Here is a 72089-nt window from a genome sequence, read left to right on the forward strand (position 1 = left end):
GTGTTGCCATGGCGAGGAGCCCTGCTGCGAGGAGGACAGGAGCACTCTGAGTAGCGTGCAGGGTCAGGTTTAAGCACTAGGTTCACCAGGCCCATGCCTCTGTCTTGGCTGTGGGAATCACCTAATGATGGCACAATCCCAGCCCACCACTATGTTCACTATGTTCACAATCCCAGTTCACCACTATGTTCATTAGTGTGCGGGCCAGAGGAACATCCCTTCGTAACAATGGCAGCAACTCCTACGGATTTCCTTGGGTGCTCTGCACCTTGTCGGATTGAGCCCATGTAGCCTCAGCCAGGAAGGATCACAGAGCACTCTACCAATATGAAGGCCATGGTCCCCTTCTTCACAATGGAGGGCACTTTACTCCAGGAGTCAGCCCAATGATTTCAATGTCACTATCTGGAAAGTAAGGTACTACTCAAGGTGTGAGCAAAGGGAGAGTGGATCAGAATCTGGCCTTAACTGATTAAGCTTCACACTCCCCCTGCCAGACACAGAAATAGTATTACTCCTATTCTGCAGATGGGGAAACTGAGGCACAAAGGGATGAAGGCCAACATTTGCAAAAAGCCCATTCATGTTAGGTGCCTTAAAGATTGGCTCGCCCATGTGAGACATCTTGAGATCCCTTGGAGGTCAGAGTTTAACTGCTCAGCACCTTAGATAAATCAGACCCTGAGCATCTCAAGCCGGGCATCTGAAAATGGTGGAGACACCCAAATTTATTGCATACTTTTGGCCTTTGTAATTTGAGGAAGGCCACGCAGTGAGTCAGTCCCAGTGCTTGGCATAGAACCCAAGTGTCCTGCAGCTTAATGCTGCGCTTCGACAACCAGGGCTGGGCCTTTCAAGGAAGCCTATGGGAGTTCGGTGCCCATTGAATTTCAGTGGGATTTGGGCACCTAAGCTCCTTAAACTCCTTTGAAAATCCCAGCCTAGATCAGCCTGTCCTCTGAGAACATTGGTGACAGCTTGTTGGGGAAAGAGTCTCAAAAAGTCTGAGTTTAAAAGTAGGGTTTGGGTTATTGATTTTTTCAAATAGATGGGAAAGACGACACAGCATCAGTGAGCAGAGTGGACAATTGTATGGACTGCTGGACCCGTAGCAGTAGTTAGAAATGCTCTCCAAGGATGCAATTCACAGCTGTGCAGAATGCCAGCTAAAGGTCTATGGACTGCTTAAGCCCTTGGGTGGATTTGATCCAGCGTGAGTTGCTACAGAGGACATAGAGGCATGTGAGGCTTATGATTAATTAGTAGCTAAATGTGAGCAATAACATTGTGCCATTTTTCACCTAAAGGGGTTAATCATGTGGCACATTTCACAATAACAAAGCAACATTTTTTCATTGCACTTGTGTAAAATGGATTTTGTTGTAGAAATCAAGGACACAATGTTCAACTCTGGAGACTGAAACCTAGGCACTCAAATCCGTATTTCAGCCTTTGTGTAAAGAGACCTGATTTTCAGAGCTGTAGAGACATCCGCAACTCCCATTAACTTCAGTAGATTCACTCCTGATTTATATTGGTGTGAGCAGGGTCAGAACCAGGCCCTCTATATGTAGCACAGAGTATGTTGTCAGATCTGGTGGCACATGGACCTTGGTTGTGTGACCCATAGACAGCAAGGTGCTGTAATGCTGCTGAGTGCATAATATCATGTACTCCTTGTGTCCTGATGGATCCCAGATTAGTTCACCAGTCCTGCAGGCCTTACTCATGTGATTAGTTCCACTGAAGTCAATGGATAAAAGTTGCGGGAAGGACACACTAATTACCTATAGTACTTCTGGGGTGGTAAAGCAGTAGCACTCTGCACACTGCATGCTGGAAGGGGAGGGGATATATTGACCATGGATACCCTGATTCTTATTGGGTATATTCTTATGGGATATTAGTGTCCTCTCAGGGAAGATAGGACCTTCTTTTAAGGACTCATCCTCCCTCCCACTGCCCACAGTAAATTGCATAGTACTCCATTTATTTACTCCATCTGAGTTCACTTTATTTCAATTGTCACATTAAAAACACGTGAGAGAACAGATGCTGTTTCATTGATTTCATTTATTTATTCATTTTTGAAGTTGAAACTTGATAAAAGCAGGAAGCCTCATTAGGCAGTAGGGTAAAATCAGGCAAGGCCTGGTTATCCAGGACTGTTAGCAAGGGGTAAGGCAGGAGGTGAGACCTGGAAGATCTCTGTCATAATAGTTTGGGAGGGGGAAAAAATGAATAAGACTAATAGTTACATAAACAAAGCATAAGAAAGGCTGCAAAGAGGAGGCAGGGAGCTTTCCCTGGGAGCCTCCTATTGTGAACACTCCAATCTCTTGAAACTCTTGACAATAGAGCCCTGCACCGTTTCATGCGTCACCTCGCAGCTATAGAGGTTGTGCTTGTTGTACTCCTCTTTCGTGAGCGTCAGGGTGCTGCTCAGGCTGTACGTGCTGTCAGAAGTGTCTTGCTGCTTCTGGCTGGTGACAACACCAGTTGTGGTGGTGACATCATCCCTTTTCCAGACCACGTTCAAGGCACTCGGGTAGAAGCCACTCACCAGGCACACCACAGTGGCAGATCCCCCAGACAGCTGGTCGGCTGATGGATGAAAGATGAACACCGAAGGCTTGGCATTTTCTCTACCTGCAAAAAAGGAGAGCACAGAATATGGTGTTAATGACAACTGACCTAGGAGTGGATAGTTACACTGAGCACGGACGAAGCCATTCACAATTATCAGGCCAAATCACTCTTGCCTTATTTATGTGAGTAGTTCATCCATGAGCGACTGAGGCAAGCTGGATTTGGCCCATTAACTAATTCATCCTCCAGATACTCTTGGTAGGTAGGGAAGTATCATCATTATCCCCATTTTACGGATGGGGAAACCGAGGCACAGAGCGGTTAAGTGACACAGCAGGTCAGAATAAAGAGGGAGTCAGTGCACATAGACCATATAGGATATCAATTCAGGTTTAAGAAAACACATGGCCAGGTCCTCTGCGGGTGTAAATCAGCACAGCTCCATGGACTCGAATGGGCTATTCAGATTGACACCTGCTGAGAATCTGCCCCATCATACCCAGTTTCATTTTGCTTACGACCTTGGCACTGCTTGTGTGCGGAAGTGCTTCCCCTGGGAGGACGGGCTGCACAACCTGGCCCTGAGTGACGCGAGAGCCTCTGATGTGAGTGTGAGAGACTAATTAGTGCAATGCCCTGGAAAATGGCCTCACCCAAGAGATACCAGGGCAAGGTGCCAGCATGACAGCTCTGGAGGTTAAAGTCCTGTTTATCGACAGACAAGATACCGCTCATGTAGCAGTAGCAGTGCGAGCTTCCCACCACCATGCCTATATCCCTCAATCCTGAGTTAGAGGAAGGCTCTCGGAGGGTGAGAAGGTACTTCCCCCTCAACCCTGAGTCTCTCTGCTGAGATTGCCAACAAGGATGCAAACTTACCGATGCCATGTACATGACAACATGAACCCCCCCCCTCCACTGGAAGCTGCAATAAGCCCCTGTGACCTAGAGGGGAAAAGCTCCCAGGGTGAAATCTGGGCTCCATTGAAGTCAATATTAGTTTTGCCATTGACTTTACTGGAGCCAGGATTTCCCTCCAGATCTCTCTCATTGCCAGTCCCCTGAGCCATCTAATTCCTTAGGGCCTGTTCATTCTTCCACTTAAAGTCAATAGGAGTTACAGGTGCTCAGTACTTTTAAAATCAGAAACCTGATTCTCCTCTCACACCAGTCACCTGCAAGATTCCATTGCCTTCAGTAGAGTTGACCCATTATATGCAGGTGGAAATAAGAAGAGAATCAAGCTCCAGATCCACAGAGGATTATTAATATTTTTCCTACTGCAACTGTCATATACGACTAGAACTAAAAACTCAAGGATCTGTTATAAAAAATAGTCAGTGTGCAGCTAGAGAAAGACATGAAGTTAAGACTGTGGCAACCTTTAGCATAGCCACTCGGAGTGAGTGTTCGTGTACCTCACTTTGTGTCACATAATCACGAAATGGGCCAGATTCTGATCTTGGTGTCAGATGTAAATCTTAGGTAACTGAGTAAAATCTCTCCCCGTATGTCAATATTCAGACTCTTGAAAACTAAGACCCAATCTTGCAATCCTTCCCCAGATAATACTCTCCCTGATTTCAATGACAGTTTTGTCTGAGCAAAGACTGCGGGATCAAGCCCTAATCTTTGTAAAGATCTGAAGAAAACATAACACAGATCACATCTTGGAAAACCAAGTCAAAGTCATTCAGTTCAGTCAGTCTCCTGCTTTGCTGCTGTATAAGCTAAAATAATAATATCTAAGTACTGAACCTAACAAAATCGGAGCCCAGACTTTTAAAATGTCTTGGGATTCCAGAAAAACACTCACATATATTTTTACGCTTATCTTAGCAAATGTACAGTATAAGATAATAGACCTGATTCTCCTTTCATTTAAACCAGTGTTAAACTGGTATAACCTCATAGCTCCGCTAACTTCAGAGATGGAGTGAGAGCACTTCTGATTTCAGTGGAGTCACACCTATTTTACAGGAGTCTGAGAGGAGAATCATGCCATCTATATCTATATCTATCTATATCTATGGACAGATAGATACCATACATTTGATAGCCTCTGTAACACATTTGAAATAACACATTTTATATATTATACTACAAACAATATATAGCCCCAAACAATTTTTTAAAGTATTTTTGACTTGTTTGTGAAAAACAGTAATTGGAAAAGAAAAAAAAAGAAAAGAAAAAAAAATCATTTCATTGGCTTGTCCTCCACAATGGCCGTATCACTATATTTTTAAAAATTCAAAATATAAATGAGTAGAGCATTGTGTCAAAGCTACTGAAAAACATCTTTTGTAACATAATCAGTAAAACAAAAACTTAAAATATAGGAATCAATTATATCCATTTTTTCCTAGTGCAAAATAAAAATATAGCGTACACCACTGCTACACCTGCTTTCATAGATACGTTGTTATAATTAATATGACAAATGTCAAAATTTTTTTTGTAGATCTTAAAATAAAATTATTTAAAACAATTGGGAGATGCATTGGATAGATATACAGCTAACAATGACTAGAGGCAGATAACTTAAACCTTATCGAATACAGCTAGCAATTAATAATGGAGGATAATTTTGTCAGACTCTACCATACTCTAACGACAACATATTTTACATTTTCCTCCGCGTTTGTGCTGGTGGCTTCCAATTAACTTATTTTGTGCAGGTTAATTATTATTTTAACAGGAATGTTTGTCTGCTCTTTAGGTAGTTTTTTAGTATTTTCTCTACATTTCTTAAACTATTTTTTTCTAAAACTGGACTTTTCTTGTTAACGTCAGTCTAATCTATTTTATCAGTCTAGTCCCATCTAATCTGTTCAATCATTTGTCAGTGTGTTGATCACTGTGGCATCTGGGCACACCGCTTACATTATTTGAGAGACAATTTTCAGTTTCTCTTAATGGGATGTACTGCCAAAATGCTGAATTAAAACAAAAACACTTGTATATGGCTTGATCCAAGTCCTACTGAAGTCAATGGGAGTATTTCTAGTGACTTCAGTGGCTGCTGGATCATGACCTTCGTTATGAAACTTTGGGATTTTTCCACTTAAAATCTATAGACAAGAGGATGGCTGAATTTTTACTAATAGTGTCGATAGCCTCAGATGAAGACTGAAGACCAACACTGTCACTAGCCTAGAATTCAGCCATCATATTCTTATTTGTAAATAAAATTAGACTTTTCTTTAAACATTCCCCTTTGATTTTTAATTCTTACAATTAAATGTACGGATTTGACAACTAACGACTGGGAATGGGGTGAGACAGCAAGGAAAGGGACAGAGAGAAAAAACAGCATTTTTCCACATTTGTGCATTAAATCAAGCAAAAACAATGGGGAGTAATCACAAATAAAATGTACTTACGTTTTATCTCCAACTTGGTCCCTTTGCCAAAAGTGAGCCACAGTGATTGTCTATAACCTTCCTCTTTTACAGAAACCTTTTTATTGCACAACTAAATGGGCTCTCAATTGTAAGTAGGTTAATTTACGTAAAATAGAGCAGTTTAACCCAAATTCCATCCAGGGAGGTGGAAGTATTTTCCACTCATGAGGACAGGGATATTTTATACAAATACTTCACATATCTACAGCCTCAGTAATTTTGTCAGTGATCCCATTTCACGAATTACAGACAAAAATTGTGAATATGGACAAATTGGACATAGAAAATCTGAAGAGAGTTCAAAAATGCACTTACGTTTTATCTCCAACTTGGTCCCCTTCCCGAAAGTGAACCACAGTGAATGCCTGTGAACTTCCCCCTCTACAAAAACCTTTTTACTGTGAAACTAAATAGGCTGTCAACTATATTTATGTAAAATATAACAATTTAGCCCAAATTTCATCTTTGGAGGTGACGGTATTTTCTGTCTCAAAGACAGGGTTATTTCATACACCTTACAAATCTATGATGACAGCAATTCTGTCGGCACTCATATTTCACAAATTGCAGATACCCCCCGCCAAAAAAATTGTGAAAATAGCAAACTGGACAAAGAGAATTGGAAGAGAGTAAAAAATGCACTTACGTTTTATCTCCAACTTGGTCCCTTTGCCAAAAGTGATCCACAGTGATTGCCTATCAACTTCCTCTCCTACAGAAACCTATTTACTGTGTAGCTAAATGGGCCCACTGTAGGCTGGCTAATTCATGCCATATGTAACAATTTAGCTCTAAAATTCCACCTAAGGAGGAAGAGGTGTTTTCTTTCCTCAAGGATATGTTCATTTTATACACTTTACCAGTCTCATCTCCTGGTAATTTTCTTAGCATTCTCATATCACCAATTACCCCAATGAAAAAAAACCCAAAAAACATGAAAATGGACAAATGTGGCAAAGAAAACTGAAGAGCACTAAGAAAAATGTACTTACGTTTGATCTCGACCCGGGTCCCTTTGCCGAAAGTGTACCACAGTGCTTCCTTGCTACCTGTTCCCTCTACAAAAACCTCAGTTCCTCCTAACCTAGGCCATTAGATGCATGAGTGGTACAGTATGTTTTAGAAATATGAGGCTAGAGCCTTTGTTAGTGTAACTCGGCATAACTCTGTTGGAGTCCCAATGTTGAAGAATGGGAAATACTGCACTGATTTACGTCAGCTGAGGGTCTGGCCAGCAACATTTTTGACCACTACCAGACATGTAACATTTACTGAATTTCCCTGGTCTGGAGTGAAAAGCAAAGTTCTACTTTCTTCAAATTAATCTCTTTTCTATTACAGTTGAACTGTATCTGCCCTGAAAACCATCCTTTACCTGCAATTTCCAACACCAACAGATATTCACTTTATAATTCGACAGTGTTAACAAAGACAAATTTAAAGACAGAATAGACAGCGAAAACAGAATCATTTCAAGGTACTTACGTTTTATTTCTACCTTGGTTCCTTTACCGAACGTCCACCACAGTGATCAGTTCCTATCGCCTCGCTGTACAAAAACCTGACAGCAGAAGGGGAAGGAGCATTTGGTTCACTTGTTAAAGCTCATTTCCCCTATAAAAATGTTTTTTTCCATTGTGCAAAACTGAGACTTCAGTGCTAGGTCGAGTGACCTTGGTTTCATCATCTATAAACAGTCAAGAAGTTAGATAGAAGTTATGATCAGATCAATACATCCTATCTTCTCTCCCGTCCCTCTGCTCCCACGTCCGTATTGACACATATTGTAACCCTCGTCACATGCTGTATTCCTTGAAAGCAAAAATGCCGAAACTATCAGACATGGGTCCAAGTGCAAAGTTTGGATTCAGATTCAAACTTTTCCAAAGTTCAGGATGTTCATATGCAGGATTTTGGTTCACGTCCAACTCCAGAAAATGTAGCTGTAGTATTGAGCACACCACCCAGATTTTGCATGAGCTGCAGAGCTTATTTCACATACAGCAAACCAAACATTAACAAAATACTTGCACAAACAAATGGGCAATGGACTTGATTCTGCTCTCCCTTATGTAGGTATAAATTAGGAGTTACTTCATTGAGATCAATGGAGTTATACCAGTGTTAGCATGGAACTTGCTGGATATTTTCTGTACCAGGCCAAGGAAGGATACGGGGCCTAGAAATTCTTGCATAGAAAAGGACATATGCAGTTTGTGTTGGAGCAAAGCACTGCAACTGGGAACTTTCTAAGGTATGACAGAAGGTTGCCATGGTGCACAGAATGCTGATCTAGCATGATTTAGCTGAGTGGTATTGAGACTGAACTCAACTGGGGCTCAAACACTACCAAATTAGGTGGCGTTTACCTACAGCTCAGAGAGATGTTGAGGTGAGATTGTGTTTGGGGGACCTGGCTGCATGCCAGTTATCAGTTCCTTCATCACATTCACAGCACCAGCTGTCACATCATTATCACTGGGGCCCTCTGTGGCAATGATCTCCTGCTATTGAGGTATCCAACAGCCAGGTCTGTTCTGCAGTCTGAATAAGACCTCTGGGATGATGGGGTTATTGGTGAAAATAACTCTTATTTCTTGAATGAGTCTGACGAGTTGTAGGGTTCTTTAGAAGCACTTCTAATCCCCAGGGGGACAAAATAAATAAAGGATAGCAACTTCCTCCAAAGATGCCAATTTCCCCCGTTTATAACCAGGGTACCTGAGACCATCCTATCTAGGCCGAAAACCAAAAGGCACTCCCTGTTCAAAGTTATGCAGTACCTTGAGAAAGGTTAGCCCTGACTGTACTAACCCAGGCCAGATGGTGAAGGACCTGAGCCCAACACGGAAACCATCCTAGGTGTCTCCAAAGTGGCTGAGCGTAACTCCTTTGTGCCTAGGGATAGCTCTGCTACATCTCCCACTCCCACCGTGAGAACCTGCTGCTCCAGGTGGTCTTAGCTTGTGGCTAAAGATGTCAAGACTCAGCTTGCCCTGCCCCAGCCTGCGTTTCTAGATGACAGGATGCAGCAGGATGGAGAATACATTCATCCTGATACTTCACGTCTGCATCAGAAACTACCAGACCTCCTAGGCAAGAATGAGAGCTCGGGAAGAGAAGTGGTTGGCTTTTCAGAGTCTCCTGCAGGGGAAAGATGGGGCATTGACGATGCTGTTCACAGAAGTCATGAACATGGGCTGGCACCAGGTTCATGATGTGGCACAACCACAAGAGAGGGCCACAGTCAGCAGGGGTATCTCTGCCCTGCCGCTGGCAGGTGTGACCAGGTAGATGTCCCCACGCTCACTCTGCTTGAGCTAGCGTGCGAAACGTAACAGTGTGGCTGCAGTGGCCTGGGCTCGCCACCTGAGTACGAAGCTAGGATCTTTGAGCAGTCCTTTGAGATGCTTTGGGCAGGGGGTTGGACTAGATGACCTCCTAAGGTCCCTTCCAACCCGGAGATTCTCTGATATTCTGTGATCTTGGGCAGGGTTGTACTGAGGGGGCTAGCTCAAGCCACTGCCTGTGCTGCTGTGGCCACACTGCTATTTTTAGCACGCTAGCTCCAGCAGAGCTAGCCCATGTAAGTCTGCCTGGGCTGGGCATTAAGCTCCCAGATGGGGTGGTGATGAAAACAGGGACCAGGTGAGCGAAGAAACAGACTCTAAACCTGAAAATGTAGAAGCTGAATCTGAAAATGCAAATGAGGAACTGGAGGAACAAGTGATGAGAGATCTTCTTCACTGGCCCGTTTGAGAGAAGGGCAGGTGCAATTAGGATGGGATTTTCAAAGGAGCCCAAGTGGGTTAGGTGCCCAAATCCTGTTGAATTTTGGCCTCTAACTCCCTTAGGCTCTTTTGAAACCCCTAACCTTAGAAGCTGTGAAAAGAGGGCAGGACCAGGAGAGAGAATTTTGATCAGTTTGAAAAAGACAATTAAAATGGTGAGGCTGAGGCAGGCTGGCCAGGGCTGACCACAGGGGAATTTCTCCCTCAACCCCGAGTATATGAAGGATTTGTGGCCTGAGCCAAAGCCCATTTAAGTCAAGGGGAGTTGTCCCATGCACTCCAACAGGCTTTGGATCAGGCCTTTGGCTATTGGAACACACTTAGGGTCCTGCACTTAGGACGGAAGAACCCAATGCACAGCTACAGACTAGGGACCGAATGGCTAGGCAGCAGTTCTGCAGAAAAGGACCTAGGGGTGACAGTGGACGAGAAGCTGGATATGAGTCAGCAGTGTGCCCTTGTTGCCAAGAAGGCCAATGGCATTTTGGGATGTATAAGTAGGGGCATAGCGAGCAGATCGAGGGACGTGATCGTTCCCCTCTATTCGACATTGGTGAGGCCTCATCTGGAGTACTGTGTCCAGTTTTGGGCCCCACACTTCAAGAAGGATGTGGATAAATTGGAGAGAGTCCAGCGAAGGGCAACAAAAATGATTAGGGGAGTGGGGGAGGTTTAGATTGGATATTAGGAAAAACTTTTTCACTAAGAGGGTGGTGAAACACTGGAATGCGTTACCTAGGGAGGTGGTAGAATCTCCTTCCTTAGAGGTTTTTAAGGTCAGGCTTGACAAAGCCCTGGCTGGGATGATTTTAACTGGGAATTGGTCCTGCTTTGAGCAGGGGGTTGGACTAGATGACCTTCTGGGGTCCCTTCCAACCCTGATATTCTATGATTCTATGAACACGTTTTGTGTTGAACTCTCTGGGAGGGGCCTAGATGCTCCGGTGCTAGCTGTCAGTGTATGACCGTAAGATACATTTTCTGAACATTTCCTTCTTGCCTGTGTTTGAGTTTTCAGTTGTCTCTTTTCATTGCATGTTTCTGCTTCTTTCTTTTCACCTCAGTTGTCTTTGCCTCCACCTTCGTCAGAGTCTATATTCCGTCATTATTATTTTTATAGCTGGTGTAACCGTTCCCTCTTCCCTTGCCTCCTTCTCCTCTGCTCTCCCTGTGTTGTGTTCTTTTCCTCCTTCACCCACATTGTCAGCCTCTTGCTTCTTTTACTAATCCTGCCTTCTATTTTCTCACCCTCTGGCCATGTCTACACTAGCAAATGGAGTGCGACGTTGCCTCATTGCTTACACCAGCACAAGGGCAAGTGTAGACGGGTCTCAGACATTGTCAGCACTTTGTCCTAAAGCCCTCCTCTGAAATGCCTGAGCCTGGCCTCCACTAGTCCTTGCACCATTGGGCATCCCGGAGCATCCGCCATGACACTGAAAAGTGGGCACCACATTTAATAGTGTAGGGGCAACCTCTGTGTACTCTTCCCAGCTCCACAGACTCTCCTGCCTCCCACCCACAAATCACACACACATAGGATCCTACATGGCATAGACAATACCACACAGACACACTCTCCTCCCTCCCCTGCAAAAAAAACCTTGCTCATGATCTCCTGACTCCCCACAAAAGTTACGTCCCCTCCCAGTCCCCTATAACTTACATGAGCTTACTTTCTGTACAAATCACTCTCTCTCTCTCTTCCCCACCCCGTTTCTCTCTCACACAGAGCTCTCTTCCAGATTCACACTCACACAAACATACAGTCAACCCCTTCACACACAAGCTGTCCCCCTGTACACACAAGATAGCTCAGTGGGGGGAGGGGTAGCTCAGTGGTTTGAGCATTGGCCTGCTAAACCCAGGGTTGTGAGTTCAATCCTGGAGGGGGCCATTTAGGGATCTGGCGCAAAAATTGGGGATTGGGGATTAGACTAGATGACCTCCTGAGGTCCCTTCCAACCCTGATATTCTATGATACAAGCAGTGCCACCTCCCATGGAGTCAGCCCCTCACGTACAGGCAGTGTTCCCTCACATACAGTCAGCCCCTCTCACACAGGCAATCCTCCCCCAGATACAATCAGCTGCTTACACACAGGCAGTCCCCCCTCAGATACAATCAGCCCCTCACGCACACACACCCAGAGGCAGTACCATCTCTCCCACAGGCAGTCCCCCCCCCCGAAACACAGGCTGTCTTCCTTGCATGCAGTCAGCCCCTCACACCAGGCAGCCCCCTCCTCCCTTAGCAGCCACACCCATATGTCCCCTCCTCTCCTCTCCACACACAGGGCTTTTGATACTAGAAAGGAAGCAACAGTTTAGGGGCCTGAGGGGCCCTGGCAGGAACAAGCCAGCCCTGCCCTGTTGCGGACTCTGGGCTATGGAACTCCTGCCAGCCATGTGTATGGTGCCTGTTCCCCACAGCGTGGGTGGATTGTGTGTACACACAGTCGCAGAACTGCGTTGCAGGTAAGTCATCTCATTTCCCTACATCCCTAGGTTGCCAGAGCATTTTCAGCACATGGATCTTTCCCTCCACCCTGCCCCTGTGATGTGTTCCAACACGGGGGTACCAGTTGTCTCAAGATGATCAGCCATCAGCATGACCCTGCCTGTCGTCTCTTACTGAAGAAAGATCAGGGTGTCTTTACTCTGCCGGGGATAATTAATATCAATGCAGTGAGGGGTGATAACCTTAGGCTCTGGCTTTTCAATGGAGGGGTTCTGTCTGCAAGAGGCCCCCTTTGACTTCCAGAGAAGTTACGCACAAGGGGCATGGTTAATACTGTGGGCACTGGGTGTGTGCCACTGCGGCTGCAGGCAAGGGTGCCAGGACCTTTGTAGAACAGGGGTGGTGGTGGGGGGGCAAGGCCAAAGTGCCCCCTCCCTCGGCCTGGCTGGCGGCTCTGGCAGTGAGCCAGCTGCCCTCTCTTCTGGAGCCACAGCAGCCCCTGGTGGGTGAAAGGTGTAGTTACAGTGCCTCCCTGGCAGAATCGATTGTTCTGTGAGGGGGAAAAAATTCTGCCGGGCACCCTGAATTCTGCACTTATGTTTCTTTTGTTAGAAAGTGGAGGGCCATGGCCTCTGGCCCCCCCTAGTTCCAGCACCGGTGGGGGCAGCTGAGTTCCCAGCGGCATTCACCCTGATGAAGGGCAGGTGGCAGTACTGTGTTCCGCTCCCTCCAAGGTTTGCCAAGGGGAGTAGGGCTGTGGCAGGCATCTACTGGGTGGCCTGACCACTCCCCGTTCGCATGCATCCACCTACACTGGCTGAGTCTGAGCCCGCTGACAGAGAAGGGCTGCCGGCGACTTGTGCCAGTGAGCTCCTACCCCAGGCAGGCTCATCTTCTGCCTGGCTTCCCTTGGGGGAACCTAGGAATGCATCTGGCCCAGGGGACACAGCATGGGGACCTGAATGGTTGTGGTGTCCTCAAGTCTTTGCAAGGGGGTTTGCAGAGCCCTGATCTCAGCTCTTGACAGGTGCAGGAGCTGCTTTCCAAATCTTTTGTCTTTACGTGTATTTTAGGACCTTAAGCATCTTAAAATATTTAAGTGCAAAGGTTTTACCTTTCAGCAGTGGGTCCAACCCCCTCCCAGCAGGCTGCAAACATCAGCACATTAAAATCATGGGATGACAGAATAGCAGGGTAATAATTAACACCCACTACCAACCAAAAGCCCAAACAACCAATGTGTAACTCTAGTGATGGGGTTTTTGTGAACACCGTAGACAAGACCTGATCCGAAGGCAACTGAAAAGATTTCTATTGACTCCAGTGGGCTGCAGATCAGGCTTATTGAACCAAGCTACAGAGAGGCAATGAGAAAGAGATCACAACAGTGGCCTGTGAGAGGAATACAGTTTCTGTTTATTGAGCTGGAAATGATATGATAAAAGATGGAATCTCCTTGAGCAAACATCAATTGAACAGGTTTCAGAGTAGCAGCCGTGTTAGTCTGTATTCGCAAAAAGAAAAGGAGTACTTGTGGCACCTTAGAGACTAACCAATTTATTTGAACATGAGCTTGCGTGAGCTACAGCGTGAATCATGCTCAAATAAATTGGTTAGTCTCTAAGGTGCCACAAGTACTCCTTATCAATTGAACAGATCATCAAAATGATACATCAGGCTGCGTATTACCATTTGTAACAGTCACAATACATACAATACATTGTGTTATGCCTCCCTCTGGGGGCAATTAGGATGCTCTGCAGTAGTTCATTTGATACCATCTCAGAACATACTCAGTTGCAATTAATTTATCATCGTCTACAATATTCAGCATAAGGCTTGTTATGACTCCCTCTAGTGGTAATCCATTTACAGGACTGTCACAGTTGGAAACATATTAACAAGCAATATAGGAATATTTTATTTTGATTTGTAAAAATGTGTTGATCAGAAAATATTCTAAATGAATGTACAGCATTAAACCATGATTTCTTCACAAAAAAGCTTTACAAGACGATTCAATGAAAAGACCTCCCTTAGATGCCACTACTCCACAAAAAGAAACCTCAAGTATTCTCACCAGAAAAAGTCCTGTATTTTTTGTATTTACAAAGGCTTTTGCTTGAGGGGATATTTGAGGTTTCTGTTTTGAGAAATGGTGATAAATGGGGGAGCTTAGTTATTTTAATTGGCTTTGACTCAGTTTGTATATTTCATGGGTAATGAATGTCTGGTTTGAAGCTGTAAATTCATTAGCATGTTTTCTTATCAGAACTTTTTTATTCATTGAAATAAATATATTTTTCTTTAGTAAGTTATTAATGTCCAATGTTTCAAGCCTTCCCCATATTTCAATGCCAGAAGCACTGAAGAGAATTCTGCTTGCCACTAGGGGGAGACCTAAGTCTCATTACCATATACTGTACAGGATTGCGACGATTGTAGATAGTAATAACATTGATGCCAATTCTGCATGTTCTGACAGTCAAATCTACTGAGTATTTTTAAACCATGTGTCCAAAACACACTATCTGCTTTGCATCACTGTACCCAAGTGATGCATACTGGCTGTTCTGAACAGTTATAAATGTTCCAAATATTATCTTAAAAACAGAACAAAACAAAAATATCCACTCCATATATTTTAATCCATTACATGAGCCAACGACTTCAACAATATTACAGGTTCCAGAGTAGCAGCCATGTTAGTTTGTATCCGCAAAAAGAACAGGAGTACCTGTGGCACCTTAGAGACTAACAAATTTATTAGAGCATAAGCTTTCGTGAGCTACAGCTCACTTCATCGGATGCATAGAATGGAACATATATATACACACAGATAAGTTAGACGTTACCATACAAACTGTGAGAGGCTAATTAGTTAAGATGAGCTATTATTAGCAGGAGAAAAAAAAAACTTTTGTAGTGATAATCAAGATGGCCCATTTAGACAGTTGACAAGAAGGTGTGAGGATACTTAACTTAAGGAAATGGATTCAATATGTGTAATGACCCAGCCACTCCCACTTTCTATTCAAACCCAGGTTAATGGTATCTAGTTTGCATATTAATTCAAGTTCAGCAGTTTCTCGTTGGAGTCTGTTTTTGAAGCTTTTCTGTTGCAAAATTGCCACCCTTAGATCTTTTACTGAGTGGCCACAGAGGTTGAAGTGTTCTCCTACCGGTTTTTGAATGTTATAATTCTTGATGTCTGATTTGTGTCCATTTATTCTTTTACGTAGAGACTGTCCAGTTTGACCTATGTACATGGTAGAGGGGCATTGCTGGCACATGATGGCATATATCACATTGGTAGATGTGCAGGTGAACGAGCCCCTGATGGTGTGGCTAATGTGATTAGGTCCTATGATGGGGTCACTTGAATAAATATGTGGACAGAGTTGGCATCGGGCTTTGTTGCAAGGATAGGTTCCTGGGTTAGTGTTTTTGTTGTGTGGTGTGTGGTTGCTGGTGAGTATTTGCTTCAGGTTAGGGGTCTGTCTGTAAGTGAGGACTGGTCTATCTCCCAAGATCTGTGAGAGTGAGGGATCATTTATCAGGATAGGTTGTAAATCTTTGATGATGCTCTGGAACGGTTTTAGTTGGGGGCTGAAGGTGATGGCTAGTGGCGTTCTGTTATTTTCTTTGTTGGGCCTGTCCTGTAGTAGGTGACTTCTGGGTACTCTTGTGGCTCTGTCAATCTGTTTTTTCACTTCAGCAGGTGGGTATTGTAGTTTTTTTTTTTCTCCTGCTAATAATAGCTCATCTTAACTAATTAGCCGCTCACAGTTTGTATGGTAACTTCTAACTTATCTGTATGTATATATATATCTTACTATATGTTCCATTCTATGCATCCGATGAAGTGAGCTGTAGCTCACGAAAGCTTATGCTCTAATAAATTTGTTAGTCTCTAAGGTGTAACAATATTACAATATCTGGTGTGGGCCAGATCCATAGCTGGTATAAATGACATTGACTTCAAGGGAGCTACACTGATTTACACCAACTGAGGATCTGGTCATGTATGTCTCCAGTTTATTTTGGTACAATATTTCCTTGATTTCTTTAATCACATGAAGGCATTAACATAATATATTAAGTTATAGTTGTGGGATGAAGCCACAATTTTGATTTTAATTTTTAAATGTATTGTCTAATTTTTTTTACTTACCTTACAGCATTAGCCAGATAAAATGAGCCAGCAAAATTACTCCAATTAATCTGAGCTGCCCAACGTTAAGCAACAAACTCTATGTAAAAATAAAGAGAGTGAAATGGAGCAATTATAAGTAGTCGGGATGGCAGGGATGCGTCACTTAGGTATATCGCTGCAAGGCGGATGGTGTGTGCTATGGTTCTCATGTTTAAAACTGAAGAACGGATTTGTTTAAACTGTTGCAGAAAATATTGAGGTATTTCCACCTGCAATATTCATATGCAGTATATTCAGCATAAGGCTTCTGACACCCTCTGGTGGCGACAAAGGTGAACTGCAGTACTTCATTATGGCCCCGATTCAGAAGGGTTCTTTAGGCACATGTGCAACCTTAAGCAAGTGGACAGTCCCATTGGCTTGTGTTGACCTTAGTGTTGCCCAGATTTTGGCATTGAATATTATTGTTTGGTTTGAGGAAAATCTGCCCAAGGGGTTACAAACGTAGTTTAAAGTTATCACTTAGCAGCTAGTCAGTGATCCCTGTGGCAGTGAATCGAACTAGCTTAACAAATCGAAAACCCTTCGAAAAAAATGAGTCCACTGTCTCCTTAGCCTGCACTAGGACAGCAGGATCAGGCCCAGGATAAATCAAAGGAATATATTTGAAATGTTGCCTCCAATAAATGTTTTTCCAAGATTGTTACTGACTCTTAAGGAAAAGTTTTCCCAGGCTAGGGAAGACCATTCTGACACCCTCTTTGCTACTGAATGCACTGGACTAGTTGTGGAATCAAAGGAGATCTAGGTTTTGTAGATCCATGGAGTCATTACACATTACCCCGCTGGCACTCCCCCTTGCTGGGGGAGCTACTGAGAGTACAAGAAAGAAGCAGCAGGCAGGCTGCCTGGTTAGTCCATCTGATACTTAAAAATTGCGCTAGCAGCAGCCAGAATAAAAACAATTAGCATTCTTCTAGCACTGCTAGGATATCAGGTTTCTCTATAGAGTCATATCTACCAGGTTGTTCGTGTCCCTACCAGAGTATTATAATAAGGTTTGGCCTCACTGTAACATGCAGTCAGTGTTTGTGTGTGTGAATGAGAGAGAGATACTGCCCTCTAGTGGCTGGTCCACAGATTAGGTAAGGCACCTGCTACTAGTATTTACCATTATGATTTCCAGTAGCACCCACAATGGACTGGATACACTACAATGCAAATGTGACCCACATGCTCGCATTGCAGCATTTTGTGGGCTATGTATGGGAAGAAAGAGTGTGGAGGATATGGTTTTGGTTTTGGGATACTCTGTGTAACTGCAGATTTATCAGAGCCAGGCAGGGAGACTCTGCTGGATGGGCCAGAATCATGCAGAAATTGGTATGGGAGGCACTGGGCATGCCTATTAGCTGTTTGAAGCTGCTTAGGTGATTTTCCTTGTGTGCAAGCCTCTGGCAGGGCATACCTAGTGCCACTCTGAAAATGGAACCAATGGGAACGCAATGGGAAGGGGAGGAGTTTATAAATAGGGGTTGGAGTCAATCAAACTGAAGAACTCAGCAATGGAGTGGCATAATGACTAGAAGGGTCTGTTTTATAGATTGTGTTCCAGGGACGTTGGAGTTTTGTTGGATTTAAACTGCAGGTTCCCTCACCCAACTGGAGGAGAAGCAAGCTGTGCAGACCATTGTTGCAAAGATTTAAAGGGTGTTTGAAGGAGATTGTGGAACTAACACTTGTCCCCCAGCTTTAAGGAGCTGGTGCGCCTTGCAGAGAGGTTGGATGCTATTCCACAGAAACAGAGAAGGACAAATCCTCCCAGGAAAGAGCCCTAGAGGAGTGTGAGTATGTGCATGCACTTAATTATATATTACATTTGAACTTGTGGAAGTAACAAGAATGAACATTTGGAGAACAACCACCCTACAAAAGACTTGTCTTATAAAAGTTATTGATAATAGTCATGATGGTTTCATGGGTTATAAATAACGGATGGAAAGATAGATGTAGCTTTAGTAAATGCTTTTCCTGGAGAGATGTTTGTGTCACTTCTGTTCTTGCCAAGATTTAACTCACTAGAATGTAGAACAAAGTGCTGAAAAGCTTCAACTCTGGTCTGTACCTGGCGGAGAGGTTAGCTGAGGTACAGGAAATGATTGATTATGCCTAATATTGGCAGAGTGCTTTCCCCAAGCACCAAAGATGGCACAGTCCATGCCTGTAAGGAAGCTTTTAGCCCTGTGGTAAAGGGCTGTATTTTGGGGAACAGAAGCATGAGGGTTCTAGGCCCTGGTGTGCTGTATGTGTGAGGGGGGAGTTGGGGAGTGAGGTATTTGCAGAGGTGGTTCTAGCTCCAGCACCCAGCTTTGTGACTGGGGAGGTGCGGATGGGTCCCTGGAGGGCAGACATTAGCAGCAACTTTCCTAGTGCTTGCTGCCTCGTGCTGTGCCTCCAGAGACTTGAGGAGACCCGGAGGGGCCAGTGAGCGTGGCTGGTCATGCACAGGCTTCCGGGAATGGCTCTGCCCAGCCCCACAGTCAAACCCAAGCTGGTGGTCGAGGTTCTACTGTGTTTTAACCTGTTTCCTGGGCATGATGAGTTAGCTGTGTGCAGGGGGCTGTAGACACTCACACAGGTATGTCACACCTGGATTTGTAACACTGCTATAAGGAAAAAGCCTCCTTCTACACACTGATAAGGGAAACTGATGCTTTCAGCTGTGATGTGGGTGGGCCCCAGGGTCTGACCCAAGCCCTGCCCCCAGATCATATGTTGCTGAAGCACTGACACTGACAGATTTTGGGGTCTGAGTCAGCACAATGTCCCTTGGAGTCTGAGAATAACAAAATATAAAATAATATATGTATATATGCAGGCTAGAAATCTCAGTTGTATTGGGCCTTATCCATAGTGACAGGATCTTTCCACATTTTTATTTAATTTCAGTGTCACATGCCTTGTTGTTTTCAATCACATGAAAAGTGTGTGTATAGATAACACCTGAGGAGGGCACATGATCTGATAAAGCAAAGCGTAATGGGTCAGATCCTCAGGTGGTGTAGACTGGCAAAGTGCCACTGAAATTCATTCACGCTGGCTGAGGTTCTGACCCAAAATATCTACACCCTTTGGTTTCATTTGGGATCATTTCCTTGTTAGTCTCTCCGTTATTTCTACTTGCCTGTAATGCAGAGCACTACCAGCCAGATGCCATGAGCCTGTGTGATCAACCTGATACATCTCAGCTGGCTGGCTGACTGATCAAAGCACAGGGAGTAAAATGGAACAGAGAAATACCACCTGGGGACAGCTGATGCAAAGCAGCTGCTCTGTGTAAATTTACATATAATTCAGACTAAGTAGAAAAGGGTCAAGTGAGCAAATTGTCATCACTGAAGTAGTAAGACAGCAGGGCTGCTCCTAGGGCTGCTTTCCCACTTAGCAATGAAATGATGTTGGTCAGAATCAATGGGAACGAATGTCCTCAGCTTTCGGTTTACATTTCTTGAATGTGGCGTTACTATCACACTGTAAATCCCCTCCCAAATACCTGTCTGCAGGAAATTAACTCATGGGCCTTTGCATTGTGTTCAGGCTCTGATGTCCTGTGACCATGTGGCGTAGACAAATAGTATCCTGGGTGATCTCTCTGCATTTACCCCTTCATAGGGGAACTGCACAGGGCTAATGTCTCTGCTATTATTTACGATGGGTGAAATTAGCCCCCACGCAGAGGGCCAAAATAAGACCCACGCACCATTTAATGGCTTCAGTGGTCCATCTGTCTGGTGTTGGCTTTTTGCACAGGGGTAAGTTTTACTGTATCATCGAAGAGCGACCCAGTTGTGATGCACACGTGCGTAGGGCTAGCTGATGTGAGCGTGGGGGTCAGAACTTTCACTCTGAGTTTCTTAGCAGCCGTGGGAATGAAAGCTCAGATGTGAGGCTGCAATAAAAAGGGCAGAGAGATCACCCCGTATACTATTTGTCTACCCCACATGATCACAGGACATCAGAGCCTGATCTGGTTGACTTATAACAATGTGCTTCTGGGATTGAAGATTCAGGCCTCTGCAGCCCTCCCAGGCTTTGGACTGACCATTTCTCTTAACCTTGCAATACTCTGACAGTCTTCTGGGCAGCCAGGAAGAAATATGTTTTGGGGATCAAGGTGTAAAACCATTTAAGCCAGGAAAAAACGATCCTGCGGCTCAAACGAAGTCCAATCCCTTTGGTAAGGAAGGAAACTTCTCTAGCAGCAAACTTGGCTTGACCATCTCCTTATTTTTATTTGCTTTGCAAGTAAAGGAAGTAGGAGGAGCACAGGGGAATGAAGCACTGGCCCAGGCAGTGAAGCACCTAAAGGCTGTTCAACACTGGATCCCCAGAGCCCGCGTAGCAGTTGCCCTAAGAGGGTGACTGTTTAGAAAGCAGCTGTTATATTGAACTGCACAACACAGAGAGGCTTTTATGTTGGTCTGTATAGCTCAGTGGTTTGAGCATTGGCCTGCTAAACCCAGGGTTGTGAGTTCAATCCTTGAGGGGGCCATTTAGGGATGTGGGCCAAAAATTGGGGATTGGTCCTGCTTTGAGCAGGGGGTTGGACTAGATGACCTCCTGAGGTCCCTTCCAACCCTGATATTCTATGATTCTATGTATCACTGAGAGAGGGGAGCTAGCAGCTTGCTGGCAATAACAATCTCCAGAATTTAATGCTGCTTATTATGAGAGTGAAATCCGTTCCAGACCCACTGCCACTGAACTGGGCTGGGACCCCAGATTGCAGGGTAGAAGCATGGCAGATAAGGAGTTAGGAACTTGTCCCAATTTCTTATGGTACTGGGATAAATGGTTCTGGGATAAATGGTTCGTTCCATCAAAGATGAGGCTGGAACTGGCTTTGCTGCTGATAGTGACTCTGTCTCCTGGAGAAACTGACAGGGATTCTGGAATCTGAATGTGCAAAGAAAGTACAAATAAAGATGCACCTCTGGCAAAAACAAATAAACTCAACTATGTTCCCATTCACTGCTAATAGTCACATTTTAATCAATATGTCATCTTAATGTGAATAGATTTAAAACTGTAGATAAGAAAAGTCACTGGTCTCATTGTAAAGTCAAATTGTATATGGCAACACTTTGCTTTTTTAAGTCATTTCCTGCTTGGTTTGATTCTTATTCTGGATTCAGAGCACGAACAGCCAGATGAACTGAATTGTAAGATCATTCTGATATGTCTGAACCGCACAGTGCTGATCAATTAACGATGGAGAGTGACATACAATGTTTATATCTGCGCAGAGCAGCAGGGAGAGAGACATCCGTTATGACTCTGCCAAGTTTCTCACCTTTACCTCTGGAATATAGGCCCAGCTTTTAGATGTATAAGGACCTATTCTCCCTCATGAGACATTGGCGACTCTCAGTGAGTTAGTCAATCCTGCAAGGGGAGAACTGAACCCATAGAATTGATTTATTTGCCTTGTTTCAGAATATGGATAGTGATCTTACTGCTGTATTAGCTTTCATAGATTCCAAGGCCAAAAGGGACCATTGTGACCATCTCGTCTGACCTCCTGTATAACACAGGCTAGAGAACTGCCCCAAAATAATTCCTAAAGTAGATCTTTTAGAAAAACATCCAATCTTGATTTCAAAATTGTCAGTGATGGAGAATCTACCATGTCCCTTGGTATAAATGGTTCCAATGCTTAATTACGCTCACTGTTAAACATGTAATTACGCTCACTGTTAAACATGCCCTGATTCTCATGGGTGACTTTAATTTTCCTGATATCTGCTGGGAGAGCAATACAGCGGTGCATAGACAATCCAGGAAGTTTTTGGAAAGTGTAGGGGACAATTTCCTGGCGCAAGTGCTAGAGGAGCCAACTAGGGGGGGCGCTTTTCTTGACCTGCTGCTCACAAACCGGGTAGAATTAGTGGGGGAAGCAAAAGTGGATGGGAATCTGGGAGGCAGTGACCATGAGTTGGTTGAGTTCAGGATCCTGACACAGGGAAGAAAGGTAAGCAGCAGGATACGGACCCTGGACTTCAGGAAAGCAGACTTTGACTCCCTCAGGGAACGGATGGCCAGGATCCCCTGGGGCACTAACTTGAAGGGGAAAGGAGTCCAGGAGAGCTGGCTGTATTTCAAGGAATCCCTGTTGAGGTTACAGGGACAAACCATCCCAATGAGTCGAAAGAATAGTAAATATGGCAGGCGACCAGCTTGGCTTAATGGTGAAATCCTAGCGGATCTTAAACATAAAAAAGAAGCTTACAAGAAGTGGAAGGTTGGACATATGACCAGGGAAGAGTATAAAAATATTGCTCGGGCATGTAGGAATGATATCAGGAGGGCCAAATCGCACCTGGAGCTGCAGCTAGCAAGAGATGTCAAGAGTAACAAGAAGGGTTTCTTCAGGTATGTTGGCAACATTAAGAAAGCCAAGGAAGGTGTGGGCCCCTTACTGAATGAGGGAGGCAACCTAGTGACAGAGGATGTGGAAAAAGCTAATGTGCTCAATGCTTTTTTTGCCTCTGTTTTCACTAACAAGGTCAGCTCCCAGACTGCTGCGCTGGGCATCACAAAATGGGGAAGAGATGGCCAGCCCTCTGTGGAGATAGAGGTGGTTAGGGACTATTTAGAAAAGCTGGACATGCACAAGTCCATGGGGCCGGATGAGTTGCATCTGAGAGTGCTGAAGGAATTGGCGGCTGTGATTGCAGAGCCATTGGCCATTATCTTTGAAAACTCGTGGCGAACCGGGGAAGTCCCGGATGACTGGAAAAAGGCTAATGTAGTGCCAATCTTTAAAAAAGGGAAGAAGGAGGATCCTGGGAACTACAGGCCAGTCAGCCTCACCTCAGTCCCTGGAAAAATCATGGAGCAGGTCCTCAAAGAATCAATTCTGAAGCACTTGCATGAGAGGAAAGTGATCAGGAACAGCCAGCATGGATTCACCAAGGGAAGGTCATGCCTGACTAATCTAATCGCCTTTTATGATGAGATTACTGGTTCTGTGGATGAAGGGAAAGCAGTGGATGTATTGTTTCTTGACTTTAGCAAAGCTTTTGACACAGTCTCCCACAGTATTCTTGTCAGCAAGTTAAGGAAGTATGGGCTGGATGAATGCACTATAAGGTGGGTAGAAAGCTGGCTAGATTGTCGGGCTCAACGGGTAGTGATCAATGGCTCCATGTCTAGTTGGCAGCCGGTATCAAGTGGAGTGCCCCAAGGGTCGGTCCTGGGGCCGGTTTTGTTCAATATCTTCATAAATGATCTGGAGGATGGTGTGGATTGCACTCTCAGCAAATTTGCTGATGATACTAAACTGGGAGGAGTGGTAGATACGCTGGAGGGGAGGGATAGGATACAGAAGGACCTAGACAAATTGGAGGATTGGGCCAAAAGAAATCTGATGAGGTTCAATAAGGATAAGTGCAGGGTCCTGCACTTAGGACGGAAGAACCCAATGCACAGCTACAGACTAGGGACCGAATGGCTAGGCAGCAGGTCTGCGGAAAAGGACCTAGGGGTGACAGTGGACGAGAAGCTGGATATGAGTCAGCAGTGTGCCCTTGTTGCCAAGAAGGCCAATGGCATTTTGGGATGTATAAGTAGGGGCATAGCGAGCAGATCGAGGGACGTGATCGTTCCCCTCTATTCAACATTGGTGAGGCCTCATCTGGAGTACAGTGTCCAGTTTTGGGCCCCACACTACAAGAAGGATGTGGATAAATTGGAGAGAGTCCAGCGAAGGGCAACAAAAATGATTAGGGGTCTGGAACACATGAGTTATGAGGAGAGGCTGAGGGAGCTGGGATTGTTTAGCCTGCAGAAGAGAAGAATGAGGAGGGATTTGATAGCTGCTTTCAACTACCTGAAAGGGGGTTCCAAAGAGGATGGCTCTAGACTGTTCTCAATGGTAGCAGATGACAGAACGAGGAGTAATGGTCTCAAGTTGCAGTGGGGGAGGTTTAGGTTGGATATTAGGAAAAACTTTTTCACTAAGAGGGTGGTGAAACACTGGAATGCGTTACCTAGGGAGGTGGTAGAATCTCCTTCCTTAGAAGTTTTTAAGGTCAGGCTTGACAAAGCCCTGGCTGGGATGATTTAACTGGGAATTGGTCCTGCTTCGAGCAGGGGGTTGGACTAGATGACCTTCTGGGGTCCCTTCCAACCCTGATATTCTATGATTCTATGTACACCTTATTTCTAGTCTGAATTTCTAACCATTGGATTGTGTTCTACCTTTCTCTGCCAAACTGAACAGCTATGAAATATTTGTTCCTCTGTAGGTACTTAAAGACTGTAATTGAGTCACCCCATAACCTTCTCTTTATGAAGCTAAATAGATCAAGCTCCTTGAGTCTGTCATTATAAGGCAGGTTTTTTATCCTTTAATCATTCTTGTGTCTCTTCTCTGAACCCCCTCCAGTTTTTCAATATCTTGCTTGAATTGTGGGCACCAGAACTGGACACAGTCTTTCAGCACTAATCTCACCAGTGCCAAATATAGAGGTAAAATGACCTCTCTACCCTTCCTCAAGATTCCCTTGTTTATGTATCCCAGGATCGCATTCGCTCTTTTAGCCACAGTGTCACACTGGGAGCTCACATTCAGCTGATTATCCACCATGACCCCCAAATCTTTTTAAGAGTCACTGCTTCCCAGGATAGAGTCTCCCATCCTGTACACACAGCCTGCATTCTTTGTTCCTAAGTGTATTCATTTACATTTAGCTGTATTCAAATGCATATTATATCACCTCCTTACCCCAGTTTTACTGTACATCACTAAATTTAAGTGTTGCCATTTGGTGGCCATTATTTGGAAGTTCGGCCTCATTCATGGATTGTTTTGTTCTTATACATTGAATATGAATGTACACAGATTTATTTAAAAGAGCTTTAAGTACAGAATCAGGTGCCCTTAGACACTTGCTAGCCAGGTCACTTTTTGTTATCCAAATAGTAGATTGCTCTCTCATTCTATCCGGTTGATCTATGCACAGAAATATGTATTTTTAAAGGTTAACTATATCTGGATTTTAGTATTTGCAGCTGCCTGGCACTTTATTTACTAATAAGTTGATTCCCCTAATGGGTATTTATTAGACATAGCCCATTTAATCATGACAAATGGTTAGAAATATTTTAGAACTTTAAAGACCTACTTTCATTGCATCAGTTCCTCTTGTCAGTGGGTTCTTCTGTGTTAAACATTCCTCATAGACGCCTAAAATATCACTAGAAAATTCGTCCCCACACTGGTCTCCTTTGTGCTCTGCCTTTTCCTCTGGTTATGTTTGCAGTGCGTGTTTTGAAAGTCACCTTCTGCTGCTGATAAAATTGCAATGTTGGACCCTGTTTGTCACCTCCCTCTTTGAATCCTTCCATTGGCTCCCCCTTGCCTCCAAACCAAGTTGAAGCTTCTCATCTATGCATGTAAGCTCCACTCAGGTGACCTCTCATGGCATTTCCCTGCACCTACTCCTGTCCACCAACGATGCCTTCCCCATTCATTTCCTTCCCCCACTCCCATTTCCAGGCCCCACATCTCTGAGTTGCCTTCATAGGCCTCTCCCCAGAGATTCTGCCTACAAAAGTTGCAGCTGATGGTGACTGTCTCCTGGCAACCCCGGCAGAGATTCTGGAGTCTGAGTCTTCTCAGGGTATGTTAAACTTAACAGATTGAGCTCCTCGAGTCTGTCTCTGTAAGGCTGGTTTTCTAAGCCTTTAATCGTTCTCGTGGCTGTTCTCTGAGCCACCTCCAGTTTATCAACATCTGTCTTGCATTGCGGGCATCAGAACGGGGGACAGTATCCCAGCAGCGGTGGCACCAGTGCCAAATACAGAGTTAAAAAACCTCTCTGCCTTAAAGTCCCATGTCTTGATTTATTTCAAGAGAGGGCAGGTTGTGTTGCTGTCCCCCTCCTCCTTGAAGGCTCCTGCCACAGGTGGCCAGCTTTAAGTTGCATTCAAGTCTCCATAGAAGCTGCTGAGTCAGCAAAATCTCTGCCTTCTCTACAGCTGTTACCCCTTTCTCCCTGTCCTCCACCAGGAATTAATCCTCTTCCCCCTCCTCAGAGCTGCCCCCTTCCTTACTAATCAGCTGTACTTCTCACTCTCATTGAAGCCCAGTGCCCTCCTCCTACTTGCCACCTTCCACAACCATGTCTCCTCTCACTCTGCTTGGGATCTCAAAGGCTGAATCTTTTGGCTGAAGGAGTCCATTAGATGTGATTCTTCTCCACCTGCCTAATTCATTCCCTTCTCCTCTTCACCCTTCTTTTCTCCAACACTTCTCCCAGGTCACCAACTATGCGTTCTCACCTACTCCCCTCCTATCTGCCGGACTCCCTTTCCCTGCCCTTTCCTCTGCCTCTCTCACTCCTACAGTTCCTTCCCCACATTGTTCAGGAATGCACTGGCATTCTCAAAAAACTAATCCTTGACCCCACCTCCTTGACCCCACCTCTGTCTCCAGCAACCAACCCATCCCCCTTCTCCCATTCGCCTCTAAATTCATTTTGCACTGTTGCCTTGACTCCCTCCCTCTGTATCATGCCTGTATCCACTCCAAAATGGGTTCTGCCTTTTCCACTCTCCTGAGACTATTCTCACCAAGGTCTCAGACAGCCTCTTCCTGGCCAGTCGCCAGGTCTTCACTCCAGCCTCATCCTCCATGAATGTTCTGCAGGTTTCAATCCTGATCATTCTCTTCTCCTTGGCATTCCTGTTCTCACCTGACTTTTGGGGCTCTGATCTCTCCCTCAGTCTCTTTTGGTTGCTGCTGCTTCTCTCTGTGGAGTCCCATGGGTTCTGTCCTGGGTGCCTTCCTCTTCTCCCTGTATGCCTCATAGCTGGGCAACCTCATCTGCTTACAGAGATCCAGCTATTTTATGCTGAATGACTCTCAAATCTTATCCTCACCTGACCTGTCCCCATCAGTCCAGTCCTATGGAGCAGCCTGTCACAAAATGTCTTGGTGGCCCTCTTGTCAACAGCTTGAGCATTACGTGATTAGAACCAAGTTCCTTATTTTCCTTCCTAAGTCCTCTCCACATTCCCCATTCTTTTTTGCCCTTGACAGTACTGTCATCCGCTCACTAAACAAGCCCCCCCCAGTCTGGTGATCATGGTCTGCTCCCCCATTCTTTCTCCCTTCATCTTTGGGCCAAGTCTAAATCCTTCTGATTCTTCCCATTCTCCCTGTCCAGTGGGGAAAAATTCTTGTCTCTGCTCTGAATTACTGTTTCCTTCTTCCCTCTTTGGCCTTCCCAACACTCACTCCACCCACTTTAGTTCATCCAAAACCCTGCAACTAAAAGTGTCTTCCAGGTCATCTCCCTCTTGCTCAAGTGCAGTAGCCCTGAGAAGATGACTCTGTTTACAGAGCAGCTCTGACACTGAACTGAACAGCACAGGAGGTTTTTGTATTGGTCTGTATCACTGTGAGAGGGGTTTCATAGCTTTGTTGGCAGTAATAATCTCCAGCATCTTCAGCTTCAACACTGCTGATCGTGAGAGTGAAATCAGTTCCAGACCCACTGCCGCTGAACCGGGCTGGAACTCCAGATTCCAGGGTGGAAGCCCAATAAATGAGAAGCCTAGGAGCTTGCCCTGTTTTCTGCTGGTACCAGGCTAAGAGGTCAACACCCAAATCATCATCTGTAAGGCTTGAACGGGCTTTGCAGCGGATAGTGACTGTGTCACCAGGAGACACTGCCAGGGATTCTGGAGTCTGAGTTAGCACAATCTGCCCTTGGGAGTCTGAATGAATGTACAAAATAAAATGTAAGTTAATATATATTTATATATATCTCTACACACGCGCACACAGTTGATAAATGAAACAATAATGTGCCTGTATAAATATTCCCATGTGTATCATTCCGTAGTTGTCATAGCTGGTCACCTGACAGTGATGTGAATGGTGAGATTCAGATGGCTCTTTCATTCTGGCTCCTTTTACAGTTGATCACTTAGGGCTGATTCAAAGGCAATTTAAGTGAATGGAAAGATTCCCATCAACTTCAGTGGGTTTTGGTTTAGGCTCTTGTTTTTTAAATATGCTCTTTCTCTCTAACTGCCGTTAAATGTGAGAAAGACACTCAAAGCTACTGCAACGCTTAGGAATATTTAGGGTTCGATAGATAAAAATCCTAGAGCTTTTCATTTTTCTTTAAAGGATGATTTACTTTAAATTCATCCAATTGCCTCTTGGTTTGATCCTTACCCTGGATCCAGAGCACTAACAGCCAGATGAGCTGAGCCCGCGAGATCATCTTGATACGTCTGACTGGCCCGATGCTGATCAACAAGCCATAGCCAGTGGCATGGAACATTTAAACAGCTCAGAGCGACATGGGGATGTCACTTGGGTGTGAAATATACAAATTGTGGTTCAGAGATGAAAATTAGTGTCTGATGTGACAACGTGCACCAAAAGGGAAGAGGAAGGGGCCATGGATGAAGTAAGCATGGTCAGCCTGGCAGGCTGGGGAGCTCGCTTCCTTTGTGCTGAAATGTGATTTGTTGTTTTTATTATTCATTACTTCTACTGTGTTAGCACCCGAAAGCCCCAATCAGGACAAAGCCCCATACAAGCTAGGCATTGTACAAAGAAAGAAACGTGCCTGTTTCTCATTTTCTTTTCAGCTCGTCATTATTGTTTGGGTGCTGGCTTTTAATGTCCTGCACTAAAATGTGGGCAAGTCAATAGCTGCATGGCTGTGGGTCTTGAATGCTAACGTACAGTGTTTATTCTCTCTGCTTAGAGAAAGGCCTATTCTGTAGAAGTTCTTATACTGCAGGGATGAGTGCAGTATCTGAGTGCCTTCCAGGAGAGTCCATCAACTATGTGACCTACATGCTATAGCCTGGAACCAGCAGAAATCAGGACAAGCTCCCGAGTGTATGGTGCTGCATGGGGTATCTCAGAGAGCGAGAGCTTGGAAGCTGAAAGATAGTCACACAGCAGAGGGAATGCACTGGGATCTCTAGCACAGGGAGTGGCTGAGTCATTTAAATAAACTCTTTGTGAAGGTGTGGTGGGGAAGAAGGGATTTTTTTTAAAAAAAGGAGGAACTTGGAAGAAGACCGTGACCTCAGACATGCTCTCTCGGCAGAGAAAATCCCAGTGGGTACGTGCCATCCCCCTTGTCCAGCGCCGCACCCTTTTAGGGCTGCCCCTGCCTATAGGAGATTATTATCGATTACTCTAGCACGTGATATGTGCTACTACGACCACCGACATGTCATGAAATAAAACAAAATAACAAAACTTCAGACTAGAGAAGCGCATGGAGGATAGGGTCCATCAATGGCTATTAGCCAGGATGGGCAGGGCTGGTGGTGTCCCTAGCCTCTGTTTGCCAGAAGCTGGGAATGGGTGACCGGGGATGGATCATTTGATGATTACCTGTTCTGTTCATTCCCTCTGGGGCACCTGGCACTGGCCACTGTCGGAAGACAGGACACTGGACTAGATGGATCTTTGGTCTGACCCAGTATGGCTGCTCTTATGTTCTTATGCTATAATGCAGTCTGTGCAACAGCCATCTTATAAAGAGCTAGGATTGTATTTTTATTTCGATTGTTTCAGAGCAAGTTCATTCTAATTATAGAGATTTAGGGCTTGCTGCAAGGGGAGTTATTTTGGAATAACTAGTCCTGATTAGCTCTATTAGTGTGGATGCTTTTATTCCAGAAGAAGAGTGCCTTATTCTGAATTAGCGTAATCCACTGTTTTAAGAATGTCTTGTTCCAAATTAATTTATTCTGGAATAAGAGTGTCGAAATACGGCGTTAATCAGGAATAGTTAATCCCCTTTAAATTCACGCCCTACCTTATTCTGGATTAATTTTCATGTGTAGGCAAGCTATACGGGCTGCTTTCTTCTTTTAGTTACTCCAGATTTATGCCAGCACAACTATACTGAGATCTCTGTAGATTTACACCTGTGTAACTGAGAGCCGATTAGGCTTTGTTGAAAAACACGGAGTTACCCTGCCGTATCTCACTGAGGTGGTGGTGGGGTAGCGGTGGAAATGATGAGCGAGAACTGGACTGAGGTATGAGAAACCTGATGTCTCTCAGACACCAGTTTCCTTTCGACAATGCAGCAGCTGTACTGATATTGCCAAACTGCAGAGGAAGCAGCTGCTTTACTGAATGAAGGAAACTGAGGCGAGCAGGGAGGGTGTTGTATTGCTCTGTATCACTGTGACAGGGCATGACAGTAACACGGACAGTCAAAATTCAGCTGGCCCGAAAGTGGGAATTTTTCCTATAAGAATTTTGACAGGAAAATCCCCAGATTGAGAGGGGGAAAAAATTATTCCCTGCACTGAAGGAATCAATAAGTTGTGGATTCCCAGACCTGGGTGATGTTGGATCATTAAATGATCATTGTGGTCCCTTGTGGCCTTAAAGCCCATGTTGCTGTGAATATTCAGACTCTCCTGCACCCAAATGCACCACAGAGCTGCTCCCTCCCCTCTAGCAGGAGAGGAGACAACTTCTCATGCAGCCTGCCACGGTTGCCATGCTGTGTGGATCAGACTGAGTGCTGCTCTAGACTGAGGTGCATTGTTCCTGCCCTCCTGGGCTCAGACATGCCCCCTCCGCAGGCTGACCAGCCCTGGCCGCGCTAGCCCTCGGGATATTGTTCTGCTTCTCAAACATGGCAACGCTGCCATTATATGCTGAGCCCATCTTTCTGTTCTGATCCTGAAATACACAGCCAGAATTTGAGGCTGCCAGTAAGAATCACATTAGGAGGTTGAGGCAGAGAGTGAAATCATTTTAGATAGGGGGAAAAATCACATTATTCCAGCTGATGTAAAAATCCTGCTGTAGGGAAGAAAATTTCTCTTGCTGGAAACTCATCAGGATAGTGGACTTATTTTATATGTGCTTGGGGGCACTAGGAGGACAGGGGACATGTGGTGTTGAAAGGCTGAGCAAAACTTTGCCCTGAAATAAGTGTAGCAGCAGCACTAAGATGGTGACTGCAGAAAGCAGCTGTCACCCTGAACTGAATAGCACAGGCAGGTTTTTGTACTGGTCTGAATCACTGTGAGAGGGTAGCTGTGGGACTGCTGACAGTAATAATCTCCAGCATCTTCAGCTTCAACCTTACTGATTGTGAGAGTGAAATCTGTTCCAGACCCACTGCCGCTGAACCGGGCTGGGGTTCCAGGTTGTTGGGTGGAAGCAAGATAGATAAGGAGTTTAGGAGCTTGTCCCAATTTCTGCTGGTACCAGGCTAAGTATTCCTTGCCTTGGTAAGTAAGGCTTGAACTGGCTTTGCATCTGATGGTGACTCTCTCTCCTGGAGACACTGCCAGGGATTCTGGAGTCTGAGTCATCACAATGTCTGCGTTGGCATCTGAATTTATGAATAAAATGTAAATGAATACATTAGAGGTACAGTCAGTCAAACTGGACAATACTGTGCCGGGTTAAAGATTCCCAATGGCATCTTTATATAATTACTGTAGCTCATTACCTGGCCATAGTATTAAAGATTAAACTCTTTCATTCTAAATCCCTTTTTCTATTGTTCTCAGCTTCTTATATATTCTTTTTCTTTTAACGGCTGTTTAAATAGGACAAATATTCTCTGAAGTTAGTGACACTCTCTGATTAAAGCTTATGGTTTTATATGCAACCTCTCTGGATTTAGACATCTTCTTTATTAGCTCAGTCTGTTACCTCATTAGGACAGAGACTGTCTTTTCATTATGTGTCTGTACAGCGCCTAGAACAAAGGTGTCCTGATTGGGTCCTTTAGGTGCTACTGCAGTGCAAATAATTAATAATCATTTTAATTCAGGCAGTTGCCTCTTGGTTTGATCCTTACCCTGGATCCAGAGCACTAACAGCCAGATGAGTGAAGCCTGTGAGATCATCTTGATACTCCTGACTGGCCAGATGCTGATGAACAAGCCATAACAACAGACAGCAAACGTTTTATAACTGCTCACAGCAGCAGGGAAATATCACGTGGGTGGGAAGATGCAAATTTGGGTCAGGTGAAAATTCATGTGATTGGTACACGTGCACAAAAAGGGAAGGGGCCCTGGGTGAAATGGTAAATTCAATCCCTCAGGCCCTAAGCTCCTCCCTCACTTTGGACTGAAATCAGTAGGAGTTTTTGCACTGTCTTCAGTGGGTTTTTGCATCAGGTCCTCAGTGCTAATCCCCGTGTCTCCTTATTGACAGGTAGGGATCAGCACTAGTGCAGCTAGACCACAGGCTGAACCTGGTCTGTTCCTGTGCCCTGTCTCCCCCCTAGTTCCAGGGGAGAGGGAGGCAGGAAGACGGGGCCTCTGTGTCCTCTCTTCCACCTCTCTCTTCCCCAGCTCTGGGGGATGGAGAGGTTCCGTGCTGGGAGTTGTCTCCTCTCCCTCCCCATTGTTCTCCCCCAGCTCCAGGGGATGGAGAGGCAGAGCGCAGGGGCAGGGAGCCAGCCCGGTCCTAGACTCCTAGCTGAAGCCAGGGCTCTGCAGGTTGCATGCAGTGTCTAACGTAGCCTGTCAGTGTCATGCCATGTGTCCGCCACACTGGGTGGCTAGGGAGCCCTGTGAGTTGTTCCCTTGCTGCCTCTGCAGCCTTCCCAGCCCCTGGCAGCCCTGGAGCTCAGGATCTCGCTGCTTTCCCCTCCCGTGGCAGCACTGCCAATAAAGCCCTGGGCTGACCATGCGTCTCTTTTAATTCTGAAATGCTCGCACAGCGTTTATAGGGCAGTAAGTGAGAGTTACTGGTTGGGTCTGGGAATAGAATCATTTACCCTGGGGAAAAACAGGCACCTAGTTCAGGTGAGCTAAAAATCCCTGACGTCTGGAATGCGAATCTGGGCCGTGTAGTTCTTCCCGTCGGGGCTGCAGGCTGGGAGCAGTGGGAGAACAGCTGTGTCCGTGGCCCGCCCGGCCAAGCATTCATGTGCTGACCAAACCTCTGCCCCGGTATGAAGTGTGACAGCGGCACAGATAAAGTGAATGTTCAGGAAGCAGCTGTGACCCTGAACTGGAGAGCACAGGCAGGATTTCGTGCTGGTCTGTGTCACTGTGCGTGGGGTACCATAGCTTTGCTGACACTAATAACCTCCAGCGTCTTCAGTTTCTACCCTGCTGATGGAGGGTGAAACGGGAGGGTCCCGCTGCCGCTGAACCAGGCTGGGACCCAGATTGCAGGGAGGCAGCACCATAGATAATGAGTTTAGGCGCTTGTCCTGATTTCTGCTGATACCAGGCTAAGCAGTGATAGCCAGGGAAGGAGCGGCTTAAACTGGCTTTGCAGTTGATGGTAACTCATCTCCGAGTCCTGGAGACACGGACGGGCACAATCTGCCCACTGGAGCCTGAATAGGCAAGCAAAATGTATTTTAATAGAAAAAAATATTTCAATCAAACTAAATGTTGCTATATTATACTTATATTCCCATGTGCATCTTTTCCATAGTTCATCTCCTGGCTGTGATGCTGACGTTCGGCTTCAGGTGGCTCTTCCGTTCGAACTCATTTTTCAGTTACTCATTTTGGGCATGACCCAAAGCCCACTAACTCACTTCACTTCAGTGGGCTTTGGATCATTCAAGACTATGGTTTCCAAATAAGATTAATCCCTTAATTGCAGTCAAAATGTGACAGACACCTCAGAGAGTTGCACTAACTTCTGGGAGTCAAAATTCCTAAATCTTTTCATTTAATTTCTCTTCAAAGGATGACTTTATATAAAGGCATTTCCCTCTTATTTAGATCCTTATTCTGGATCAAAGACACTAACAACCTGTGAGATCACCTTGATATGTCCGGCTGGCCTGATGTTGATCAATAGTGACACAGAACACTTATTATCACGCAGAGCAGCAGCAGAAATGTCACTTGGGTGTGAAATATGCAAATTTTGATCAGATGAAAATTCCCTTCTGATCCAAAATGGATTCTAGATAGAGTCAGATTTAACCTGACTGGCCCTTGGGAGCTCCCTCACTTAGAGCAGAAAATGCATTTGTCATCGTAGTTGACGGTGAAGTGTCCACAGCTCAGGATTACTATCAGGGGGTAGCTGTGTTAGTCTGTATCCACAAAAACAACAAGGAGTCCGGTGGTACCTTAAAGACTAACAGATTTATTTGAGCATAAGCTTTCGTGCGTAAAGACCCCACAAAAGCTTATGCTCAAATAAATCTGTTAGTCTTTAAGGTGCCACCGGACTCCTTACTATTTTATGAGAGATCACTGCTAAAATTTCAGTTTTCCGTGATCTTCCTTTGTTAGGGGAGTGGTAGCTGACTGCTATCTTCTCCCCAGCTGCTCCTTTATATTAGTTCTCACCTTAGAGACTCTATTGTAATGAGTATAATGGAGTGAGAACTTTGAGCCCGAATTTCCTGGGAGCTGCTCAACTAAATTCTTCTTCGAATGGTTGCTCATGTGTATTCCACAATAGGTGTGTGTGCTCGCCATGTGCACCGGTGCTGGAAGTTTTTCCCCTAGCAGTACCCGTAGGGGGGAGCACCCCCCCACGACCCCTGGAGTGGTGCCTGCCTGGCACGGTATAAGGGGGGCTGCACTCCCCCAACCCTCAGTTCCTTCTTGCCACCAGTGAAGGTGCGTCAGAACTGCTCTGCTCCAGCTTTGCTGTAGCTCGTCCACAGAACTGTTCGTTCATTCAGTGTTAGTACCTGTAGTTAGTTAGCTGTTTAGTTAGTTTAGTTAGTCAGTGAGCCCGGCCCGGGGCATGCCCCGGGGTTTAAGTCTTGCGGCTCTTATAGGCATTTTATGCCAAGAAGTGACCTGCACTCAGACTGTTTGCGCTGTTTGGGAGAAACCCATATCAGCGAAAGGTGCAAGATTTGCAAGTCGTTTAAGCCTCGGACCAAAAGAGAAAGGGACGTTAGGCTCCGGGCCATCCTGATGGAGTCAGCGCTGACCCTCGGGTGCCATCAACCAGTTGGCAATGCTCCTGGTCCACGGGGCATGCCAACAGGGGCAGGATGACTCCCTCTTGGCAACGGCACTGAGGGAAGTCTGGGAAGAGCGGCACCGAGGGAAGGTATCTGAGGCTAGGTCCATGTCAAGTTGGTCAACCACAGGGAATGGCAGGGTCAGCCAGCCCCAACCCCAAAGAACAAAGACTCTCGGAGACTGGACTCTTTTGGAAGGAAAATTTATTCATCTTCGAGCTTCCAGTTACGAGTGGTAAACCATCAGGCTCTCCTGGGCCGGTATGAATTCAATCTGTGGGGCTCCCTGCCCAAGTTTGAGGACTCCCTCCAGGAGTGCGATAGGAAGGAGTTCAGGACGCTAGTGGAGGAAGGGGCAGCAGCCCCTAGGGCATCCCTGAAGGCAGCCTCGGATGCTGCGGACACGGCCGCATGATCAATGGCCTCCGCAGTGTCCATGAGATGGGCATCATTGCTCCTGCTCTCTGAACTGTCCAGCAAGGTGCAATCTTCCATGCAGGATCTCCCATTCAACGGGAAGGCTCTGTTTGCGGGGGAAACGGATACAAGGCTGCATGGCATGAAAGACTCGCGCACGACCCTCCGGATTCTGGGCCTCTATGTTCTGGCTCTGGCAAAACCTAAGTTCAAGCCGCAGCAGACTCCCGCCCGGGCCGCCCTCCTGAAGTATGAGGCCGCCTATAAGAAGCAGTGGGACTATAAGAGATGCCTTCAAGGGCAGTCTTGGCCTGCCCCACAGCCTGGGTCCTCCAAGGACAAGCAGGCAGGGAAAAGGCGTTTTTGATGGGATGCTCAGGGGCATCCCGCCAGTCCTCACCAGGATCCACCCCCAATAAAGCTACCCTATTCCAACCAGTTGTGTGCTTTCCTCCTGGAATGGTCGCGGCTAACCTCGGACAAATGGGTCCTCATCACCATCTCCTGGGGTTACACCCTCCAGTTTACTTCCTCCCCGCCCAACCACCCCTACCCCCGTCCCTCTTGGGGGATCCGTCGCACAAAGCTCTGCTCGAGCAGGAGGTGGGGCAATAGAGGCAGTGCCTGAGGAGTTCATGGGCAAGGGGTATTACCCCTGTTATTTCCTTATCCCAAAGGGGGGCTCAGGCCCATCCTGGACCTGCGAGGTCTGAACCAGTACATGGTGAAACTCAAGTTCCGCATGGTCTCCCAGGCCTCCATCATCCCCTCCCTGGATCCCGGGGACTGGTATGCTGCCCTCAATCTACAGGACGTTTACTTCCACATCCACATATTTGAGTTCCACATCCACATATTTGAGGAGCACAGGTGCTTCCTCCGTTTCATGGTGGGACAGAATCATTACCAATTCATGGTCCTCCCATTTGGTCTGTCCACTGCCCCCAGGGTGTTTACAAAATGCACGTCGGCGGTAGCGGCCTACTTCCGATGGCAGAAGGTCCAGATATTTCACTATCTGGACGAATGGCTTGTCAAGGCAACCTGCCGGTCACAGGTGAGGGATCACGTGGCGCTCCTCCTGTCCACGTGCACTGCCTTGGGCCTGTTGGTAAGCAACACCAAGTCCACGTTAGTCCTGGTCCAATGCATAGAGTTTATCGGGGCTCTCCTGGACGCAGTGTCGGCCAGGGCCTCTCTCCCCTCAAACAGATTCGAGACCCTGAAATGTCTCATCGACTCGGTCACAAGGTTCCCGGTGACAACAGCCAGGGTTTGCCTACAACTCTTGGGTCACATGTCAGTTTGCACGTACATGGTCCGTCATGCCAGACTCAGGATGAGGCCCCTCCAGCTCTGGTTGGCCTCAAAGTTCTCCTAGGCCACGGACAGGATGGACAAGGTCCTCACCGTGCCGGACTCTGTGATCAGCTCCCCATGGTGGTGGTCCGCCCCAAACAACATGCCCCAAGGGGTCCCGGTCAGGGACAGGGCCCCGTCATTGGAGCTGGTGTCCGATACATCGGACCTGGGTTGGGGGGCCCATGTGGGGAACTTTCAGACCCAAGGCCTGTGGTTGGCTCAAGACCTGACCCTACGTATAAACATCAAGGAGCTCAGGGCAGTGCTGCTGGCGTGCATGGCCTTCCACTCACACCTGGAGGGCAAGGTAGTCAGGGTCCTCATGGACAACACGGCCTCGATGTTCTATATCTACAGGCAAGGTGGGGCCCGATCCTCTGCCATGAAGCCCTTGAATATATTATTTAGCTTATCAGAGAAAAATTAAGGGGTGACTCAATCTATAAATAACTATATTGGGAACAGCGTAGTTGTAGCTGTCGGTCCCAGCATATTAGAGAGACAAAGTGAGTGAAGAAATATCTTTTTTTGGGCCAACTTCTGTTGGTGAGAGAGGCAAGCTTTCAAGCCGCTCAGCGCTCTTCTTCAGGTCTGGGAAAGGTACTCCAGGCATCACAGCTACATGCAGGATGGAACAGATTGTTTAGTGTAAGTAATTAGCACATATTGTAAGGGACCATTCAAGATAGAATGGCTGTTAACATTTCTAAAGTCATAGGACAAAAAGAAGAGGTTAGTGGGTTACAGATTGTTGTAATAAACCATAAATCCAGAGTCTTTGTTCAGTCCATGATTTTTAGTGTCTAGCAGAGGTATGAATTTAAGCTCCCATAGTTGTCCTTTGAAAGTGTTGTGCAGGTTTCTTTTGAGAATGAGGACTGGTAGGTCAGACACAGAGTGATCATTTTGTGAAAAGTGTTCACCCACAGGTGATAGGGTCCTTTTGTCTTTTATCGTTTTCTTGTTTGAGTTCAGACAATCACTATGCTCTTGAATGATATCACTACAAAAGGTTTTATTCCCCGTGCTCTCCTGCTGGTAATAGCTCACCTTACCTGATCCCTCTCGTTACAGTGCGTATGGTAACACCCATTGTTTCATGTTCTCTATGTATATAAATCTCCCCACTGTATTTTCCACTGAATGCATCCGATGAAGTGAGCTGTAGCTCACGGAAGCTCATGCTCAAATAGATTTGTTAGTCTCTAAGGTGCCACAAGTCCTCCTGTTCTTTTCACCCACAAAGTTGTTAGTGGGGCATTTAGTGCACTGGATAAAGCATACCACATGTTGTGAGAGGACCCATGGATCTTGAAAGATGTGTTGTAAGGGACATTGACCGTTGTAGCAGACGTATCTCCACTTATTCAGACTTCTCTTGGTACCAGGCTAATTAGTCAATGACTGTAGAAGTGACACTTCAGCTGGCTTTGGAGTTTGATGGTGATTCTATCTCCTGAAGACAATCTCAGGGCTTCTGGAATTTGATGCTGTCATAAAGATAAAGGGAAGGGTAAACCCCTTTGAAATCCTTCCTGGCCAGGGGAAAGCTCCTCTCACCTGTAAAGGGTTAAGAAGCTAAAGGTAACCTCGCTGGCACCTGACCAAAATGACCAATGAGGAGACAAGATACTTTCAAAAGCTGGGAGGAGGGAGAGAAACAAAGGGTCTGTGTGTCTGTCTATATGCTGGTCTTTGTCGGGGATAGACCAGGAATGGAGTCTTAGAACTTTTAGTAAGTAATCTAGCTAGGTATGTGTTAGATTATGATTTCTTTAAATGGCTGAGAAAAGAATTGTGCTGAATAGAATAACTATTTCTGTCTGTGTATCTTTTTTGTAACTTAAGGTTTTGCCTAGAGGGGTTCTCTATGTTTTTGAAGCTAATTACCCTGTAAGATATCTACCATCCTGATTTTACAGGGGGGATTTCTTCATTTCTATTTACTTCTATTTTTATTAAAAGTCTTCTTGTAAGAAACTGAATGCTTTTTCATTGTTCTTAGATCCAAGGGTTTGGGTCTGTGGTCACCTATGCAAATTGGTGAGGCTTTTTATCCAACATTTTCCAGGAAAGGGCGGGGGGTGCAAGTGTTGGGAGGATTGTTCATTGTTCTTAAGATCCAAGGGTCTGGGTCTGTAGTCACCTAGGCAAATTGGTGAGGCTTTTTACCAAACCTTGTCCAGGAAGTGGGGTGCAAGGTTTTGGGAAGTATTTTGGGGGGAAGGACGCGTCCAAACAGCTCTTCCCCAGTAACCAGTATTAGTTTGGTGGTGGTAGCGGCCAGTCCAAGGACAACGGGTGGAATATTTTGTACCTTGGGGAAGTTTTGACCTAAGCTGGTAAAGATAAGCTTAGGAGGTTTTTCATGCAGGTCCCCACATCTGTACCCTAGAGTTCAGAGTGGGGGAGGAACCTTGACATGGTGGCATAGTGGTGGGATTAACCTGAAATCATTTTGTGATCCAGTTGAGATTTTTTGAACTAGAAATACAGATTTTAAAAAAAGAAATTTTTTTTTTTCCTTTGGAAAGGAAGTCCAGAAAGCAGCTGAAACTGAAAGCAGCTTGTTTTTTCTCTGCTTTCTGGCCAAGCAGAGACAAAAGGGGATTATCTTTGTGAATTGCAGGTTTTCTTTGCCTGGAGGCAGGGTACTTAACTCCTGCAGGGAAATTCACAGTCTTCCAACTCAGAGGTTTTTTTTCCTTCCTAAAAGTAAATAGGGGGTGTGTGTTCTACCCATTTGCTTTTTCTTTGGGCTGGGTAAGCAGGTTTCCAAGTAGTTGGAGGTTTTTTGCTTTAATTTGGGCCCAGAGCAGAGACAAGGGAATTGTCTTTTTCTGTAGGCTGACAATCACTATCAGAGAATAGGTATTCTATTCCAGCACAGCAAAATTTTACAGCCAAGTTTTGTTTATTTCTAAACCTCGGGTGTAAAGTTAGTTAAAAACAGAGAGGTTAGAATGACAAAATCCGCGGCTCGACTACAGCTCGAATTAGCCAAATTTCAGGCTGAGGAAAGACAAAGGGAACATGAAAGACAGATAGAACTCATGCGGCTGAAGAAGGAACAAGAAAGGGAGGCAGCGAGAGAAGCAGAACACCACCAAGCGGCTGCTCACAGGAGAGCTATGGAAGCAAGGGACAAAGAACTGGAGGAGAAGGAAAAAGAGAGGAAGTATGTGGAGGAGATGGAGAAGATAAAGGCTCAGCAGAATATCCCAACAAACCCTAGTAATCCTTCTCCAAGTACCACTTCCCATCCCAGAAAGTTCCCCACCTACAAGGCAGGCGATGATACTGAGGCCTTCTTAGAAAACTTCGAAAGGGCCTGCCTTGGGTACAACATCTCTACTGACCAATACATGGTAGAGCTGAGGCCGCAGCTCAGTGGACCCTTAGCTGAGGTGGCAGCTGAAATGCCTAAAGAACACATGAACAAGTATGAACTGTTTAAATCCAAGGCGAGAGTCAGAATGGGGATAACACCCGAGCAGTCTCGTCGGAGGTTCCGAGCCCTAAGGTGGAAACCAGACATGTCATTTACCCGACATGCCTACCACATTGTGAAACATTGGGATGCCTGGATATCAGGAGCAAGTGTTGAATCTCCAGAAAATTTGCCCTTCCTAATGCAAATGGAACAATTCTTAGAGGGTGTTCCTGCGGAAATAGAAAGATACATCCTACATGGGAAACCCAAAACTGTAATCGAGGCAGGAGAGATTGGAGCCAGATGGATGGAGGTGGCAGAGAAGAAGAAAACTGGTTGCAGTTGGAGCGGAGACCAGAAGGGACCACCCCAGACCACACCCTATTACCGGGGGCCGCCCAAGGCCCCACCTACCTCCCAAAGAACCCTCCAGACCCCTTATCGTCCCACCACCCCATTCTCCAGCAACCCACCTCGCCCCAGTGACCCGTCAGCTGGACGATGTTTTAAATGTAACGAGCTGGGGCATGTAAAGTCCAACTGCCCCAAGAACCCCTCTAGGCAAAACCTTAAGTTACAAAAAAGATACACAGTCAGAAATAGTTATTCTATTCAGCACAATTCTTTTCTCAGCCATTTAAAGAAATCATAATCTAACACATACCTAGCTAGATTACTTACTAAAAGTTCTAAGATTCCATTCCTGGTCTATCCCCGGTAAAGACCAGCATATAGACAGACACACAGACCCTTTGTTTCTCTCCCTCCTCCCAGCTTTTGAAAGTATCTTGTCTCCTCATTGGTCATTTTGGTCAGGTGCCAGCGAGGTTACCTTTAGCTTCTTAACCCTTTACAGGTGAGAGGAGCTTTCCCCTGGCCAGGAAGGATTTCAAAGGGGTTTACCCTTCCCTTTATATTTATGACAGATGCATGACAGTGTCTCTACTCGAGTCCAAATATGCAAACAAAGCCTAAATAAAGATGGATGATGCACTTCAGCCAATAAAATAAGCAGTACTGAGTTTCCGTTCACAATTTGTATCTGTATTTTTGAACTATCATTTTCTTAATCTAATGTAAATTCACAGGATTGGAATCAAATCTGCAAATAAATTTTTAAAGAATGTCACTGGTTTGATATTAGTGACAAATGATAGACTTGACATTTTGCCCTTTGAAGTTTGTGCCCTATTCATGTTGGCACTTGCCTTGGATTCAGAACTCTAACAAGCAGATGAACTGAAGCTTTGAGATCATCTTTATGCATCTGAGCTGTCCAGTGCTGATCAATTAACCAGGTAGATTGAAACTCATTTATAACTGCTCAGAGCAGAGCAACAGGGAAAGATTGCTCTGTTATCTGTTTGCAGAGCACTTTGTTCAAGGCTCTTTGTCACATGCTTAGCCTGTAGATGCACAGGGACAGATTCTATGACAACAAAATATAAGTAACACCCATTAAAATCAATGGGACTGATTCTGATCTCGTATGCTGGTTAAAGCCATGATAACTTCTTTGAAATCAGTGGAGCTAAACAAGTATAAGAAAGATCAGAATTGGGCCAGGTAAGCATTCCCAGTAGCCTGCCGAGGAGAATAGTGAATTTGTACTTCAGAATGTGTGCAGTGATTAACTCTCCCTGAGTGAGCTATCCGGAATTTCAGATGGTTCAGTTTATAGGTTAAATGCTGCCATCTGTGGGCCATTATGTGGAAGTTCACTTTCATTAATTCAGTGACTTGCTGTGCTATATAGTTTTCAGAGTAGCAGCCGTGTTAGTCTGTATTCACAAAAAGAAAAGGAGGACTTGTGGCACCTTAGAGACTAACCAATTTATTTGAGCATAAGCTTTCGTGAGCTGTGCATCCGATGAAGTGAGCTGTAGCTCACAAAAGCTCATGCTCAAATAAATTGGTTAGTCTCTAAGGTGCCACAAGTCCTCCTTTTCTTTTTGTGCTATATAGTGTTGGTTGAAAAACCAGAATTTCCATCCAGTGGGAAATTCTGACATTTCTTGATTTTTTGTTTGTTGGCAATAAGAACAAAAATTCAATCTGAAATTATTTTGCACAATGAAATGCTTGAAAACATCAAAACAATATAATTAAAAATAATGGATCATCAGCATTTGTCTCCTGTCTGAGTGGCACCTGGCAGATGCCTCATGTGTTCTTAGGGGCTATGAAAGTGTTGTGCAATGTTATTGATCTAGCTCTGTATGGGAAGCTGCTATTCTGTGGTTTCTGCTCAGGCAGGTAATGTGCAGCTTTGAATGCTTTGTGTATCATTTGATTTTGTAAACTCAGTGAGGAGGGGCTGGGAATACATTGTAATGCAGCCTTTAGCAGCAAGACACTGCGATAGCAGAGACTGATTGACCATGTAGTTAATCTCCCTATTGATGCTAGTCTCAGCTGCATCTGATGGAGGTTGCCCTGGAAATGATGAGAGAGAGAGATGGACTGTGCACCTGAATTGACACAGACCCCTCTGTTGCCTTTTGAGAGGTCAGCAGTTACATTGGTCCTGTGAGGTGATATATAGGAAGCAATTATCACAGTGAGCATCAGAACAGGGAGGGTCCTTCCCAATCTTTGGGGGACTCCCACACCTTGCTGGTAGGTGGATACTGAGATCATTTATTCCCAATGAACCTTAAAAAATAGGGACAAGCCCCCACCCCAAACTCTGCAGGTATGTAAAGAAACAAAAGCAATGAAAAAGAGAAACCCATCCCTGTCCGTCTGGCCTGGAGGTTCTGGGATGGGAGAGGAATAGGAGTCTGGGTGGAGAGGCAGAGAATAGGAAATGACTCCACTGTGCTGAGCTCCCCACAAAGCTGCATCTCTTCCCTGCTGGGGCCCTCGCCACGGCATCACCAAGCAGCCCCTTTACCTTGGAGACACTTTCCACTAGTGTTTAGTCATCACCCTTGTTGTACAGGCCCACTATCTGCTCTAGTGGGGAGAGAGCTGGGGGTATAACTCACTGCATGGCCTGTTGTGTGTGGGCTGGATAATGGGGAACTCAATTTCTGTCCTCTGGGCTGGACCCTGCAGACCTGCAGTGTTTTCGGTGGAGCTGGCAGCGGGGCAGAGGCATTCATTTTATTATTCTGTGGGCTGCTGTCCCCATACTATTGTTTCAGCTCATGCAGGCAACATGCTGCTGGGGACGCTTTATAATCCTTTACGTCTCCGTGAGAAGGTGCTGGGGTTGTATTGGAACATCCCGCCTTTAAGAGCAGCATACTCCCCTAGCACAGACTAAGTGTAAAGTAAGGAAAATCTCCCAGTTGATTGTTGTTCCCGCTGTATCTCACTGGGGGACACTGGAAATGAGAGGACTGGACAGTGGGCTGAGAAGTCTTGTGACTGGCAGACCATTTGTTCCCTTCTGAGAGGACAGCAGTTGCACTAATGTTGTCTCCTCACACAGGAAGCAGCTGTTACACTGAAGAACAGAAATGGCCCAGAGCAGGCTGGTTTTATACTGGTCTGTGTCATTGGACAAACTTGTCTCCAATAATAATTTTCAGTAGTATCAACTTCAACCTTGCTGATCGTAAAAGTGAAATTAATCCCAGACCCTCTGCAGAGGGACATTTGGAAACACCATGGAGAAGGGGCTTAGGGACTTCTCCTGATTTCAGTTCATACCGGGCCGTGGAGTTTCCAGTATCAGAACTAACTTTGTAGTTGGTAGTGGCCGTGTCTCCTGGGTACACAAAGGATCCTGGAATCTTGAGTCACCACAGCCTCGCCCCTGGAGTCCTCTGAAACAACGGAATATAAGTGACTACACAGCGTATGGATTGTCAGTTAAACTAAATAATCTTCAGTGTTTGTAAAATTTCCATGTGCCTCCTCTCATACTGATTATAACTCCTCGCTGGGCTGTAACGCTAATGTTAAGTTCCATGCCCTCTACGCCTTTTTCAACTGATCATAACTTTCTCAAACCCTTTTAAAAAAAAAAGCTGCAGTTTAAAATAAGACAAAATTTTCCAGAAATCAGTGTCACTCCCTGAATGTTTGGGGTTTGCTATAGAACATGTCTAGATTATTAATTTTTTTCAGTGGATCATTGTAGTCTTAATCCATTTCCCTTTGGTTTTACCCTTACATTGGATCCAGATCACGAACAGCCAGATGAACCGATCCTCTGAGATCATCTTGATATGTCTGATTGGCCTGGTTGCAGATCAGATAACTGGTAACACTGACATGGGATGAGACATTCATAACAGCTCCGGAGAACAGGGAAATGTCACTTGTATGTGAAATATACAGATTTGATTCAGAGATGAAAATTCACTTCTGATCAAAAACGTGCACAAAATGGGCAAAAACATGCACAAAAACATGCTGACCCTGGGCAGTTCCCTAACTCTGTGTTGAAATGCACCCTAATCAATGGCAACCTGAATAAATATCCTTGGTTCATCAATGTGGCTTGGGTGTCCCTTACTGTACTATATATCTGTGCCCAAACTCCATATAAATGGTGAGTTCCTATCTGTTATGGGTAAAGCCTGAGTAGCTCATCAGTGCCAACCCTTGCACGTCCTTACCTACACCTAGGAATCAGCACAAGTGCATCTACCTGAATTCCTGGCCATCAAGGGTCAATTAGAGCTGTTCCCAAGTGGACACTAGGACTTGCAGGAGTTTTCTCTGCATAAGGAAGTGGAACCTATGGTGACAGAATTTTCCCCCCTCCAGCATCACTTCATGCACTCAGCTCCCCTCTTGTATCTGCAGCCTGGAGTGAGGAGCCTGCAGGTCAAGACTTATCCCAGGACCCAGCCCAAGGGATTGACATGCAGGGGTCCCATTCACTGTGTGATTGTCTAAAGCAGGGGTGGCCAACCTGAGCCTGAGAAGGAGCCAGAATTTACCAATGTACGTTGCCAAAGAGCCACAGTAATATGTCAGCAGCCCCCCATCCACTCCCCAGCACCTCCCACCTGCTGGCAGCCCCCACCAATCAGCGCCTACTCCCCCCTGCCCACTGCAATGAGCTGTTTCAAGTGTGCAGAAGGCTATGGGGGCGGAGTGGGGAGGAACGAGGGCATGCAGGGCTCAGTGGAAGGGGCAGAGGCCTTGGGGGAAGGGGTGGAGTGGGGGCAGAGCAGGGGGTTGAGCAGTGAGCACCCCCCAGCACATTGGAAGTTAGCATCTATAGCTCCAGCCCTGGAATCAGTGCCTCGGTAAGGAGCCGCATATTACCCTCTGAAGAGCCGTATGTGGCTCCGGAGCCACAGGTTGACCACCCCTGATCTAAGGGAAGCACGTATTAACTGAGCAAAAGACACTAACCAGCAGGGAAGTGCTTATACTGGTCACTGTGAGAGGGTAGCTCCAGGGCTGGATTACGACACAGTCACTTTAGGTCCATGCCCAGGGACCCAGCTAATGTGTTTGTATTTTAAAATGGTAAGTGGATGACCCTGGTAACTATAGGCCAGTTAGACTTACTTTGATCCTGTGCAAAATCATGGAATGGTTGAAATAGGATTCATTCAATTAAAAATAAAGGATGGTAGGATATTTAGTACCTGTCAACATGGTTTTATAGAAAATAGGTCTTATTACAACAATTGGTTGTTTTTTGGTGAGTTAAGTTTGGTTGATAAAGGTAACTGTTGACATATTATCCTTAGACGTCTTGAAGGCATTGGACTTAGTTCCTTAGACAGTCTGATTAAACAAAAAAGCACTAAACAAAATCAGCGTAGCATGTACACGGATTAAAACCTGGTTAACCGATATATCTCTAAACGTACTTGTTAAAGGCAAATCATCATCCAATGGGGGTATTTCTAATAGAGTCCCCTGAGAATCTGTTCTTGGCTTATTGCTGTTCAACATCTCTATCAATGATCTGGAAGAAAATACAAATTATTGTTAAATTTGGCAGATGACAGATTGGTGAAGTGGTAAATAATGAGGATAGAACAGTTATATCTTGATAAACTGGATTCATGCTAATATGTTTTAGTATAGCCAAATGCAAGGCCCTACATCTAGGAACAAAGAATGTAGGTCATGTTTCCGAGATGGGGGATTGTATCCTGACAAGCAGTGACGCTGAAAAAAATGTAAGTGTCACAGTGGATAAGGAATGGGTATGAACTCCCACTGTGATGCTGTGGCTGAACTGATTAGCCTGATCATTGGATGAATAAACAGGAGAATATCAATTAGCTGCACAGAAGCTGGTGTTATCTCTGTAGTAGAAGTATCATTCATACAATAGTGTGTCCAGTTCTGGAGTGTATGCTTTTTGAAGGATATTGAAAAACTTGAAAGGGTTCAGAAAGCAACCACAACAATGACTGGAGATCTGGTAAACCTGCCTTTTCAGTGAAATAGTTAGGAAGTGTAATCTATTTAGTTTATCCAAGAAAAGGTATGAGATGACTTGCTTACAGTGTTGAAGTACCTACATGGAGAGAAGATTTCAGGTAGAAGACTTTTTAATTAACAAAGACATTAAAGATCCAAATGTTAGTAGCTGAAGCTGGTTAAATTCAAGCAATTTTTAAATAATGAAGATAATTAACCACTGGAATAACTTGTATAGGGATGTGATGGATACTCCATTACTTAGTCTTTAAATCAAGACAGAGAGTGAGATTTTCAAGAGTACTTTGAAAATTGTGCCCAGATGTCTTTATAAAGAGATGCTATAGCTCAAACAGAGGTTATTGGATTTATACTTGGTGAAAATCTATGGCTTGAAGGCCATAATGGCCCCTTCTGGTCTTAACATCTGTGAATCTATATCTCATTCAGTATTGTAAGCTCACTGAGAAAGTGCTAGGATTGTATCATAATGTCAGCCTTTAAGAGCCACACACCTCGGAGACTAAGTGTAAAGTAATAGACCCCCCTGTTAAATCATGCCTTGACTGTAAATTTAGGGAGAGAATTGGACATTGCAGTAAAAGTCTCAAAGCCTGATAGACACCAGCTGCCTTTTGAGATGGTAGTAGCTGTACTGATTCAGTCACTATACAGGAAACAGTGGTTACAGTGAGGAACAGACATAGCTCAGAGCAGGGAGGTTTTTGTACTGGTCTGTGTCACTGTGAGAGGTGAGCTCCAGCTTTGCTGACAATAATAATCTCCAGCATCATCCGCTTCCACCCGGCTGATTGTGAATGTGTAGTCAGTGCCAGACCCACTGCCACTGAAGCGGTCTGGGATCCCAGAGGGGCGGGTGGAAGCGCTGTAGATAAGGAGCTTAGGAGCTTGCCCTGATTTCTGTTGGTACCAGGCCATGTAGCCACTAACACTGGAACTGGCTTTGCAGTTGATGGTGACTCTGTCTCCTGGAGACACGGCCAGGGATTCTGGAGTCTGAGTCAGCACAATGTCCGCACTGGAATCTGCATGTGGAACATATAATTAAAATTAATAAAATATAACAGCAATCAAAAGCAGTAATATTCAGCAAACCAAAACTTTCACTCTCCGGTCTATAATATTCATGTAAACCCCTAAATTGCACTCAGGCTTCCATATGCTGTGAATGGAATTAAGCTATATTGTCATTTTGATAAAGAATTTTGTATCATTTTAAATGTCATTGTTTTAAGCCAGTCTCCCTCCTGTTGTTTTTACCATGAATCCACAGCAGGAGCCAGAGAAGCTGAGTCCGTGAGATCATCTTGCTGTTTCTAGAGTGACAGACACTGAGTTCAGAACCACAGGGTGTAACATTTATATCGGCTCCGATATGTGCAGGGGACTGTCAAGCAGTGTGGAAATATGCAAAACACTCCAGTCAAAATATGCAAAACAGCCCCTCCACGTAACCATACATCCCCTGGGCCAGAACCCACCAGCTGTTCAGAAAGGGGTTGGCAGGAGGAGTTGTCGGAGCATTTCACTCAGTGCTGGCTCCCTGGGAACCTTTCCCATTAAACACCAGGAGAGAGTTGATCTGTTTTGAGTGAGAGCTTGAAATGTTTTAAGCCGTGACATAAGGAGTACTTTAAAAAGTTGGGAAAACCTTTTAGGACAGATCCAGTGATGCTGGTGGCCAAATATGTAAATTACCCTCTTTTGTGCAAGTGACGCTGCTTATTACCTCAAGGGGATTCACACAGGACAGGTGTTCTCCTGCTGTGACCTTCCTTCCAGGCTCCTGCCTGGAGTGGGCAGCTTTAAAATGCATTGGGGGCTACATGAGGACTCTGCTGATGGAAACTGATGAGGGGCCTATTTTGACTATCCTGTCCTGCCCAGCACCAGCCACTCTTTGGGGTGCAGTGGTCCCCTTTGGATATCCAACCATAGGGGAGGTTACAGCCACTTTGTATTGCTGTGACCTGGTCTCCTGGTGGAATTGCTATTGCAGGGACTAATCCTGGGCATACCTGGAGCAATTCTAGCCCTTAAAATCCCCTTCAGAGTCCATTGCTGTCTGATAAACTCAACCTTTTTGCCACCTACCCAGGCTGTACCTTTGTCCTGTACAATCTTAGCACCTGAGTCCTCCCTACAGGGATCTGGATGCTGATAACGCAGTTGGGTGGAGCTCAGTGGAAGGAAATCCCAGCCAAGCCACCAGCACCTCCAAAGTTAGTAAAGTTTGGATAAATTCTCCAATCCCAACCTCTGCCCTTAGCCCTAAAAATGTCAAATGCCCTTGTGAACCTGGCATTTACTTATTTTCTCCCTCAAAGGCCCCATGTTGCTGTGACCTTCCCTCTCCAGAGGAAGGCTGGATGCAGCCAATAACTCCAGTTTGTTATTCTAAGTAGCCAGTAGAATGGATTGTGAGAAAGTAACATGAGTTGTTCCTTCATTCCAGAAGGTGAGCTTGATTCCTCTTCAACCCTGCTAGCCTCTGCCAGGTCTGCAGTTCAGGACCTCGGTTCAGATTTTCCACACTATAACATTGCCCATAAAACACTGAGAGGCGCGCTCTCTCTTAAATACTCAGACAGAACAACAAGAAAGAATTATTTTGGTGAATTGGGAGCAAAATCATTTATGCAGGACAAAAGCCCCCCAATTCAGCTGTTGCCAATATAAACCTCTATTGAAATAAACGTCTCTAGCAGCAAACTTGTTTGGCAGGACAATATACTGAACTGTATTTGTATTGTTAGGGCAGGTGTCACTAGTGGCATTGTTACATATAGTCTTTCAAGTTGTTTTTCTTCATGTGTGAGCAAATGTTCAGTTTGGGGAAGATATGCTGTACTGTTGTTTTGGTTAGGCAGAGTTCTGAGGAAAAGAAGCTGAAGGAACAGCAGGAGAATTTCCTCTATCTCAGTGTCTGATTAGAGTAAATTCTTGAGGCAGGTTTGCTCCCTCAGATATGGGCATTTGTCTTGGGATGAGATTCCTGAAAGAGGGGTTTGACTGCATGCTCTCTTTGATCATCTCTGTTCCATGCGAATAAAAGAAGTTATACTTAGTATCCTTAGACTCCACATCGCTGATTTTTTCCTCTGTTGAGAAAAATGCAAGGCCCAGTCATCTGCTAGTACTTGGCAGAGGGTCAACACTGACGTCAGCACTGGGGCCCTGGTGTTGGGAAAGAGACATAAGTACAGTAGTATAGAAGGTTAGCAGTGAGAGCAGAGGAGCCTGTGTAGTGCTGTAAGACTGATCAAAACATTGTCTGAAATCTAGTGTAGTAATTATCCTGTATAGGAAGCAGCTGTTACACTGACAAGAACCATGGGGAGGTTTTAGTATTGGACTGTAACGCTGTGAGAGTTGACAATAATAGGCTCTAATAACAAGGCTCTTGCCTTGTTGACAATAATAATCTCCAGCATCTTCAGCTTCAACCCTGCTGATTGTGAGGGTATAATCAGTGCCAGATCCACTGCTGCTGAACCGGGCTGGGACCCCGGATTGTAGGTAGGTAGCAGCATAGATAAGAAGCTTCGGAGCTTGTCCTGATTTCTGTTGGTACCAGGCTAGTAAGTGAGAGCTACCACTGGTGAGGCTTGAACTGGCTCTGCAGTTGATGGTGACTCTGTCTCCTGGAGACACGGCCAGGGATTCTGGAGTCTGAGTCAGCACAATCTGTGCATTGGAGTCTGAATTAACAAACAGAATATGTTAGTATATACATGGGTAGTATCTCTCCGCATAGTCTCTCTCACTAGTTTATAAATTTAGAGTCAATAAATATAATCAATAGCATAGTTAATCAAAATACATATTTTATTTTAAATGTATTTTCATGGGCCTCTTTCCCTACTTATGAATATTTATCTTCTGACAGTGACGCTAACATTAAGTTTGAGCTGGTTCTTTCATTCCAAGTTGTTTTCAATTGGTTGTATTTTTCTCAAACTTGTTTTTTCTTAGTTGAAGTTAGGAGACATTCGTTTCAGAAGTTACTGGCATTAACTGAGGCATATGCATGTATCACTATATAACATTTGTATAGCTATTAAGATTTGCTTTGGCTTATTGTAGCTTAACTGATCCAGCACCCACTTCATTTGATTCTTACCCTGAACCCAGAGCACTAACAGCCAGATGAGCTGAGCCTGAGAGATCATCTTCAAGCCTCTGACTGGGCCCGGGTTGATCAACAATCTGTCATGAGTGCCAAGGAACATTTATAACAGCACAGAGCTGCGGGACAGTGTCACTTGGGTGAGCAATGTGCAAACTTAGTTCAGAGATGAAAATTCCCAGCTGACATAAAAACATGCAGAAAAAGGGAAATAAAAGGGGCGGTGGATGAAATAGGTGCGTTCAACCCAACAGGCCCTGGGACGGCCTCCTCCATTTGTGTTTCCATGCCAGTTCTGACAATAGTGATGGTGCCTATCTGGATCAGGACTCTATTTTATTGGATACTTAGCAAACCCATATTAGGTTACAGTCATCTGTCACTTTGTGTTGAAATGGCATTTGTCAGAGTTGAATGGGAATTAATGTTCTCAGCTCATCAGTATTGCTTGGCAGCTTGTTTAAATTTAATTAGCACGGAATCTTTGTCACACTAGGAATCTTCTGCTAAAAGTGATACTGATGGTGTGATCTCCAGGTATTAGTGGATCTGAGCAGGGGACTAACCCTCTTTTTTCCCTACTGTACCCTTCTGTATTTATCAGTTATCACATTATAGTGATGCACAAGGTTGAGGGAATCTAAACCCAGAACCTCCTGACTATGCTGCCATTTAAATCCCGAAGATAGGTTTAATTTACAGGAATAGGCTAGGCTCCAATTAAATAGGTTGGTTTCAGAGTAGCAGCTGTGTTAGTCTGTATTCGCAAAAAGAAAAGGAGTACTTGTGGCACCTTAGAGACTAACCAGTTTATTTGAGCATAAGCTTTCGTGAGCTGTAGCTCACGAAAGCTTATGCTCAAATAAACTGGTTAGTCTCTAAGGTGCCACAAGTACTCCTTTTATTAAATAGATTATGAGCCTGGTAGCAGTGATACCCCCGGGCTATGTAATATTGTACAAATAGACTATGATTTTCAGTCCTGAAGATTTAAAGTTAGATTCATAAATCTGTGTTTCAGCACCTAAAATATTTGGTCTCATTTTCAAAAGTGTGGTGCTCCCAGTACCTCCCTCTGGAATGGTAGCTGAATGTGGCGCCCGGGTGTCAGTTATGTGGAAGTTCAGCTTCTTGTTTAACGTGGGTAGATATGCAAAGCAATCACTCAGTAAATGTCCATTCCCTGTGTCCTGGTGCAGCTCCAGGATCGTACACAGCCCCTGATCTCTGCAACTCCTGTTGTTGACTATGAGATTATAAAAGGTGTTGGAGACAGCCTGGCAGTAAGTGGCTCTGCTGCTGCTACCAGCCTTTGGGGGATTCCTTCTATGGTTGGGTAATGTTAAATTGCGCTAGGACTCAAAGAGAGAGAGAGAGAGAGAGAGAATCTGCAATCTCTGGCCATACAAAAGCCTTCCTTGGCAATGCCACCTATTGCTCGGGCTATGCTGCCCCTGTACCGCTGTCAGATTAGGGTTGGTTGTAGATCCTTTGTGCTCCTGCAACCTGGTGCTGTTTAAGAGTTTCCTCCACTGTGGTATGAACCCAGGGCATGCTGGCCCTACGTGTACTTCCTCATCAACACTACTGGCAACAAAGGTCAACTGGCTTACGGAAGTTCTATCTGTTGTTCAGTTTATCTAGGTTTTATCATTCTCATGGGACATCGCAGTCCCTGAATGAGTGCGATTGGGCAGAGCTCACTGCTAGGAAATACTGTATACAAGGCAAACCCACCAAATACTCATAGCCACACCAACAAATACCTTTCAGTCATGACTTTCTATAGTGGAAGAAGTGTGTTAAAAGAACTTTGTAATGCCCCCAAAGACTGTTACCAATTAATAGACTAGATCAGGGAAGTGAATATATTTCTGAGTTATCAATGTCTTTTATTTGAGCAATGGAATTTCTTCGCTACTGTTAGTGCAATTTTTTTTAAACAGACCCAGTGTATAAACTGAGTAAAAAGGAAAATCCTGTCCTTACAAAACAGTACAGTGATTGTCAAAAACACTGCAGTGACATTAATAAGCTGTCAAACTAGGCCCATTACGGTAATATTTTTAAATGAGTGGTGAAAGGAGTCAACCTGTGCAAGGAAGAAAGCCAAGGCCAAGATCCCTTTCTTATATGTAACCCACACAAGGCAGTCCACAGCTTTCCAGTGCATTTTACTTATCCTGTCAGAAAAGTGATTGGGTCCTTATACCTCTTTGATATCTGTGGGTCTCTCCTAGATGAGTCATCCTGAAATGTTGTTTATTATGGAGACACAATACCTCTCCATGATTCAGTTTGCAACCAGTTTCTGTTCTAAAGCCTTATATTAGTTCCTATGTATTTTTTGGCCTTGGAAAATTTATTTGCTTTGAAAATTGTCAGATTCCCTCCGAGGGCTAAGGGGAAAGTTTCTACAAAGTGTGAAGGAAAGTCATTAACTTGTTTGTGAGATGCAGGTAATTCAAAATAAGCCTGATTTGAAATGTTCCCTTTTGTCTACAGTTCTGGTCTCCCTCTAGCTTTAAAATATCTTGTTAATGCTCCTTTGAACAATTCTGGATAATTAAATTCCCTTGAACACTTGAGCACTGGCTGCATTTGAAGGAAACAGGTTGGAATTAAACAACATTATTGAATATTTTTGTTGTGTATTCTTATGGCCCAGTCCTACGCCCATGTGATTCAGTGGGTGAACTAATCCTGTTCCCACACGTCTCAATGGGAATTAGATATGCATTGATACAGTGAACTGAACAGAGCAGGGAGGTTTTTGCATGGTATATATCATTATGCAAATGATATCACAGCATTATTAACAATAGTAATCTCCATCTTCAGCTGATTGTGAAGGTGAAATCATCCTTTTATCTATTGCAACTGAAATGGGTAGAATACCACTGGCAAGAGAACAAGCATGATAAATAAGAAGTTTAAGACTTTGTCTGGATTTTTGCTGGTCCTGGGCTATAGCATGGCTAATGCCACTACGGGTCTTGCAGTCAGTGGTGACTGTGTTTTCCTGGATATGCTGATACTCTGGAGTCTGTATCATCACAATCAGCATTGTATCAGATTTTGTTTGTAATTTCGAAGTTAACACAGATGTGTGATCAATCACACACAAAGATGTGCCATAAAAGATTTCATGTGCATTATACCATGAGGTCTGGCAGTGGTGCTAAAGTTACACTTTAGAAGGGTCTGTCAGTTTAAAACCTTCTACACAATTGTTCAGAACATTATTTTCCCAGTTATTTCTCTGGCATGACACGTAAATATTCACACATTAATTTAGCTCTCAGAGGATTGTTTAGAGTTTGATGTGTGACGTTATCAGATTTTTGAACATGCTCACTCTGCCAACATGAAAGCTCAGGACTGACTGAGTGTGAAATTGCTTCCAACCCCCCAGGCACTGACCTTGCAGTCTGGAAGCATAACAGATAAGGAGCTTAGAAGATTGTCCAGGTTTCAGTTGGTACCAGCTTAAAATTTCATTTGTTCTACTGCAGCTGGTAAGGTTTGAACTGGCTTTGCAGATTATAGTGACTATGTCTCCTGAAGGCGCTGACAGGGATTCTGGAGTCTGAGTCATCGCAGTGTGCCAGCTGGAATCCTAATTTATGAATACAGTACAACTCAATATGAATGTGAGTGTCCCTCTAAACAATATTATGTTTTTGTAAATATTCCCATGTGCATCTTGACGTAATGATCATAGCTTGTCACCCAGCTGTGATGCTGATGTTCAGTTTGAGGAAGCTCTTTCAATCTGGAGGTGATCCAGCCTGGACAGAGATTCCCACTGACTTCTATGGGTTTTGGATCAGTCCCTTATTTCTTTAAAATGTTCTTTCTCTCTCTCTCTTTTTTTTTTTGTAATTTATAATAAGACAAATTTAATCAGAAATGAGTGTAACTCTATGGAATATTTAGTGCTTGATAAACTATTTCTAAAAAATATTTTTTCTTTAAGGGCCAATTATACTTTTAATTCTCCCAGTCCTGTCTTGGTTCAATTCTTATCCTACATCCAGAGCACTAAGAATCAGATGAACTGAGCCTGTGAGATCATTTCTGTGTGTATAAGCTCTCCAGTGCTGATCGCTAAAGAATGGAGAGTGAAACACAATGTTTATAATTGCTCAGAGCAGGCAGCAAAGAGCAGGTAATTATGAGTATGCCATGCATCTTGTCTTGCTCTGTGGCAGAGATTCAGCCCTCAGATCTATAAGGGACTGATCCTACCATGGCAAGATACAAGTAACTGCCATTAATGTCACTGGGTCTGATTCTGATTTCAGTTACACTGGTTTAACTCCATTTACCTTAGCAGAGTTAGTCCTGGCTTAAAGTGGTTTAAGTGACATCAAAATGGGGCCCAGTGAGAGTTCCTTGGATCCTGCAGAGGAGCATAGTGTCTACGGAACTGATTTATTTGCCTTATTTCAGAATATGTGTAATGATAGCAATGATGTAAAACATCTCATCCCCCTCTGAGTTACTGGCTCAGTTCTTTGAGACACAGGACTTAATTCTTGCTTGTATTACTGGTGTCCTGTGGAAGGGGAACAGGGCCATGAGGACTGATTTTATCTATATTTTTTCCAGACACGTTAGTGATTTTATCACAGTATTTTCTTTGTATTAGCTAATCTGGAATTTCAGAGGCTCACCTATATGTCTCTAATAGTGTAGAAGTTCAGTTTCATTAGTCAAATGGCTTATCGTTATAGTACATTGAATCTGATTGTACACATGGAAAAAGAATTAAGAATACAGTTGCGTTATTCTTCCACTCTTTAAGAACATGAGCACTCTGCAGATGGAAGCTCACATGGGGCCTGTCTTGGCTACCCTGGCCTGCCCCTCTCTGCCCAGCATTACTCACTTTGTACGGTTCCCGTTGGATGCTCCATCGTAGGCGAGGTTACGACCACTTTGTGTAGCTGTGATCTGATCTCTTGGTGGGTTTAGTGTTGCAGGGTATAATCCTGTGCAGGCCCAGAGAAATCCCAGCCTTTAGCATCCCCGCCAGAGTCGAGTGCTGTCTCATAAGCTCTGCTTTTGGTTCCCTTTACTTAAGCTGCAGCTTTTATCCTGTAAGATCTCAGCGCTTGAGTCCTCTCTACAGGGATCTGGATGCTGAGAGTGCTGTTGCTTTAAGCTCAGTGGAAGGAAACCCCAGCCGAGAAACCAGCACCTCCAATGCTCAGTATCAGTTTAGGTAAAAGCAAATAAATCCTCAACTCCCAACCTCTGCCCCAGCCCTGAAAAAATCAAATGCCCTCATCTAAAGGAGAAGTAAGATTTTGTGCTTCTTTTCCCATCTGAGCCCACTTGTGAACCTCACAACTGCCCAATTTCTCCTGCAGAGGCCCCATGTTGCTGTGATCTTCCCTCTGTCAGAGGAGGGCTGGATGCCACCAATAGCTCCTGTCCAGTGTCCAGCAGAGTGGGTCGCTGGAGAGTAACACGAGTTGTTCCTTCATTCCAGAAGGTGAGCTTGATGCCCCTTCGACCCTTCCGGGCTCTGCTAGTTTTGGAGTTTAGGAACTTGCTCCAGCCATTCCAAAAGGCAGAGCTGCCAATAAAGCACTGTTTTAATCCCGACGTGCTCAGAGTTGGTACAAGTAAGAATTATTTTGAAGAATTGGAGAGTAAAATTATTTATGCAAGAAAAAATGCACCCAAATCAGCTTCTGCTGTGGGGGAGAAAGGCTCTGTTGAACAAAGTATCTCTAGAAGCAAAGTTTTCTGTCAGGATACCATACTTTACTGTAGTGATGTCACCAGGTGGTGCTGTTACCTAGTCCTCCAGCAGCTGTTCAGTTTTGGGAAGACCTGCTGTGGTGGTGTTACTTTTGCTATTCAGGGTTCTGAGGAAAAAAAGCTTTGTGAGTAGCTGCAGAGTTTGCGCTCTGTCCTGGTCTCTGATTAGAGTAAATTCTTCAGGCAGATTTGCTCTCTGGGAATAAGGGTATTGGTTCTGGGATGAGAAGAAACAGGGGTTTGACTGCATGCTGTTTGTGATCACCTGTTTCAGGTCTGGTGTTTATACGTAAAGAAAACAATTTGTTCTTGGTATTCTTAGATTCTACCTCACTCATTTCTCCTGTACTGAGAAATTGACCTATAATTCCAGGATATCTGCTGCTGCTCAGGTCAACGCTGCTGTTAGCAGTGGGACACTGGTTTTGGGACAGAGACTACAGTATTATAGAAAGGACAGCAGTGGGTGCAGGGGACTCTGCCTAGTGTTGAAAGACTGATCAAAACACTGTCTGAAATCTAGCACAGCAGCTACACTATGTGTAGGGAGCAGCTGTTACATTGAAAGGGACAGAGTGGGGGAAGTTTTTGGATGGGTCTGTATCGCTGTGTGAAAGGGTAGCTGTGATGCTGCAGACAATAATAATCTCCAGCATCTTCAGCTTCAACCCTATTGATTGTGAGAGTGAAATCAGTCCCAGACCCACTGCCACTGAACCAGGCTGGGACCCCAGTTTGCAGGGAGCTTCCAGCATAGATAAGGAGCTTAGGAGCTTGTCCTGATTTCTGTTGGTGCCAGACTAAGTAGTGAGAGCTACCACTGGTGAGGCTTGAACTGGCTTTGCAGCGGATAGTGACTGTGTCACCAGGAGACACTGACAGGGATTCTGGAGTCTGAGTCATCACAATCTGCCCACTGGAGTCTGAATTAACAAACAGAATATAAATTAGTATGTACATGTACTGTCTCTTTCTCTTGTATATACATATAGCATAAATATAGATAATATATAGTTAATCAAAAGACAGACTATTTTGTCTTTATAGATATTCCCGTCTGTCTCTTTCTGTCTTCTGATAGTTGATCTTCTGAGAATGACACTAATGTTAAGTTTGAGGAGATCCTTTCATCCCAACGTGTTTTCAGTTGTATTTTGATCAAACCATTTTTGGTCTCTTTTGCAGTGAGAAGGAGACTGGCATTTCAGAAGTTACCGTCACGAGCTGAAGAATTTTTATATATCATTTTACAACTTTTCTTAAATTTTTGTGTGGCTTATTGCAGCTTCAGTGAACCAGCCCCAACTTCACTTGATCCTTACCCTGGATCCAGAGCATTAACAGCCAGATGAGCTGAGCCTGCGAGATCATCTTGCTATGTCTGACTGACCCTCTGCTGATCACTAAACTGTAATGAGTGACATGGAACATTTGTACTGGCTCAGAGCTGCAGGGCAGTGTCACTTGGATGAGAAATATGCAAATTTAGTTCAGAGATGAAAATTTCCACCTGACCTAAAACATGCAGAAAAAGGGAAGTAAAAAGGGGCTGTGGATGAAATAGGCAAGTAGAACCTGATAGGCGCTGGGGCAGCACCCTCAATTTGGCAATTCTGATGATAGAGATGGTGGGGCCTGTGGTCCCCCTGTCTGGATCAGGACACTATTTTGTTGGGTGCTGAAAATACCCATATTAATAAAGTCCCTGTCCCTCACTTTATGTTGAAGTGGCATTTGTCAGGGTGGAATGGAAATAAATGTTTTCAGCTCATCAGTGTTGCGGGGCTGCTTCTTTAAATTTAATGAGCTCAGAATTGTCATTATAGTAGGAATTTCCCCATAAATATGAATTCAGTGGTGCTGATTTCCCTGCATCAGGGCTAACGCCTCTCTTCCCTACTGCTCTCTTCTGGATTTATGATTCATCACCTCAGAGACCCTATAGGGATGCACAGGGTTGTGGGACCCTTAGTCTCCTATTTCTGCCATTTAAATCCCAAAGGTAAATGTAATATGGAAGAATAGGCTAGCATCCCATTAAATAGTTTGTGAGCCCTGTGTCGGTGCTCCCGTGTTCTGTATGACATTGCGTAAATAGATCATGGTTTGCATTCCTGGAGATCTAAAGTTAGACTCATAAATCCATATTTCAGCAACTAAAATATATGGCCACATTTTCAAAAGTGTAGTGCTCCCAGCATCTCCCACTGGCAGTTGAATGTGGCTGTATGGTGTCAGTGATGTGGAAGTTTAGATTCTTGTTTAAAGAGGCTGCTCAGTAAACGTCCATTCCCTGGTACAGCTCCAGGGTCATATACAACCCCTGATCTCTGCAGCTCCCACTGATGACCATGAGACTATAGAAGCAAGTGATTCTGCTGCTGCTACCAACCTGTGGGATTCTTTCAATGGCTGGGAAATTTTAAATTGTGCTAGGACTGCGTGTGTGTGTGTGTGAGAGAGAGAGAAAATCAGCACAGTCTCTGAGCACCCTGCACACAAACCCTCCCTGGCAATGCCACCTATGGTTTGGGCTGTGCTGCCCCTGTATGGCTGTCCAGATTATGGGCTGTTGTAGATGCTTTGTGCTGCCGCAGTTCGAGTGGTCCTGTACTGTTTTATAATCCAGCATAGACCCAGGGTCTGGTTATCCCTCAGGTAGGATTCCTGCCTCAGTTTCCCTAGTGTCAATTACACTATAGTCCCTTGGTGGATCCGGGCCCCACTGATTTCCAAGAGTTTTGGATCAGGCCCTTATTTCTTTAAACGTTCGTTCTCTCTTCTTGCTATTTTCGGTGAGACTGAGTTAACTGGAAATTGTGTGCAACTCTGAGAAATAATCAGGATTTGATAGCCTGGAGATCTGAACCTCCATTTTTCTTTAAGGGCTAATTATACTTTTGATTCACCTTGTTCCTTCTTGGTTTAATTTTCACCTTGGATCCATGACACTAACAGCCAGATGAACTGAGCGTGGGAGATCATTTTGATGCATCTGAGCTGTGAGAACATTTATAACAGCTGAGAGCAAGAGGGAAAGATCAGGCAGTTCTGAGTACACAAAGCATCTCGTCTCACCCTTGATGATGCTCAGCCGTTCGAAATATAGGGACCGATTCTACCATAGCAAGATATAAGTAACTGCCCTTAAAATCAGTGGGCCTGATTCTGATCTTGATTACACAGGTGTAACTCCATTTACCCTGGTTTACAGTGGTTTAAGTGAGATCAGAATGTGGGCCAGTGAGAGTTCTTTGGATTCTGTAGAGGAGAACGGTATCCACAGAACTGATTTATTTGCCTTATTTTAGAATGGGTATAATGATTATAACCATGTAAAACATGTTGTCTCACTCCCTGAATCATTGGCTCCACGGTTGGACACAGAGGGCCTAATTCTTGCCTCTATTACTGGTGCCATGTGGAAGGGGCATAGTGTTCTGAGAAGTGATTATCTGCATTTTTTTCACACATCTGGAATTTCAGATGCTCCTATATATGAAGTTACGCCATCTGATGGCCATTATGTAGAAGCAAAAAGAAAAGGAGTACTTCTGGCACCTTAGAGACTAACCAATTTATTTGAGCATGAGCTTTCGTGAGCTACAGCTCACTTCATCGGACAGCATCCGATGAAGTGAGCTGCAGCTCACGAAAGCTCATGCTCAAATAAATTGGTTAGTCTCTAAGGTGCCAGAAGTACTCCTTTTCTTTTTGCGAATACAGACTAACACGGCTGTTACTCTGAAACCTGTCATTGTGTAGAAGTTCAGCTTTTTTAGTCAAATAGATTATAGGACATTGAATCTGATTGTACACGTTAAAGAGAATCAAGAATACATTTACATTACTTGAGACACCTGTTAGCTATCTAACGCTTGTTCGGTGAACAGCCTTTTGGCCGGTCTTTTTAGCAAGTTCATGTAAACACTTGCACAGTATCCTCTGTGTTTAAATTTCTTTTTAAAGCTGAATTGTGTATTCTCCCTGAAATCTACAAAAGAAGTCAGAAGTCTGAAAAATGGTAGGTGAGGTCAGAGGTTGGGGCAGATCTTGTAGGAAAAATCTGAATTCATTAGATCCAGAAATTGTTGAGATAACAGAACCTTTCAAATGAGTTGGTTTCAAAGTTGCACAAATCCTTCAATGCTTGTTTTGAGCACAGTTGGGGAAAGGAAGCCCCAGGAAAGAAGAAAATATTGTGCAAAAACCCCCAATCCAAATACCCAGAAACCCCAATCCCTTCCCATAGCTACATTCTATCTATCTTTATCTGTCTATAATTTCTCTAGAAAAGAAGAAATATGTCCAAGAATAACTTTATATTATCTATACATTGTTAATCTGCTGAAGGACCAAAAGATGAATACAGAGTATTTGCATAGTACTAGCTGGGGACTAATTAGGGGAAGGAAAGAAACATGCCTATATAAAACAGTGTTACAATCTCCTGTCATAATAGACCTGTGGATTACTGTGACGCTGATACAGGCTGTGAGGCCCAACTCAGACACAGGCTCCATTGAAATCAATCGGAGTGACATCTAGGGAAGGATTGGACCTGCAGTGTATGGGCCTGTTATTTAGGGTGCTGAAGGGTTTGTTTTATACGATTGCTGACAGTCAGTGCTTGGGGAGGGCTTGGCCCTTCAGCAGGAAGTATTTCTGTGGAGCAGCCACATGGCGTTTTTAGCAGGTTCCCGCTGGAGTGTGTGTGACCCTTTAGAATGGGGATCAGATCCATGACCCGTGTCTCTGAGCTGCCCCTATGGGTCTCTCCTCAGTACTTCACTTAAAAATGTTAAGTGATGTCTTTTGCCCACAAACTGTCCTGAACCCTTCTCAGGTACAAATGCACTTCCCCTTTCCAAGGCCCTGCATTTCTACAATGTTCCCTGTACCAGTGAATCATTAGATCCTCCCAGATTCCTTCTCCTGTCATACTATGTTTTTATCACAGTGGGTCACGAGAGGGTACAGTGAGTTATTCCCTTCAAGCACCTGTAAACTTTACAGCTGAGGTAATCAGTTCTGCTCTCCCCCCTGGCAGAACTGTCAGTAAAGTCTTGGGCTGACCTGAAATGCTCACGCTGTCTTCTAAAGGAACAATTAGGTAGGGTGACCATCCATCCCATTTTTAAAGGTACAGGACTTTTTCGTACATAGGCGCCTCTTACCCCCCACCCCCGTCCCGTTTTTTCACAGTTTATCTGGTCACCCTACAATTAGGAAGGGTGCAAAGTAATTTCAAGGCAAACTTCACCATGGCTGAGAAGATGTCACAAACTCTTCTGTTTGGAAGGAAATTTCTCTTGCTGCAAACTGCAAAATGTATATTTTATTTAATGCTAGTGAGTGCAGGGCTATTTGTCTCTGGGGCTGAAAGTTTGTCCCCAGATAACGTTTGGCATTTGCACTGAGAAGGTGGCTGTTTGAAGGAAGCATCTGTTACACTGAATAAAACAGCACAGGGAGGCTTTTGTGTTGGTCTGTATCACTGTGGAAGTGAAGCCATAGCCTTGCTGACAATAATAATCTCCTGCATCTTCCGCTTGTAAGCTGTTGATTGTGAGAGTGAAATCAGTCCCAGACCCACTGTCACTGAACCGGTCTGGGATCCCAGGGGCGCGGGTGGAAGCATAATAGATAAGGAGCTTGTCTGGTTTTCTGTTGATACCAGGCTAAGAAGGTAGAATCATAGAATATCAGGGTTGGAAGGGACCTCAGGAGGTCATCTAGTCTAACCCCCTGCTTGAAGCAGGACCAATCCCCAATTTTTGCCCCAGATCCCTAAATGGCCCCCTCAAGGATTGAACTCACAACCCTGGGTTTAGCAGGCCAATGCTCAAACCACTGAGCTATCCCTCCACCCACAAATAAGTGCCTGTAATATTTGCACTGGCTTTGCAGTTGATAGTGACTCTGTCACCTGGAAACACTGCCAGGGATTCTGGAGTCTGTCTCATCACAGTCTGTCCACTGGAGCCTGAGTTTACAAAGAAAATATAAATTAATACAAATACAGATCTAGTCAATCAAACTAAACAGTATTGTGTTTGCAAAATATTCCCATATGCATCTTGACACTCTTACTGGTACCTAGTCACCTGGTGGTGATGCTAACATCAAGTTCCAGATGGCTTTTTCAGTCTAACCCCTTTCCTTGTTGCTCATTTTCTAAAACCTATTTCTTTTCTTAATTCTGGTTAAAATGAGAGAAAGATTTTAATAAATTAGTGTTGATCTCTGAAGACTGTTTAGTGTTCTTCAACATTTAAAGGCCTCAGTCAGTTTGGACCTGACCGTGCCCAAGGTTCTGCCATCACATAAGTGTCAGTTCCTGTCACAAAGACCTGGCTAACTAAAAGGATTTTGATTGTAGATTATCGTTTATGGGTCAATATACAACATTTCTAATTCTTTGAAAAATTTCAGAGAATCATTGTACTTTTAATTCGTCCAATTCCTTCTTGGTTTGATCCTTACCCTGGATCCAGAGCACCAACAGCCAGATGAGCTGAGCCCGTGAGATCATCTTGATATGTCTGAGTGGCCCGATGCCAATCAACAAACAGTAATGAGTGACACGGATCATTTATAACTGCTCAGAGCAGCAGGGGATAGTTGCTTGGGTGTGAAATATGCAAATTGGGCTCAGATATGAAAAGTCACACCTGGTCCACAAACGCACACAAAAAAGGGAAGGGAAGGGGCCATGAGTGAGATATAAGCAAGTTCAGCAAGACAGTTCTGGGGACAAGAGCCTGTATGTTAAAATGACTGTTGTCAGGGATGAATGGGAATAAAAGTTCTCAGCCTATTATTATTGCTGTGATGCTGGATAGTATCATTGTTACACTGGCGATCTCATCACGACGATACAAATGGTATGAGCTCTCTTTGACAGGTAAACTACTGGCAGGTGATGGGGGCTTCAGGCAGGGCTAATCCTGAATTAGCAGGGGTAAATCCTGATTAGCTGAATCTATGCCATTGCTGCATGTCCTCCTCTACACCAGGACAGCAACACTGGTGCAGCTGCACCGATTCCTATTCACCAGTTCCTGAATCTGGCCTGCTCCCTGTGGAAACAAGACCTTCGAGGAAATGGAGCCAGCGATGGCTGCTCAGAGTAGCTGGGAGAGATCAGTGAGATACAAAGCATCTGTTTTGGGTGCCTGAATCATAGGCTCAGAGTTTGGGGTTGGAGAAGTGATTCACATGCATTATGACCCATGAGGTCCCTTCTAACCCTATGATTTCAGAATAAAGGGCCAGATCCTTGGCTGGTGTAAAGTGGCAGAGCTCCATTGACTTCAGCTCAATATCCACCGCATATGTTAACGTTAAGGGTTTTTGCATTTTTATCAAAGTCAGCGGTAGGTAAATACTTGACTGTTTCCAAGGCTGATTGTAAATCACACCCTCACTCTTCCCTATAGCACATTGTGTTGCTATTAGACAGTGTGGCTATGACATTTTGGGGACCACCCAGACCCTAAGAGGTTCTGTCACCGCCTGCCCGAGTAACCTTGGGTGCCTTGATGTTGTGCAGCTTTGGTTGAGATCCCTGGTTCCAGAAGCCTGCCTGCAAACACAGGGTCTCAGCCTGGCTTTCACCAGCCTAGTTACTCTTTGCAGCCCCTCCAGTCCCTAGTCTCCCCAGATCCATCCTTGACTGCTTAATTACCTCACACTAGGTCTTTCCCCGCTGGTTCATCACCCCTAAAAGCATGAAACTGCCCCACCCCCAGCTATCAATTCACTTTAACCCACACCATATCACAGCCTTGCTTGGGGTACAAATAAACAAGAGGTTTATTTAATAGCAAACCCCCAGATTCAGAGATGAACTAATAAGGGAAGCGAATGTGCACAGGCTACACAGAAAATAAACATAGAGAGACAACCTCAGGCTTCACATTTCTATCTTACATAAAATCCCTTTTCTAACACAAGTTACCTATTGTCTTTGCCACAGTTTCCCCGCATATCCCCTAGTTCAGAGCGGGGGTCCAGCATTTCACAGGCAGCTTCCTGATTAGGTCAATGGAAGAATTCTTCTGTTGACCAAGCTACCACCTTTTCGGGGAGGTGGATTACCTGTGCCAGGGGATCTCAAACTTTTTTTGCTGGGCCCCCCACTTTCAGGCTGTCTCCAATACCCATGCTACTGTTACTTCTGCACTGCTGCTGGTGGCAATGCTGCCTTCTGAGCTGGGTGCCCAGCCAGCAGCCGCTGCACTCTGTGAAGGAAGAAGTGGTTTGGGACTATTTAGAAAAGCTGGACGTGCACAAGTCCATGGGGCCGGGTGCGCTGCATCCGAGAGTGCTAAAGGAGTTGGCGGATGTGATTGCAGAGCCATTGGCCATTATCTTTGAAAACTCATGACAATTGGGGGAAGTCCCGGAAGACTGGAAAAAGGCTAATGTAGTGCCCATCTTTAAAAAAGGGAAGGAGGAGGATCCTGGGAACTACAGGCCAGTCAGCCTCACCTCAGTCCCCGGAAAAATCATGGAGCAAGTCCTCAAGGAATCCATTGTGAAGCACTTAGAGGAGAGGAAAGTGATCAGGAACAGTCAGCATGGATTCACCAAGGGCAAGTCATGTCTGACTAATCTAATTGCCTTCTATGATGAGATAACTGGTTCTGTGGATGAAGGGAAAGCAGTGGACGTGTTGTTCCTTGACTTTAGCAAAGCTTTTGACACGGTCTCCCACAGTATTCTTGCCAGCAAGTTAAAGAAGTATGGGCTGGATGAATGGACTATAAGGTGGATAGAAAGCTGGCTAGATTGTCAGGCTCAACGGGTAGTGATCAATGGCTCCATGTCTAGTTGGCAGCCGGTATCAAGTGGAGTGCCCCAAGGGTCGGTTCTGGGGCCGGTTTTGTTCAATATCTTCATAAATGGTCTGGATGATGGTGTGGATTGCACCCTCAGCAAGTTTGCAGATGACACTAAAGTGGGAGGAGAGGTAGATATGCTGGAGGGTAGGGATAGGATACAGAGGGACCTAGACAAATTGGAGGATTGGGTCAAAAGAAATCTGATGAGGTTCAACAAGGACAAGTGCAGAGTTCTGCACTTAGAATGGAAGAATCCCATGCACCGCTACAGACTAGGCTCTGAATGGCTTGGCAGCAGTTCTGCAAAAAAGGACCTAGGGGTTACAGTGGACGAGAAGCTGGATATGAGTCAACAGTGTGCCCTTGTTGCCAAGAAGGCCAATGGCATTTTGGGAAGTATAAGTAGGGGCATTGCCAGCAGATCAAGGGATGTGATCGTTCTCCTCTATTCGACACTGGTGAGGCCTCATCTGGAGTACTGTGTCCAGTTTTGGGCCCCACACTACAAGAAGGATGTGGAAAAATTGGAAAGAGTCCAGCGGAGGGCAACAAAAATGATTAGGGGACTGGAACACATGAGTTATGAGGAGAGGCTGAGGGAACTGGGGATGTTTAGTCTACGGAAGAGAAGAATGAGGGGGGATTTGATAGCTGCTTTCAACTACCTGAAAGGGGGTTCCAAAGAGGATGGCTCTAGACAGTTCTCAGTGGTAGCAGATGACAGAACAAGGAGTAATGGTCTTAAGTTGCAGTGGGGGAGATTTAGGTTGGATATTAGGAAACACTTTTCCACTAGGAGGGTGGTGAAATACTGGAATGCGTTACTTTGGGAGGTGGTAGAATCTCCTTCCTTAGAAGTTTTTAAGGTCAGGCTTGACAAAGCCCTGGCTGGGATGATTTAATTGGGGATCGGTCCTGTTTTGAGCAGGAGGTTGGATTAGATGACCTCCTGAGGTCCCTTCCAACCCTGATATTCTATGATTCTATGCACACCGGCTGCCCAGCTTCTGAAGGGCAGCCCAGAAGTAAGCCCACAATACTGTGCCTCCTATCTTCTTCGGCTATACCTCAGTGCGAGGATGATGTCTGCTAAGGTGGTTCATCGGTGGGCTTTTATGTAGCTGAGGAGCCTAATTTGTTCCTGCAGATTTTCCCACAGAAGTGACAGGTGTAATTTTGGAGGAGACATAGTTGTTGGCTGGAGTGTTGTGCCCTTTCTTTCCTCCTTTGTCGCTTCTCTGATTCACAAGCACGTCTGTTCTCCTCCAAGTGAGCTGTGGCTTAGTGTATGGTGTGGCGCCACCGTGTCCTGTTCCGTGCCGAGTCCTCCCAGTTTGTTGGGTTGAGACCTCCCTTTTTAAGATGAGAATCCTCGTGAGGCAGTGCTGCTGGAACCACTCCAGCCACTTGAGATGTTGTCTGTAGGTTACCCAGTTCTTACCCCATAGAGAAGGGTGGGGATGACAACTGCCTTGTAAACCCAGATCTTGGTACTTGTTTGTAGGTCCCTATCATTGACGACTCATTTGAGTAGTCTTCCAAAAGATGTCCTGGCATAGCGGATCCTGTATTCAATTTCTGAGTCAGTGCTGGCTGGTTGGGAAAGGTGGTTACCAAGGTATGGAAAATGGTCCACATTTTCCAGGGGTTCTCTGCTGATGGTGATTTGTGGAGTACAAAGAGTAATTTGTGCAGGTGAGGGCTGGTAGAGTACCTTGGTTTTCTTGATGTTGAGAGAGAGACTCAGGCTGTGATAGGCATCTTCAAAAAGATTTAGGGTGCTCTGCAGGTCAGCATCTCTGTGTGCAAGAATGACACAGTCATCTGCATACTGAAGGTCATGATACCAGTTATCATGATCTTAGATTTTGTTTGGAGACATCGAAGATTGACAGTTGGCCATCCATACAACACTCAATCCCGATTCTGTCAGGAAGGAGGTCACGAATGAGAATCAGGATCACGGCAAGGTAAATAGAGAAGAGTGTTGGAGCAACAACACAGCCCCGCTTGACACCAGTGTGAATGGTTCGGTCTCTGAGCCGTTGCACAAAATGGTGGCAGTCATCCCATCATGGAGTAGTCTAATGATGGAAATAAATTTCTCTGGACAGCCAAACCTACACAGCACCTTCCATAGGGCATCACGACTGATAGAGTCAAAGGCCTTGGTTAGGTCAATGAATACCATGAACAGTTCCTGGTGTTGCTCTCTGCACTTCTCCTGAATCTGTCATTCCATGAAGATCTTGTCGGTTGTGCCTTGAGATGGCCTGAAGCCACACTGTGATTCGGGGAGGAGTTCCTCAGCAAGGGGAAGGAGGCGGTTTGTAAGATCTGGGCAAGAATCTTCCCTGCGATGGAGAGGAGAGCAATACCTCTGTAATTCCCGCACAAAGATTTGTCCCCTTTCTTCAATATTGTAACAATGTTGGCATTCTTAAAGTCAGGTGGAATTTCTTTGCAGGTCCAGATTTTGTCAAGGAGTTGGCAAAATTTGTGCTGGAGCATTGTTCCACCAGCTTTAAAAACCTCAGCTGGGATGCCATCTGGGCCTGGTGCTTTGTGATTTTTTTTGTCTGAGTGATGGCATGCTGGACTTCCTCAGAAGATGGGGGATCAGGAAGATGTTCCATTGCTGAGCGTTGTGGAATAAACTTGATGGTGTCTTCAGAGATCATCGTTTAGTAGGGTCTCGAAGTGCTCTTTCCAGCATTGTGTAATGGCTGTGTTGTCCTTGAGGAGGGTGGAGCCATCCTGAGAACGTAAGGAGGTTGGGCCTTTGGCACGTGGCCCATATATAGCTTTTGGTGCTTGAAAGAAGCCTGGTCTATGAAAACCTGGATCTCAGAGGCCTTCTCTTGCCACCACTTGTTTTTGATGCCACATAGCCTCCTTTGGACTTTGGCTTTAAGCAGGTGATAGGCCTCATGTTTTTGTTTGTTAGAGGAATCATTTTGCCAGTTACAAAATGCATTTCTTTTCTGTTGAATTAATGCTAGGATTTCCTCGTTGTTCTCGTCAGACCAGTCTTGGTGCTGATGAGTGGAATATCCTATGGTGACAGCACATGCATTGTGAATGGTGTTTTTAAGTTGATCCCAGTGCTCCTGAATATCAGTGATGTTGTTAGGCAAGTTAGAGGGTTTCTCAGACAGATGTTGCTGGAACATCTCTGGCTTGGTCTTGAAGTGCTTTGATGTTGTACCACTTTCACTTAGTCTTTGGGTGTTTGCGGTGTGGTGGAGCGAGCTGCAGATACATGACTGATCTTACTAATCGAAGGTCTGTCCAACAGTGATTGGTACCTCTCATAGGTCATGTTATATGGACGTTGGTATAGTCTAGGGCTCTGACTATAACATAGTCAATGAGGTGCCAGTGTTTAGACCGAGAATGTTTCCAGGTAGTCTTAAATTTCTTACTCTGCCTAAAGATGGTTTTTGTGGTGAGCAGGTCATGCTCCACACATTTGCTGAGGAAGAGAATACCATTGGGGTTTACATTTCCCACCCCTTCTTTGCCTATTGTCCCTCTCTAGAGTTGGGAATCCCATCTGACTCTGGTACTGAAATCTCCCAGGAGGATGAGTTTGTCTGTCTTAGGTGTGGCTGTGAGGACTGCATTGAGAGTGCTATAAAACTGCTCCTTACTGTCTTCCTCATCATTGAGTGTTGGGGCGTATCCATGGATGACTGTGGTATATTGGTTGTTACTAAGCTTGAGCTGAAGAGTCATGAGACTCTAGTTGATCCGCACGGGAAGCTCCAAAAGCTGACTGGCAGTCTTATTTCTGATGGCAAAGCCAATCCCCTGAATGCGTCTCTCTTCTGGTGGCTTTCCTGTCCAAAAGAAGGTAGAGCCGCCTCCATCCTCTTTTAATTGGCCCTCACTGGCCCGGTGGGTCTCACTAAGAGCTGCAACGTCAGTGTTGAGTCTTACCAGTCTTCTCTGGCTATTATGGCAATTCTTTCTGGGCATTCAGTGTGCTGAGAGTCCACAAGGCTGCGGACATTCCAGGTGGCAAAATTAATTTTTTTATATCTCTTGTTTCTGCCGCAGAGTTGTGATCCCACTGGATACGGCCAGCCACTCGGAAGAGTATGAGACAGCCTATGTTTGGGGCACCTTTTCTAGCCCCCTCCCCATTTGAGGTGAGCAGAGGGGATCCTGAAAAGGCCTGTTCAGCCACTGCTGCCAAAATGCACTTCTGTCTCAACCAAGCACAAAATGACCTTCACGCGGCTGCCGCCTGCATGCAGTTTTGTGACTAAAGACTCCTGGAGATTACTGTTCCTGTCTTCCCCACCACTCGTCCGTCGCCGCAGGGCTTTGTGCGGGTGTGAACCCTTTGGCAGAGGCCTGCGCATGAAATCTTTTAATGTGGGGAAACGGGTGCGCAGGCGGTAACCACACAAAACTTGACAGGAGGAAAATCCTGACCCAGTGTCAAGGAGATCCAAGACACCAGGGGCCGGCCTCCCTGCTGCAGCCCTCGTCCACCTTCACAGCTGCAGAGTACTAGAAGACCCTCTGTGTGCACCCGATCCACCATTGGGGTGTTTTGAAGTTTGGACCACGGTTAGTTAGGAGCCTCGCCTCAGACCTGCTCACCAAGGAGTACCCTACCAGGAGTATAAAAGCTCCGGACGATATAGCTCAGAGGGTCATAAGTCCATGCAAGCCTCACCACCACGACAAGGTTGCAGTCCATCAGAGAGGACTCCCCTGTAATAGCCTTGCGACCTCCTTTCGGGTCGGGACGCCCAGTATGAGGAATGCTGACCTACGCTGACAGGAGAACCCATCTCGTCAGCTTAGATAGCGTCTGCACTGAAGCAATACAAGGGTACAGCTGTGCCGCTGTAGCATTTTAAGTGTAGACAAGCCCTTAGAGGGTGCCTGCCAGTTACTGGATGCCTTTCACTTCAAACCACTTCCATTTTAAAAGGATTTTTCAGTTTTTTTCCCTTCAGTCACTATAAATATTCAAAATGGGGACATCCCCCACCATTGTCCCCATGCCTTTCCATTGACTTTAATGGTCCATTGTTGGCTACTGCTGGGTTGTACAGTAGATGGTTACTTTGCATCTGGTTTTGTGTAAACACCTGGTTTGGGAGGTGCCTCTCCCTGTCTGATTGCTCACTCTCCAGCTGTGATTTGGAGCCAAAGTTTGAACACAGTTCTCTATGTACACAAATACATACATTCATAACCATGGCTTGTATACGTCGCTCATAATGACGGTTAAGTGTAGAACATTACAAGCTTTCATAAAAGATCTTACTCAACACATTTTACACACAGTGTCATTGTAGGCCATCAGTTGAGTCAATTGGGGTTATTCTTTGGGGTTCAAACCCCCGGGAGTGTCTAGCCCCTGCCAGTCAGTGTGGTGTGGAAGCATAAGCACAGTGTTTGGAAGCTGGAGGTCAGAATTCTAATCTTGCCTCTGCCACTGATGCTTTGTGTGGCTTTGATCAAGGCACTTGGTGGTTTTTCCCCCTGTTATCCCTTCTATAAAATGGGACGGTAGTACTACCCGCGTACCAAGGAAGGGCGTGGGAGGGTTTGTCTGTACAGTGTGGTGGCCAGATAAAATACTCCCATTGTTTGCTTTGTGTTTCTGTTGAGCGATGCAGCAAACCTTAGCATGAGCAGACAATGAAATACTCCCAGCTTCGCAGGGAATCTGTGTATGCCAGCATGTCGGGGCTGTTTGTGGAAGGGCCCAGGGAAGGTCAGGAGAAGTGTGAGGAATTGCTGCTACCACAAGTGTCGGTGCTCGCTGTTGTGCCTTGGGCGGGGATGCATAAGGGCAGTGGAGGCTGCAGTAGTCCTTCTGGAGGAACTGCCTCCCCAGTTAGACACCTGCACACAACAGCAGCATGCTGCCCACTGGGTTGCCAACGCTGTATTTAAAAAATAAGGGACTGTTTTTTAGCACCCCTTGCCCCACCCCTCCTCCTGATATTATCTTGATCATTAGTAATAATTAATAAGCAGTACCCACCTACATTCACCAGGGTTATTTCTTGCTGCTTTTTGCAGCACTCAGCAATCGCGTTGTACAGGATGAAGAAATAAGGGATGTCCCTTCTACAGTAATAAAGCTTTGTTGGCAACCCAATGCATGGTACAAGAGAGATGTGCTACTGCCCAGGGCTGAGTGAATAGAAGATAAGGTGCAATTACTACTGGCTAAAAACTGGCTTTCCTCTCCTATTTGAGATTATCTGCAATCTAGACCAGAATCTGTAGGTTATTGGAATGTAGAAACAAACATGTCTGCAATGATTCAGGAAAAGTAATGTAGTGAGTCTTTCTCTCTGTCCCATATGGGAACAGACTTAA

At 45.0% G+C, this 72089-nt stretch overlaps 1 gene segment (V, D, J or C); it reads right to left on the bottom strand.

The window, feature by feature from the left end:
- Nucleotides 1–2055: 2055 nt before the first annotated feature.
- LOC140910042 (Ig kappa chain V-III region MOPC 321-like) lies at nt 2056–51151 on the bottom strand. The segment is given in 4 exon segments: nt 2056–2649; nt 6989–7037; nt 47703–48004; nt 51103–51151. Coding segments are annotated over 4 exon segments (732 nt in total).
- Nucleotides 51152–72089: the final 20938 nt, after the last annotated feature.

Source organism: Lepidochelys kempii, chromosome 4 (genome assembly GCF_965140285.1).
Source record: "Lepidochelys kempii isolate rLepKem1 chromosome 4, rLepKem1.hap1, whole genome shotgun sequence".
NCBI classification, from domain to species: domain Eukaryota; kingdom Metazoa; phylum Chordata; order Testudines; family Cheloniidae; genus Lepidochelys; species Lepidochelys kempii.